This window comes from Hibiscus syriacus, unplaced genomic scaffold (genome assembly GCF_006381635.1).
Source record: "Hibiscus syriacus cultivar Baekdansim isolate YM2019G1 unplaced genomic scaffold, ASM638163v2 tig00110895_pilon, whole genome shotgun sequence".
Taxonomy (NCBI): Eukaryota; Viridiplantae; Streptophyta; class Magnoliopsida; order Malvales; family Malvaceae; genus Hibiscus; species Hibiscus syriacus.
Window position 1 is genome coordinate 5,013,511 of NW_024062903.1, and position 72,089 is coordinate 5,085,599.

Below are 72,089 nucleotides of genomic sequence, written 5' to 3' on the forward strand. Positions count from 1 at the left end.
CAATCTTCGTGAAGCTCATAATAGAAAATACGAGACCCACATATATTATATTGCAACTAGTCGACCGTTCTCATGTTCATCCTGAGGGGCGAGTCAAGGATGTCCTTGTAAACTTCATTATACTAGATTACGAGGTTGATGCCACGACACCCATAATATTGGGGAGATCCTTCCTAACTACCAGGCGTATTCTTATCGATTGTGAGAAGGGTGAGCTCACCATGAGAGTGGTCGACCAATGTGTCACCGTTAATGTTTTTCGTACTCTCAAGTACATGGATGAGTCTGAAGAATGCCAGAGCATTTTCGAAGTGGATTCATTGATAGCATGAGAAGCTGATCAATTTTACCATGACAATTACATTCAATTGGAAAATTAAGAGAGACTTGTTGAAGAAGAATGTACCGATGAGCCAAATGACTTTTCTTTGGAGATGCAACAGGTTAGCTTTCTCATAGCTAACCCAGGTACACACTTTGAACCTCTTGATTTCGATGAGTTTGTTCTTCCTAAGCCCTCATTACAATATGCTCCTACCCTTGAGTTAAAGAATTTTCCATATCATCTTAAATATTCTTATCTGGGTAGTAATGAAACTTTACCTGTTATTATTTCCTCTACCCCTTACTCCTAACCAAGAATGTAGTTTGTTAAGTGTTTTTTCACAGCACAAGAAAGTGTTAGGATTGACTATAGTGGATTTGAAATGGATAAGTCCCACTATTTGCATGCACAAAATCCTGCTAGAAGAATGACATGACAAATCCATAGAACCACAAAGAATATTAAACTCAATCATGAAGAAAGTCGTGATGAAAGAAATCCTCAAATGGCTTGATGCTATAGTGATTTATCCCATCTCTAATAGTTATTGGTGAGTCATTGTCCAATGTGTGCCAAAGAATGGAGGCATGACCGTCGTGACAAGAGAGGATAATGAGTTGTTATCAACATGCACTGTCACCGGGTGGCGAATATGTATGGATTACCGCAAGCTAAACAAGGCCACCAAGAATGACCACTTCGCTTTGCCCTTCATCGATCAAATATTGGATCGACTGGTTGGCAAGGCATTTTACTATTTCTTGAACGGATACTCGGGGTATAATCAAATTGTCATCGCACCAGAGGACCAGGAGAAGACTACATTCACGTGGCACTTATGCTTTCCAGATGATGCCTTTTGGACTCTGTAATGCCCCGATAACTTTTCAGCGCTGCATGCAAGTTATCTTTTCTTACATGATTGAGGATTTTCTAGAAATCTTTAAGGATGACTTCTCTATTTATGGAGATAACTTTGAGAAATGCCTCGACAATTTGGCAAAGGTACTCAAGCGATGTGAAGAGGCCGGCCTCATACTGAATTGGGAAAAGTATCACTTCATAGTGACTGAAGGCATTGTGTTAGGCCATAATATCTCTCATAAGGGCATTGAAGTGGACGAAGCCAAAATCGAGGTAATCGAGAAGCTACCCCCACCAATATTTGTCAAGGGTATTAGGAGTTTCCTTGGACATGTTGAATTCTATAGAAGATTCATCAAGGATTTCTTCAAGATATCCAAGCCCTTATGCACACTGCTTCAACAAAATCAACCCTTCGTGTACGATAGCGCATTCATCGAGCTGAAACAAAGACTTATCTCTCCACCCATTGTAGTTCCCCCCGATTGGACGTCACCATTTGAGCTAATGTGTGATGCGAGCGATTTTGCCATGGGAGTTGTACTTGGGCAACGCAGAGGTAAAATTTTCCATGTTATATATTAAGCTAGTCATACCTTGAATGAAGCACAACTGAATTATACTACCACTGAGAATGAATTACTTGCCGTGGTATTTGCATTTGACAAGTTTAAGTCATACTTGATAGGCACAAAAGTTATTGTTCACACTGATCACTAAACTATAAAATACTTAGTGAACAAGAAAGATGCCAAACTCAAATTCATTAGGTAGATATTACTACTGCAAGAATTTAACTTAGAGGTGAAAGATAGAAAAGGTCTTGAGAATTAGGTTACAGATCATTTATCTAGGCTAGATAATAATTTTGAATGCCATGACATTTTAGATATTTAAGAAGAATTCTCTGATGAGAAAATTTTATATGCCATGACAATTCTGTGGTACGCTAACCTAGTCAATTTTCTTGTTAGTGGTATTTTGCCTTATGAATTGAACAGCAAGGGCAGGAAGAAGTTCAAGCATAATGTCAAGTTCTATTACTGGGACAAGCCATATTTATTCAAATAATAATGTGTCGATCAAATAATTTGACGTTGTTTCCTTGAATAGAAGCAAAGAGACATTCTACACCATTGCCACACAGCCCCTTGTGGAGACCATTTCGGAGGTGCGAGGACTGTTGCTAAGGTCCTCTAATCAGGTTTTTATTGGACTTTACTTTTTAAGGATGAACATGAGTTTTGTAAAGTGTGTGGTAGATGCCAGTGCACTGGGAACATTTCCAGGCGACATGAAATGCCATTGCAAAACATTCTGGAGATCAAGCTCTTTGACGTGTGGGGCATTGACTTCATGGGATCGTTCCCATATTCTTTTGGAGACTTGTACATCTTACTTAATGTTGACTACGTATCTAAGTGGGTTGAAGCAATTACAATACCGAAGAATGACTTTAAAACCGTGCTTAAGTTCCTTCACAAAACATTTTCATCCGATTTAGAGCACCTAGAGCCATCTTCAGTGACGAATGTACTCATTTTTAACAATCTAATTGTCAATGCATTACAAAAAAATGGTGCATGATATAAAATTGCCATGGCATACCACTCATAAACCAATGGGCAAGCCGAAGTGTCCAACTGGGAGATTAAACAAATCCTATAGAATGTGGTGAATCCTAGAAGGAAATACTGGTCCCTAAAATTGGATGAAGCGCTTTAGGCTTATCGAACGAGATTCAAAACACCTTTGGGAATGTCACCTTTCAAGATAGTGAATGGGAAAGCATGCCTCCTACATGAGGAGTTAGAGCATAAGGCATATTGGGTTATCAAGAAGCTTAACTTTGATACACAACTAGCTGGGGAGCAACGATTACTCGATCTGAATGAAATAGAAGAATTTCGAGAACAATCATATGAAAATGTCAAGCTTTACAAAGAAAAAACAAAGAAGTCGCCTGATCGAATACTTTTGTCATGACATTTTCATATTGGCCAGCAGATGCTACTCTTCAACTCGAGGCTGAAGCTCTTTCCCGGTAAACTAAAGTCATGATGGTCCGAACCCTTTAAAGTACACCATGTCTACCTTCATGGCGTTGTTGATATCAAGAATATAAATGATGAGACCATTTTCAAAGTTAAAGGTTATCGTTTGAAGGTTTATAAAGGAGCTCCGTCCTTGCATGACAAATCGACATTCTTCTTGCAAGATGTCGGAATCTGCTAAGCATGTTGAAGATGCCTTGACATTTCGGATTTACTCCTGTGCATAAATAAATTTTTTATTTTATTTTATTTTACTTTTTATTCAGTTATTTTTAGGTAAATTAATCTATTTTTAAATTTTTAGGGTCTCACACAAAAGGCATGTGAGGACCGTATGGAGTGGGCAATACCAAGGCAAAAATAGGATAGAAAATTTTTATCTTTTTACTTTTTGAATTTTTTTAGAGTTTACTTTTTATTTAGTGTTTTTGTCTTTTTCCCCAACCAACACCTCATCCACCCTTTAAATAACCCCCTTTTTCTTATCTTATTTTTATCTTTTTACTCTCTCACCTCATCTTCATCTTATCATCTTCTTCACTCCTTCAAACCGTACTCCATAGCCAATAAGTTTCAAGCTTTTTTATATTTTCTTTCTTTTGTCAACCAAATCATGGTGCGCTCGCATTCTTCAAGCATGGCTCCATCATCTCCACTACGTTTCATCGATGAAGCAGTGCAAGAATGGTTTCAAGTGCTTAAAAAATCGTCGGGTTTTCTTTGAGTTAGGCTTCATCTTCTTTGACGTTGAAGATACCGACCTTAGAGGTGATGTTATGGACATTGTTCACCAACACAAGTGGTAAAAAATTTCTAGACATCTGGAGAAGGTGAATGCCTCTCTTATGAAGGAGTTTTATGCCAACTTATCTGACCCAAATCAATATGCCGTTGTGGTTCGTGATATTTCTATTTGCTTTACCCCTTCGACTATTAATCGTTACTTTAACTTACAGGATATTATTGATAGCCACATTATATTTGCAAAGAGGTTGATAATGAGACTTACAATGACATATTGGAGGATATTTATTTCTCAAACACAAAGTGGAATAGACACCAAGTCAGTCGATGATTGGTGGATCGCGGGAGGGTACAACCGAGGGCTAAGTTGTGAAATCATTTTATGAAGCACAAGTTTCTCCCTATTACCCATAACACCACAGTCTCACTGCAGAGGATGCTTCTGTTGCACTCTATTTTGGTGGAGCGCTCCATTTCCATATGGAAGATAATCGTGGAACAAATTTATACTTGTTTGAAGTGGCCCGTTAGTGCCTTGGTATTTCCAAACCTCATTACTACACTCTACCGTAAGAAGAATGTGCCAAAAGATCAGTTTGATGAAATATTGCATGTGTTGTTTGGGATTACAAAGGCCAAGCAGCCTATGTTGCTTGGATTCAAGGAAATAAATGACCAAAAAAAAGAGAAGATAACCTCCCGAGTTTATGCCAACCACGATGCCAGGGCAAAACTAGATGCTCTAAAGGAGGTTGCTAAGAGAACCCAAGATCACGTGGACCAACTGACCATCAATCTGACGACCTTCTTTGCCTATGTCAAACACCGGGACAAGTTTGTGGCAAATGCTTTCATCGAGATCCTCCCGCACGCCAATCTTGATAACCCATTCTTCCCTGATATACTCTTGAGTCCCTCTGCGGATGTCGCGGCATCATAAGATGCTCTCCAGCCTGCTGATGATGAGGAGCCAACATATCCTGATCCATTCCACTCAGTGCTAACAACCGAACACCAAGAGACTGAGTTCTAACTCTCAACCTTACTAGCACCCTCGTAACCCATAGAGCCACTTAATCCAACACAAATAGAAATATCGCAGCAAATCCCTCTGCGAAGGTCGACGCCTTTTAAAGAATACACCTCAACGTAAGGAACCTAAATTGACCCGATCCCTAATGGCCTTAGGACCCCTTAATGCACCACCATCAGATTCTGAACACTCCAGCCCCACACAATTGCGCAAGCTCTTACGTCGCACGACATCACCACCACCTTAGATAGTCAAGGTACCTTGCATTGCATTGTATTGCATAATATGTAGTATAGTTTTAACTTAGTTTTTATTTAGCATTGACGATAATGTTTCTCTCAAGTTTGGGGGAGGTAGGGTTTTAAGTTTATTGCATGATAGTATTAGGAGAATGAATATGCCATGACTAGTAAGTGTTTGAATTAGTTTTTTTGGAATAAATTAATGATGCCCGATGATGATGAACTCTTTATGACTAGAATTGAATGTACATGACTGTTGAGAATGATAGAACCAACTTTAGGACTTGCACATTTGAAACTTTTTGATACACAAGTGTATGTTTTCCATGCTTAAGATCTTAGAATTTTTTTTATAAAAGAACTCTTACATGCTTTGGCATAAAATTTAGACAATGTTCTAGAATTGTGAAAACCCTACATGTTCCAAAAAATGAATGAAAAAAATTAAAATGAATGAAAAAAATTTAAAATGATAAAAAATATTGTGAATAAATCTTCAACATAACTGTAGAAGGACACTCTTTTATGCCATGGCATTGCCTGGACACTGCATTTAAATAAATGGCAGCCACGGCATATGAGTGAATGAAAGTAGTCACGTGATGACTATATCTGACTAGCTTGGTGGTGGAAGGTATGCGCTCCCTTTCACCTAGAGTGTGGAATGGTAGGTGTGATGAGTTGACTCCCCTCGTAGCAGTGTTAAAGAAGAAGAAAAAAACAATGTGGGAGTAAATTTGTAAATGTCGTGGAAAAATAAGAGAGTTTGCTTAGAAATTTTCTAGATTTGTTAAGCATGGAATTGATATAATCACGTACACACACGAAAGATCTTACCCTAGGAGTCAATACTTGATTTCTCAAATTAGTCTAGCATATTGAAGCCAACTGTTCTGAGGGCTGAAATTCTATCTCATGTGACTAGCTTGAACCTGAACTTGCCATAGTATTTTTTATTTTGCTTGATACTATCCATTACTTAAGGACAAGAAATAGCTTAAGTTTGGGGTGTGATAACTCTGTAAAAAGTCATAATTAGGGTATTTTCACTTATGTTATTGACTGTCTAAGAGCTCATATAGGATCATATAGATGCATTTAGGAGCATATAGTGGAAATATATTTTGCCATGGTATTTTATTTTATTAACGATGCTGCGTTATGGGAAGGTATTTTGTTTGATGATGAGCAGTATTTGGGAGAAAGGATAAGCAAGGAGAATTGCAGTGACATGCTGGGAATATTGACCAGAATACAAATGCCAACTAGGACAGCATTTTGGAAGTGAAAAAGACGAAAGATGATATTTTCAAGAACCAGTTGTCCTTATTTTCATATGCATTCAGCTGTCAAACACCTAGGAGGGAACATCTGCCACCTGGGTTGGCTGATCCTATCGGCACATACGTGTAGCTGCAAGCCTCCCAGAATAGACGATGCCCCAGCTGCCAAGAGGGGACCAATGCCACATCTTCCTCACCCCCTCACGTGAATGAACCTACTCAGGGTATCCTAGGAATTTTAACACAAATTCCTAGGTTTATTCCCCACTATAAATAGGAGATGAAGCTACCAGATTCAATGAGACTTTTACACGTCGTTTTGAGCTTAATTTCAAAAAGAAAAAGGTATATCTTTCTTCCATTAATCATTTTTTCCGTGGCATTCCTCCATTAACAAGCTAGAGGTAGTGGCGAACTAGGTGTTCGAGAGGAGCTAGCTAGTTGGGGCAATTCGTGGTGGCTGAGGAGAGCTCCGACAGTGCACGTCGAAGGCTTTTCCTCCATCCCTTTATTGTTTGCACTCATTTATCTTAGTTGGGTTGTATGGAACAAATTAATTTCATGTCTTGTTGCTTGGAATATTCGAACCCCACCATGAACTAGTCTTATTTGGTGGGAGTTCTTTATTGATACTTAAGTTATATTTTAATGGATAGTTGTTTTTGTATGTTGTTATTTGTTTTGCTTATGATGTTTAATGCCTTAAGGTTGTATGAGCTATAAGAGTAGTCATTCCTTAGGAGAATGCTTAGTGTTCGAGAGAATGACTAAGTAGCATATCTTTAGTGTTCGAGAGAAACTATGGAGGATCCACATAAGCAAGGGGTTCTAGATAGTAACTAGGCCTAATCCAACCTTAGACATAAGGCTAGGATTTCAATCGACTAAAAGGAGTAGTGCTCGGTCGAGAGGTTAGATGCTAATGCTGATGCTGAGTGGTATTGCCATGGCATATTTTGTTATCTGAACCAATAGGATCCCTGCACCTGCTAACGCCGAGAGGTATTGTCATGGCATCCTCAACCTGTCGAGTCCATTGACTAGAGATAACATAGGGCACCTTTAGTAAACTCTGTTGGGCAAATAAGGCATAAAATTAAGATCATCCTGAGAAGTTAGACGTAAGCTTCCTAAGTGACTATTATCATTCATTCCCGTGGTAGCTTGTTGTGTGAGGATTCTAAAGTCATTTTAATCAAATCCAGTGTTTACATTTCATTTTGCCTTTACATTTTCAATTGATTTCACTACATTCAATTTACTTTTGCCAAGACATCTTTATCCATTTTTCCACAACATCTCCATTTGCTACAACATTACATTACATCATCATTCCATTCTCACCAACATTTATTTCATTTTGCCACAACATTGTCATTTGTACATACCATCACTAACTATACTTAGGTAAAATAGATAATTTGTAACATCCTCAATATCGGGTTAGTGACTAAATTGTAAAATTTTAGAATTTGGTGATTAAAGTGGAAAAGTTGAAAAGTTCAATGATTTATTTAAAAGTATTTCCTGAAGGGTTGTTAGTAATTTTTAAAAGAATTAAAGGGAAAAATGATCATTTGACTTGGAAATGATAATAAAATGATATATAAACATGTGAGATAAGGATGATATATTTTTCTCCACTTCTTCTTCTTCTTCTTCATCATACGAGAGAAAGGGAGTCAAGCTTGCAAAGGTAAGATTTCTTCGTTGTTGATTATTAGCTGAATTTTAAGTTGGGTTTTGATCCTTAGATGATAATTAAGCTTATGGAAAGCTTAATTTGTATTAAAATCAAAAGATAAAGGAGTTATGAAAGATTAAAGAAAATGGGGTTTTAAGTGAAATTTTGAATAAGAAGGTTTAAATGAATTTGGATGATGAATTTGACTTGTCATCTATGAGAATAAGAAGTTAGAAGTGTTAGAATTAAGTTTGGATAACATGAAAAATTTGGTATGATTCTTAACCTTAAGAATTTGGATGAAATATAGGAGATTATAAAGTGTTGGAATAATAGAAATTAGTTAAAGTTGTTATAGATGAGTTTAGTAGCATGATAAGGATTTTATACATGAAATTTTGGGTGAAGTGTTTATGATTTTCAGATGAAATAACCTATTATGGGCATGTGCATCGATGCACTATGAGTATGTATCGATACACTAAGATAATTTTTGAATATGCATCGATGCATTAAGGGGTGCAACGATGCATGAGAATTCCGAAACTATTTTGTGTACCGATGCACCCATAGTGCATCAATACACCCCTAAAGGAAAAATGGAATTTTGGTTCATTAAACTAGCTTGAATTATTAATATCAAGTTATAAGGTTTAGCCTTTTGATAATTGTCTCAGAAATTATGTTTATGTAGATATTTAGCCTAAACAAGTTTCGGAACAATCAAAGAATTAGGATCAAATCAAAGCAAGGCTAAGGTGAGTGCAAATTTTAATTGTACTTATGTTATTGAACGAACATTGGCTTGCGATGAGCCAGTGATGGAGTTACTATGGTAAGAAGTGACTCCTAAAATGTTACTTGATTTGTGATTCTTATATGTGCATGAATACATGAAATGGGTATAGGTTATTATATATGTTACATGATCTGCATGAACATAAGAGCATAAAACATAAGATATATGATATGATATGATATACATGAATATGTATTACATGTTAGACATAGATGATTACACATACATGTGGTATGTGACAGAAGAAAAGGTATATGCGATCACAAGAGAAATGATATGAGTACATGAACATATGAAACACAAGAATAATGCCCATGGTATATGATACGAGAGCTATAGTATAGTTGGCATGCCAAGAGTCGAGGGTTCTACGTGGTCCTTCGGGACGTATATGTATCATTTGGAACATTTACATGGTCTTTTGAGACATATTTGATCTATTGGAATATGTATATGGTTCTTAAGGAGTGGTCCTTCGGGACAAATACAGTACATAGGTCCTTCGAGACAAAATTTCATAGCCCATAGTGGGACCCTATACGAGCTGTGGTGACAGCATAGTGTACAACCTCAATGTACTCGAATACCTTGAGTTCTCAGTAATGTACATGGGCTTACAAAAAAGGTATAAAAGTGTTTGCATTATTACATGTTATCATGCTATTATTATTTACATGGAATCATATGTGACATGATTGAATGAGTAGAAGATAATGTTCATATGGATATGAAATGCATTATTTTTATTATATGTTTTATATGTCTCACTAAGTCAACGACTTAGCGTGTGATTGTTTCACACGTAGGTTCCGAGAAGAGGAAGAATGATAAAAGCTAAGCAAGACATGTCAGTTCTCCTTTCCAAAGATCAGATCGGAAAAGAATTAAATAGTATGTATTTTGTAATAAGGATAGTGGTTGGCATGTAAATAAATGTTTGAATACGATATGTTTTACTCGTTTTGTTAAAATCATATGATAGAATTTTGTAATATTTTAAACGTGTTTACGTAAATGGCCAATGTGTAATAATGAACAGTTAAATTTTTACGAGTTTTATGAACGTTTTATGAAAGTTATTATAGCAGTATTGTAGCAGTGCATCGATACACAATTGATATTCGAAAGTTTTCACTGTTCATGGTACTATTCACAGTACTATTCACAGTACTGTTCATTACTGTTCACGATATTGTTAATACCGTATAGTACTGTTCATAGATACATATTTTTTTCATATTTTTATAGTGAACTATAATTTAATAAAATATTATTGTATTTTCTTAAAACAAGTTCAAATGTTTTGATATTTTATAAGAATATCGTTTTAAAAAGTCAATGTGACATATCGGACTCGTACTCGGGTCGGGTACGGGTTGAGGTGTTGCATAATTGCTTTGATCGAACTTATAAATTTCCTGCAATCCCTGTAGATACGATACTCATCATTGTATTACTTGTTCGATTGTGTATATTTGCACATATTTCGCTACTATATTTAGTAGTCACAATTCGCGGACAACAACTCATCAATAGTCATCAACCCTAAGATTAACACCAACCCTACACCCATTGTTCATTATCTTCTCCAATAATTTTTTTCCTTTCTTTATGTAACCACTGACTGTTGCTCTTCACTCTATCTAGAGAAAATGAACCATCTAAGACCAACATCTTTCTACACAGATCGTTACAAATTTGTATTAGAATTTAGGACATCAAATGCCCCATTTGGTACATGTTTGAGGTGCTTTACGTTTGGCCTATGTTTATTTGTAATTTTTTTTAAGAAATACGATGTACACTACAAAACCCAAAGGGTCAAAATGAAAGATGGCCATCCATATATTTCCAAAGGACAAGTCATTATATTGAAAATATTTAGTAGTCAAAAAGAAGAAAGAAATAAAACAAATAGTATGCGCATTGTCTATGCTAATGTCTATGTCTATTGGCGTGGGGTTTTTTATTTTTGACCATTGCTTCAAAAAGTTGCACTTCTCTATGCTTCTTTTCCCTTGAAGCTTCCCTTTTCTGACAAATGGTGTGCGCATTGTCTATGTCTTTTTTATTTGAATTTAGGGTAAACTATGTATTTAACTATCCAAATGTTTGCATAATTTTATTTTGATCATTCAACTATTTTTTAAAATCATATCTAATATTACGTTTTGATTTTATTTTGACCACTCATTGTTAAAAAATAATTGAATTACCGTCATGATTTTTTTTTAATTTTTTTAAATGATGATGTGTCAATTACGACGTAATATTATCTTATAATGACACTTCAATATCACTATTAATTTTTTTAGAATGAGTGATCAAAAAAACTAAAATATAACATTAAGTATAAATTTTAAAAATAATTTGAATAATCAAACCACATGAATAATTGAATGACTAAATACATAGTTTATTCTTAAGTTTAATTAATAATTGATAAAAATACTATCTTAAGATATATATTTATTCAAAATTTTATTAATTTATTAACAATGCTTATATACCTTATAGGTGTAGTTGCTTAAATCTAAGATCTTTAGAGAAAATAATTTTTCATTTTACCACTAAGATCACTTAATCAATTTTTCATATAATCCATATTAATTTTACAATGATATTTTCGATATTTTTAATGTTTTATTTAATACTCCCTCCCTCCAACTAAATGTCTATTTTGATTTTTAAAATTGTTTCACTTAAAATATCATATTAGAAAAGTCAACAAATAATAACACTTATATTTCCTTTTTTACCATTATGTCTCACTCTTTTAAACCCATCGATTAATTTTTAAAAATAATTTTAATATTTCTTTTGATCGAATATATCTTTTAAAATTATGTGTATAATATATAAATGATGGGACAGCGAGGGTAAGAGTAATATTAGAGAGGGACACATAGCATACATAACCGGCCTTCCAACAGGATTTGATAATATGAATTAATTTAATTACTAATTTCCCCAATTAGATGTCATAGTTTTAAGACCTTCCAATAGAAAACTGACAAATAAGAAAAAAAGGTTTTCGGAATTGCCAGCTGTCAAATCTTCCCGTCACGTAATGTATTTTACCTCATATTGCTTTTGTGGGTCTAGTTCTAGTAGTCCTTATTTTATGATAAAATTTAGAACATAGCCTTTATACTTTAATTTAACTTAATTCAATCCTCTACTTTAATAATCCAATAACACCCTTAGTTGAGTTATTAAAATATTGTTCTGTAATTTTTTTGTAAAAAAATTAAACATTCAATTAATTTATATATTTATTATTACTTGCATATGATTAATTACACTTTTACATGAATTTCATTGTGTATTCAAATAATATTAAAAGAGATGATGCATTGTAACGAAAACAACTAATATTATTATAAATTTGGATATATTTATAATAATATAAATAAAAAATTAGATTATGTTAAAGTAAAATGGAAAGAATAAAATTTAAATTGTAACATAGTAAAGGGACTAAAAACTAAAATTAGACCTAGTACTATTACCTGGAAGTTTCGTTAATTACAAAATAAAATAAAATAAATACTATTCAAAAAAGAATGATTAAAGAAATGAGAGCCCAACAAGAATAAATAAAGTAGTGAAGAAGCAACAAATAGAGAAGAATAGTGGGAAACAACAATAGCACAAAGCCTAGATTCCAGTGGGAAAAACAAAACTTCCACTTTCTCGCCCATTTTCTCGATAACCAAACAAACTTTAATCTTCTCCCCCTTACCTAGATTTTCTCAACTACGATCTTCAGTATTGTAGTAAATCCGAAATATGGGAAAAGGAGGAGAGGATTATGGGAAACGAGAATTTGTGGCATTTAAACAAACGGATCTAGATGTGTTCCCCGCTTGGGCCAAGGATATTCAAGATTGCGAGAAGCATTATGGAGTTAGTCGAAAACTGGGATTATCGTTCGCAGAAGTCGAAAATCGGCGCAAGATCTACGGATATAACGAGCTGGAAAAGCACGAGGGGCAGTCCATATGGAGTTTAATCATGGAACAGTTCAACGATACATTAGTTCGAATCCTACTGCTGGCGGCGGTAATTTCTTTCGTACTCGCTTGGTTCGACGGCGATGAAGGCGGCGAAATGGGAATTACTGCCTTCGTTGAGCCGTTGGTGATTTTTTTGATTTTGATTCTGAACGCGATCGTCGGTGTTTGGCAAGAAAATAACGCCGAGAAAGCATTGGAAGCTTTGAAAGAGATCCAATCGGAGCAAGCCACGGTGATTCGAGATGGAATCAAAATCCCCAATTTGCCAGCCAAAGAGCTTGTTTCCGGTGATATCGTGGAACTCAAAGTAGGGGATAAAGTCCCTGCTGACATGAGGGTGTTGGAGTTAGTTAGTTCAACTTTGAGAGTCGAGCAAGGCTCCTTAACGGGTGAGAGCGAAGCAGTCAATAAAACGAACAAGTTAGTTAGTGAAGATGCTGATATTCAAGGCAAAAGAAGCATGGTTTTCGCGGGGACTACGGTGGTGAACGGAAATTGTTTCTGTTTGGTTACGCAGATTGGGATGGAAACGGAGATTGGTAAAGTTCATACTCAGATCCATGTTGCGGCACAGAACGAAGAAGACACGCCGTTAAAGAAGAAACTGAACGAGTTCGGAGAGGTTCTAACTATGATAATTGGGGTAATTTGTGTTTTCGTTTGGTTAATTAATGTTAAATATTTTCTCAGTTGGGAGTATATTGATGGTTGGCCGAGGAATTTCAAGTTTTCTTTTGAGAAATGTACATATTATTTTGAAATCGCCGTAGCATTGGCTGTTGCCGCCATTCCCGAAGGGTTACCGGCAGTTATTACCACTTGTTTAGCACTTGGGACTCGAAAAATGGCTCAAAAGAACGCACTGGTGAGGAAGTTGCCTAGCGTCGAGACATTAGGGTGTACTACTGTGATTTGCTCTGATAAAACAGGGACCTTGACGACCAACCAGATGGCCGTAGCTAAGCTTGTGGCTATGGGGGATGATGCTAGTAGTTTGCGAAGTTTTAGAGTTGATGGCACAACGTATAATCCTTCTGATGGGAAAATACATGATTGGCCAAGTAGTGGAATGGATGCTAATCTTGAAACAATTGCCAAGATTTGTGCTATATGTAATGATGCTGATGTAACACATTCTGACCATAAGTTTTTATCTCATGGTATGCCTACTGAGGCAGCGATAAAGGTTAGGTAGCACTTTCTCTTATTTGAATTCCTAATGCGGTCATAAATTGTGATGATTTCGTTTAGGGCGTGATGCCAATGTTTGGCTAGGCTTTCATCAATTGAGTTGATGTATATATTTGTTGATCTATTGCTTCTCTGAAGTAGGCTTATAGTAACTTTATCTCTGGTTTATCCCTGTGCAGGTTCTTGTAGAGAAAATGGGCCTCCCAAAGGGATTATATGGTGGTGGAGCAGCTACAGTTGATGTTCTACGTATGTTGGATTTTCAAATGCTTTACAGTTTTTTTATTAGTTCGTTTCTAGCATTAAGACTTGTATCTTAGATATGTTACTTAATATGACCTTAAGGTTGTTGCCAATGGTGGAATGAGTATGAGCATCGTATTGCAACCCTTGAGTTCGATCGCGATAGGAAGTCCATGGGTGTTATTGTCAAGTTCAAATCAGGAAGGTCATTGTTAGTGAAGGTATATTGATATCTCACTCGTGATTTTCATACATAAAAGCCAAAGTTGTTTTTTCTTCTGGGCATTTGATTATCTTGTGAACAACCACCAAATGCTTGTTTTGCTTGCAGATAGCGCTCCTGATCACTTTCTTCTTTCCTCTATTTAGATTTTTCACACATCTACCGAATACTTTAACTTCCATGTGTGTTTCTCCTTCACACTATGCTTCTTTAACTTTAGTTACGGACTTTGGCAGGGAGCTGTAGAAAACTTACTTGAGAGAAGCTCAAAGATGCAGTTGCTAGATGGTTCCGTTGTACCACTTGATCAAAATTCAAAGATCCTTGTTTCCAATGCTCTTCAAGATATGTCAAGCGGTGCATTGCGCTGCTTGGGTTTTGCATACAAAGATGAGCTTCCTGAGTTTGAAACCTATGACGGCAGTGATGATCATCCAGCACATAACCTATTACTTGACCCTTCCAACTATTCATCAATTGAGAGCAATCTTACTTTTGTAGGCTTGGTTGGACTGAGGGTGAGTTGCAAAGTTTCTAATCACTGTCTTTGCTTACAGTTCTTTTAATTATATGCTTTCCCAGTGGAGTAACTCTGCTAGGTGGTGCCATTAAATGTTTTTAGGACCCTCCACGTCAAGAAATCCATCAGGCAATTGAGGACTGTAAAGCAGCTGGCATTCGTGTTATGGTTATAACTGGAGATAACAAACATACAGCAGAAGCTATATGTCGTGAAATAGGTGTTTTTGGGCCCATGGAAGACATCAGTTCTAAAAGTTTAACGGGGAAGGAGTTTATGGAGCTGTTGGATAAGAAAGCTCATCTGAGACAAAGTGGTGGCATTCTATTTTCCAGAGCTGAACCAAGACACAAGCAGGAGATAGTGAGATTGCTAAAGGAAGATGGAGAGGTGGTTGCTATGACTGGTGATGGAGTAAATGATGCACCTGCTTTGAAACTGGCTGATATTGGGATTGCCATGGGGATTGCTGGAACAGAGGTAGTTTTTCATCTTATTCTAAATTTGTTGCCGATTTTCTTTTTGAAAATGCACCTCCATATCAAGGTTTCAAAGTACATCATAGAGTTCCAAATGAAAGAGTTAATTATTTAAAAGGAAAATGAAAAGCAAATTGAACTTGAAGATAACTATTGATGGGTTTTAGGAGACTGGTTTTCTCATCCAATTAGTTGGAGAGGACCATGGTTTGATATTCTTTATGGTGTTCTGTTCAAGTTCTTGGTTCTTATTCTTCTTCTTCTTTTCTTTTCTTTTCACCATCCCATATTCCCTTTCTTTTTCTCAATTCATTTAAATTCTTTCCAACTGCCAGGTTGCAAAAGAAGCTTCTGACATGGTGTTGGCAGATGACAATTTTAGTACAATTGTTGCTGCTGTTGGTGAAGGCAGATCCATTTATAACAACATGAAAGCGTTTATCAGGTTTGTTGTGAACTTTTTTCATGCCTTTAGACTTTAAAGGTCATTCATATGGACTATAATGCCTGGAAATGCATCCTTCCTTACTTTGCTTGAATATTGATTGTTGCCTACAATCATTTTTGTTTCCAGAATTCTTTGATGCTAAGACGCATTATTTCAGGTACATGATCTCATCAAATATTGGTGAGGTTGCCTCCATATTCCTAACAGCAGCATTAGGTATACCTGAGGGTTTGATTCCGGTCCAGCTTCTCTGGGTTAATCTTGTTACGGATGGACCACCTGCAACAGCTTTGGGATTCAATCCTCCGGACAAGGACATCATGAAGAAACCTCCGAGGAGAAGTGATGATTCACTCATCACTGCTTGGATTTTAGTCCGCTATCTGGTAACTTGTTTAGGTCTTTGCTTTACCAAGTATGTTTTTCTTGTTTGTTTAGTGGGATTTAGTTAATTGTTCTTACTTCTTACATCATGGTTTTCACAGGTCGTTGGACTATACGTTGGAATAGCAACCGTTGGCATCTTCATCATTTGGTACACGTATGGTTCCTTCTTGGGCATAGATCTTAGCAGCGATGGCCACACCCTTGTGACATACTCCCAGCTCGCCAACTGGGGCCAGTGCTCATCGTGGAATAATTTCAGCGTTTCACCATTCACAGCTGGGAATCAAGTCTTCTCCTTTGGAAATAATCCCTGCGATTACTTCCAAGGAGGCAAAGTAAAAGCCATGACCCTCTCCCTTTCTGTTTTGGTTGCCATTGAAATGTTCAACTCCCTTAATGCCCTCTCGGAGGATGGAAGCCTGTTGACGATGCCTCCGTGGGTCAACCCTTGGCTCCTGCTCGCCATGTCTGTGTCATTTGGCCTGCACTTCCTGATCCTCTACGTGCCATTCCTTGCTAAAGTATTTGGTATTGTGCCATTAAGCTTTAATGAATGGCTGCTGGTTCTGGCTGTTGCATTCCCTGTGATTTTGATCGATGAGGTCTTGAAGTTTGTGGGGAGGTGGACAAGTCGGACGAGATCGTGCAGTCAAAGACCTTTAAAGCCTAAATCAGAGTGAGACAGGGTTGTTCGGCCTCTAAACCCCCCCCCCCCCCCCACTTAATTTCGAAGTGGGGATGCTCTGTACCCAGAAGAAGTAGGTATGCTAAATTGTTTAGTAGGGTTCAACTCATTTTTTAATTATAATTTGTGAAATGTGCAATGCAATGACACCATTCAGTTCAAGGGTTTCTACCATTCCTTTTTATTTATTTGATGGTTATATTTTCACAAGTAGTTTTGATATGTATAGGGGGAAATCATCACTGTAGATCAAACAAGTATGATATGAATTTACATTAGATGAACTTGAATATGATATAATATTAAAGAATTATCATTATATATATTTACCTGAGGAAAACTTAAAATATAATGTTTAAAGATGTAATGGTAAATATATCATTGTGGCGAGTGATGAAAGAAATAATTGTTCAATTTCTGTTTTCTCAGTTATAAAGACTGATAAGTTAATCCGAAATGCATTGCTACTTTGTCATTAATTCCAAAAATTTAATCAATCCTTATTGTCTGTGAATACTCTGACAAAATAAATAATAATTACAGACAATTTAAATGACTTACATTAGTAGTCTGTTAAGTTGACTTGGTTTTAGGTCTTTATGATGGTTTAAATCCTTTAATGGCCATATTTTTGTGGAGAAATAGGAGTTGTCTCTTATTTGGAGGAGGTACGTAATTGAGTTTTGAAATTTTTATGTAGTATATTTTGAACAAAAAAATTATATAGTATATTTAAAATTTTATTAATTATCTTAATTACTTTTTAAACTAATAATATTTTGATAATAATGATAACCATAAAAGAAAATTTTTGTTTATCTATGAAAAGAAAAACAAATATATCACAGATGTGATATAATAAAATGACTAGTAATAAATAAATAAGTAAAAAATAGAAGAGATAAAGTAGCCAATAGCTGGAGGTTAAAAATAGAAACCGCCTCAAATGCATTTTTTGCCAAAACACAAAAGCTCTCATTTTTGGTTTATCCGTTTGCACTGTTAAATGTTGTGGAGAAGCACTTTTCTTTCTAAAAGCCAAATGTTCGTAAAGCATTTCTTTTCAGGTATAAGCGCTTCCAAAGCACAATAGTGAACGGGTTTCTTAACCCTGCAGGTATCAACCATCACTTTTATCTTCGATTTCAGGGTTCTTTAGCAATTTTAATTGCCCTCCTCTCTTGATTTCTTTGACGATTCCATCTGAATTTCGTAATTTTCCCCAATTCAATCTATAATTAGGGCAGGTATATTTAGAATAATTAAATTTTTGGGTTTCGATTTGTTTCTCTTACAGGTTAATGTTACTGATTGATTTAATACTATAATTGGTTTGGGTTTGTCAAATTATGATTAATCGATTCCCGCATTTGTTCTTTTATGTTCTTTCTTTTTTCTTTTTTTAATACTTACAATTGCAGTTTAAAAATGCCTCGCTACGATGATCGTTATAGTAACACTCGCCTCTATGTTGGCCGCATCTCTTCACGAACGCGAGCACGTGATTTAGAACGTCTCTTTAGTCGTTACGGGAGGTAATGACGATTTCCTCGGTTTCGATGCGATGAAAGAAGTTAAAGATTTATCCAATTTCATAGAACATAATATTTACGGTATACATGATTCATAGTTTGATGTCGCAGTTCACAATTACCATATACCTGCATTGTTTAACCGTATTTAAATTATCCCTTTTGTGGATTTTTGCTATTTTGTAATGTCTGGATCTAGTTATTCTACATTGTTAATGTTCTTTGAGTTGGGGAATCAGCAATTTGAATTAGCGGTATGAGGGTTTGGTGAGAGGAATGGCCTCTTAATGAGATGTAGGAGTGCTTAGGTCTTTGCGAAGCTTTCTTTGTGCTCAGATTTGCACTAAATATTAATGATCTTATCTGTGCGGGAACCGCCTGGCGTAGGTGATGTAGTGTTTTTTTTTAACTTGGATGAATCTTGTTCAAGGTTTCTGGGATTTTGCCAAACCTGGAGGCCTATGGTGAGAGGGTCGGCCTTGGTCGAATTGGTGGGAATTCTTGCGCTGTTTAGAGGGACCCATTGGCGATTCTTTTTGTAGTATTATTCCGTGTTTTAGTGGAAATGGAAACAATCTCAAACTGGTGTTTAGTTCATCTATGAGCGGGTGAAGTATGATACACTTGCAGTACTTAACTACTGATGGCCTTTATGTTTCTGGCAACCGTTTCCGCAGAATACGTGAAGTGGATATGAAGCGTGATTATGCCTTTGTTGTAAGTGATATTCTTTTCTTTTTATTAGTGTTTTATTTTTTGGGGGGCTCATTTTTTGTAAACAGGAATTTAGTGATCCCCGAGATGCTGATGATGCAAGATATAGATTGGATGGTCGGGACTTCGATGGAAGTCGAATTATTGTTGAGTTTGTAAGGGGGGTGAGTTTTATTAACTTGATTCTTTTAACATCTTTGAAATGAACTTTTCTGCCAGATGCCTGAAATTTTCTATCTCCCCTTTTTTTTCATTTTCTTTTAAATGTTGTTTAGGTACAACGAGGTTCTCGAGAATATCTTGGCAGAGTTCCCCCTTCTAGATCTGGTTGCTGCTTTAATTGTGGCATTGATGGCCATTGGGCCCGAGATTGCAAAGCTGGGGACTGGAAGAAAAAATGTTTTCGTTGTGGAGAAAGAGGTCACATAGAACGAATTTGCAAGAACAGTCCTCAAAATCTGAGGTAATCTTTTCCACCGACTTTCTCACCTTGTCAATCTTATTTCATGTCCCCTTTCACTTGCAAAAATTGATTACTTTTATGCTTACCTTTTCTTGTATTATGTCTATAACAGATGTGGCCGGAGTTATTCTCGATCACCAGTTAGATCCCGCCCTCTTCGTCGTGGCAGAAGCAAGAGTCGAAGTTACAGCCGAGGCCAGAGCTACTCGTAAGTTTTCTAGTGCAAAAAAGCTTTAACGTCATTTATGATCAAGTTTGTACATGTAATTAGTTTTAATTTTTCTGACAAAAAAAAAACGAAAAAGAAAAAAGAATGCAAGCATTATCCGATCATGAATGATGTGCTTTGGACATAAATGGTTGGAAAATGAATTGGCAACTAGAAAGTGAATATCGTTTTTCCTTTCTTTAGAACAGTTTTAAGATTTTTCTTTACGCGCTAATAATTCGTGCTTCTTTTAACCCATTTCCGTTTTTATGCCAGTCGTTCAAGATCTCCAGCAAGGAGAGAGCAAAGTCTTGAGCGTGTTCATAGATCACAGAGCCCCGAGTCCGAGAACAACCCACATCTCTCCAAGGGGAGGAGTCTCAGTCCAATCCCTTCTCCACAAAATGGGAACCTGGCTTCTCTGCAAGATGAAGCTGCTTACGGAGGTAGTCCCCTGGAAGTAAGGAGCCCTGCTAATCCTGATAGAGATGAGAGTCCTGTCAGAAGGCAGTCCCGAAGTCCTTCCGACGCCAATGGTCCCAGCCAAATTCCCAGTCCAAGGGACAACAATAGTCCAATCAGTGGTGACTACGATGACCCACTCACACCTAGGGACTACCATAATCCAATCAACGGTGACGACGAAGACCCACTTACACCTAGCGGAAGCGAGTGACCTTAAATCCCCCTCCCCAAAATGGCCCTCCTGTTATCATTTGTAATACCACATGTACAAATTTCATTTCCAGGTATTTTGTCACGTTGCCTAAAAAACCATAGGATGGTGTACTTAAAGTTTAGGAGATAAGATTGGTGACTGTAATTTTCTGAAATTCGTGGTTTTTCTATCCTTGCATCTTTTCCCCGACATATTTTTCTTATTCCCCCTAGTTTTTTCTCCTTGTTTTCATATCTATTCTTCGGGCTTAAATATCTTATGCACTTCAAAATACAATATTTGGATATTTCAAGTTCTTAGTACGATTTTGAACCAACAAAATGCCCCACGTTGTTGTGCTGCCTAGTTTAGGAATCGTATGTTCGGGTCGGAAGCCTGCGCAAAAAGAAAAGAAAACAGCGCCCAAAACAAAGCGGAGTGAAGTTAGCATGGGGTTTAGTGGTGGGAGAAAGGAGATATGGCGGTGCGTGGAAAACTGCGGCGCGTGCTGTAAGTTGGCCAAAGGACCTGCATTCGCCACGCCTGAAGAAATCTTTAGCGACCCCTGTGACATCGAGGTTGTCATAGTCATGCACACCATATATTCGATAAAATGATTGATTCTAGGAACAACATCCTGGTTTCCATACCCTAATTTTGAGAGTTAATCATATCTGAATTTAACAAAGAGAAATTGTTTTGTTGGTTTTAGCTTTACAGAAGCTTAATAGGTCCCGACGGATGGTGCATTCACTACGAGAAAAGCACACGCACTTGCTCCGTTTACTCTGGTGAGTCTTTTCTTCCCTAAAGATACGTAGGTTGAAATTGTGGTATGGTAAAGGGGCTGTAGTTTTCAGATCGTCCATATTTTTGCCGGGTGGAACCTGATGTATTCAACAAGTTGTACGGAATTGAGAATAGAAAGTTTAACAAGGAAGCTTGCAGGTTCGACACGACCTCTCATGATATTATGGAAGATTTGTTTTCGGTTGTTAATCAAGATGGTTACTTTGCAGTTGCTGTCGGGACACCATCAAGGCAGTGTATGGGCCGCATTCCCAGGAATTGAACTACTTCAACCGTTCCATTAAGGATTCCTCCTCCTCAAAATGATCTCAACCTCGAATATATATCATCCTCCTTGTATTTCAATTTGATTTATATTTTAAAATGAAATTATGTTTTCTTATTGTGATTTAATCAAATTTTGAATAGAATAAATTATACATTTGGATATTCAAATTACTATCGTAGTTACTAATATGTTGAATGGAATATATATTTTTTGAACAAATACTACTTGAAGATACTCATTTTTTTTCATTTGAATATTATTTATATTATTATTATTATTATAATTATAATAATAATTATTATTATTATTTTATTATTAATAAATTTTTACAGGCCCATTTACAAATCTTGAAGCCCAAAGAAATGCAAACCCAACCCGGTTGAGAACCCTAACCCTTCTAGGGTTTCCCCAAGCTGCCAGCCGTCGTTGGGAATGAGCAGCCGCTTTATCCTTTGCTGCTAGGTGGTCCAACCGACGCTACCGACGTTTCCACTGCCAGGCGTTTCAACTACAACACCGCCGTCCTCAACAGCTGCCATGCCCGTCGAAGCCCCCGAAGAGTCATTCCAGCCGTCCACGCGTTCCCATCTTCCGTGAGTCACCACAAGTTTGGTGACTCACCAAAGTTTACTCCTTTAACCAGTCTAAAGCCATCACCGTGGTGGCCTATAAAAATGGCCACCATACCTGCGAAAGAAAAAAAAAGAACAACAGCAAGCAAAGATACAGAACCAACAGCCACGGAGAGCAAAAGACAGCAAGCAAGAACCGGAGAAAAACGGGGAAAATAGATGTCGGATTCGGCCTTAGAACGGTGAGATTTATATCCTAGGGTATTTTAAAAAAAATTCCGGCCACCGTTGACGGTGGTCGGTGGCGGTGTTCGACGTCGGAGTACGGCTGCCGGTCGGAGACCGTGTTCCCTCCGGTGAGGGAAATAATAGAAAGAAGGGAGAGAATTCTCTTCTCTCTCAGCTAGAGAGAGAAGAGAAATGATAGCTGGCCCGAAGGGCCAGCCGTTTGGGGTATTTTATACCCGATACAAAACGGCGTCATTTCATGATGAAACGGTGCGTTTTGAGAAGAGGGTAAACCCTGTCCGCAGTGCTCCAAGTTTGTAATCCTTACATTTTAGTCACTAAATTAATTTATAATCCTTTTAATTCGGTTCTTTAATTTTAATTTTATTTATTTTAGTCCTTTATATTAAATAATATGTTTAGGATAAATAACATATTTAGTCCTTTAATTTTAATAATTAATATTTTAATCCCGAGTACATATTTTTAATTTATTTAATCTGATATTCGAATTTAATATAATTTATTTTAGTTACCAAATTAATAAATGGATAAATAACATGTTTAATCCTTGTAATTTTAAATAATTAATTACGAATTAGGTATTTATTCTATTAAGTTAATTTAGTCACTAATTCAATTTTTATAAGTTTTATTTATTTTAATATATAGTTTTAATTTTGTTCATTATATTTAATTTTATATGTTTACTTTTATTATTATATATTATTTAATTTTATTTTATTTATTAAAATCTTATTTAATTACTTTTAACTTATTTTAATCTTGTTTAATATATTTATTTTTTCAATATTAAGAAAGGGCAGTCTTAAAACAACTGGATGCCCATTTTCTGATATTTTTAAATAAATAAATATCCTATTTTTTAAAATTATATATAATGTTTATTTATTTTTTTAATCGAAGAAAGAGCTGTCTTAAGGCACCTAAAAGTTCTTTTATGATATTTCTAAATAAATAAATATTGTATTTATAAATATATAAATTAATATTTATTTATATAATTATATTTTGAAATAATAGGATTATAAATTAAATATATTTTGAATTTTAAATTTCTAATAGAGACAATTTATAATTAAAAGTACCAATTTGGCGTTGTAGGGGTGCTAATCCTTCCCTAACGTAACCGACCACGAATCCCTTTTATATTAAAAAGAAAGAATTTTTGGTTATAAACGCAGATCAGTTCATCTTAACTGATGTTTTCTTAAAAACTCTTTTAAAAGATAATTTTAGGTATTCGACCTACCAGACCCAAAAGGCCGATGACGACTCTCAAATTTATTTTAAAAACCATTTATTCACATTATTTTTCCCGCCAAGTAAAACAAATTCGTGCCCGGACGAAAACCGGTTACGACAGCTTGGCGACTCTGCTGGGGATTTGTCAAACTTTAAATCAATTGTAATTGTCTCTATCAGTTGGAAATTAAAAATTCATATTTAATTTTTAATTATTTTCTTTCAAATTTTTATTACTTTTATATTATTTTATTAATTTTTTATTTTATTCAGATATTATTTATTTTATTTGTCTGTTAGAGGTTTGAACATTTCTCCTCACACACAACACTTGCATTACATAAAGCTCTATAATTGAGTTTGTCCCTTTTAAGTGGGAGTGAAAGCGACGTCTTCGTGAGAATTTATTCTCCGTGTCAGACCTAGCAAGTAACTTTCGGGGTTCATATGCTCTATGTCTTCGTGAGAATTTATTCTCCGTGTCAGTCATAGAGAAATGTGTCCCCTCGAATTGAACTCGATCCGCTTAAAGTCTGTAATGGACTAGGATTGAGGGTTTTGACAGCCCAAGGGGGCATAAACAAGGATAGTTCGAGTACCTTTACTCCAAGAACTGAAAACATGTATATAATAAACCCTAGAAATTCACCTGATCTAAGACAATACTGAACCTCTGTTCATAGGTATACACAAAGGAGAAATAAGCTCTAGCTTTAATTTATTTTATTTCCTTTTCTTTTTCCTGAATAAATGCATGCGAACTAGAAATCATGTGGTTAGGTTAATTTTTCCAAACAAAACATGGAACTAGAAAGCATGAGGTTAAGATTTATACCTTGATAAATAGATTTTTTTCCATTAGTTGGTACTAACTATTCTATTTTTTCTTATTTTTGTTACATTGCTCTAATCTGTTCATATTGATTTCTTTTGTTGGCATTGCATGACCATGGCATAACCAAAAGGTGTTGACTTAAAAGACTGTTCATCAAATTGGAAAGAAATCGTAAATGGACAAAAAGTTTTATGATCAAACAAATGATAGACCAAGGAAAAACATCCTGAAGAAACTACGAGGATCGAGGGAAGTTTTGTACATAGAGAACCGGTTATATTAATACCAAAAGTGCTACACAAAGATCCTACCAGATTGATACCAAAAGCAGTCTATGGTAAGAGCATCAATCAGGGCATTCAAAGTGGAGGAGTTTTTTATGAAGCTCAAGCATATTATTTGAAGGACTTGAACGACCAAAACAAGAAATTGAGCACAGAAATGAAAACCATGCAGGAAGATTTTCAGAAGATCAGTCAAGCCTTTCAAAATGGCCTAGGAAGTACCCAGAAGAGTGGATAACAGGGGTCACCAAGCTAAAAAGAGCTGCAACATATATGAGATTTTGTTCAAGAACTTCTTGGACAGAAAGGTTCTCTTACAAGGGAAAATGAGCAACTCCGAGAAATAACATAGAAGATGAAAGAGAATGTCATAGAAGAAGTTGTAGTCCAGACAAATAATATGGTTCTTAAATGATAAATTTAGCTGACTTTACAAGGAGATAAAGCAGACTGAAGACTCAACTTTTGAGCATAAATGGAAACTAACTGGGCTTTAGAGAAGTTAGAAATGAAAGATATCCCTATATGTAAAGTTTTGTTTGATGTACCGAAACTTTTGCGTTCAATGAAATCTGTTCTAAGATGATCACTCTTGAGTAACACCTTTTCATACATGCATTTGTATTTTGCATTTGTACATTTTTACGTTTGTATTTACATTTACATTTTTACATTTGCATTTGGCATCTTTGCATTTTTATTTTTATGTTTGCTTTTGCACAATTTGTATTCTTATTATTACATTCACATATTTACATTTGCCTTTGGCATCTTTGCATTTTTATGTCATAATACATTAAAACATTCATTCATTAAAATAAGGATTTCAAACGAAGTGATCTTGGTTTTTCCGAAGAAGAACGCTTAGCACAACACAAGAAAAATGTCTAAAGAAACTGAAGATAGGCTAGCCAAATTTGAGATAAAGCAGAAAGAAATACAAGAGGAATTGAGGAGCAAGTTGGCACAAATTGAAGTTAATATCACAAATTCTCATATCGATCTACTGAACAATATGAAAGAAATGATTGAGAAGCACCAGATCGCTGGAAAGAGTCTTGTTGAAAACCCCACAAATTCTTTGGATGTTACACCTGTTCATATTCCTGAGCTCACCTCTATACCCCAGGAAATTCAATCACCGATTTACTTTGCTGTTAAGAACTCACCATATCAAGCTGGAGCATAGTTCCCCACTGATTGTCCTACTACTTCTGAGTTGAAGCCTGATGAATTTTGTATTAGTAATGAGGTCCTTGACCTAAACAAATCAGTTGAGAAGGAAAAATTCACTCAACGACTGGAAAATATAGAAGAGGTGATAAAATCTATAGAGACAGTTGAGTCATTTTATGGTTTGATGCCAAAGAACTAAGTTTGGTCCCTGGCCTGGTTATTCCACCAAAGTTCAAGGTTCCAGATTTTGAGAAGTATAATGGGACCACATGCCCTTCATATCATATCACTATGTATTGTCGGCGTATGACTGGCTATGTAGAGAATGAAAAGTTGTTGATCCACTGTTTCCAAGACAGTTTATCTGGGTCTGCATCCAGATAGTATAATCAGCTAAAACGTACTCAAATACGTTCTTGGAGGGATTTAGCTCAAGCTTTTTTGGGTCAATACAAGCACATGACTGATATGGCCCCTGATCGAACAATGTTGCAAAGCATGAATATGAAGTGCAATGAAAGCTTTCGACAATATTCACAACGATGGAAAGACGTTGCTTCTCAAGTACATCCACCATTGACTGAAAAAGAGTTCACTACTTTGTTCATCAGCACATTAAAATTTCCTCATGTTACTACTTTGTTCATCAGCACATTAAAATTTCCTCATGTTAATCACATGATAGGGGTCCCTAATAATCTTTCTGACATCATCATAAGTGGAGAAATCATCGAAATGGCTATCAAGAATGGAAAGATAAGAGGCTCTGACAATACTAAAGTCAAGAAAGAAGGTTAATACAGTGAGTCTTATTCAGTTAAACATGGTGCCAAACCTTATAGAGTGATCAAGAAGAAAAAGAATGTACAGGGATTTCAATTTCCTCCCTTCCACTGTTCGAGTGAAAAAATTGCATCCAAAATGCTCTCAGCCAGATCAATTACTCCACAACTTGATCAATCACAGGGCCTCCAAATGAGAATTGGACTATAAGGAAGTTCCTGGATAAATCAGGCTGGAATTCCAAATTGTTCAGCTAAGGTTTCTGGTAACCTTAAGGGAAATTTCCAAGACCCTTTAGAGCAAGCAATTCAAAAATGCAAGATAAAAAGGGGTTAAGGTTCATTGTTCAGAAACCGTTGTTGCAACAGAAACTAATGTAACCAAATCCTACGAAGAATATCGAGCACAAGAAAATGGGAAAAGAAATCAAAGGCTCCCATGGATGTAATCGAATGGCCTATAGGTCTAAGAAAATGAGGCAGATAACCCAGAAACACCCAGATACATGTATCAGATTTTCCAAAAACCATTAGGCAAAGGACAACTTAAGAAATCTGGTTAATATTACCCCAGTTATAGCTGAAATGAGCATTCAGAACCCCCTCGATAATAGAGCAGCATTCATCGTTCAGAACGATCAAAGAAAGTGATAGCCTCGCGAGCGAGAAAAACTCTGAAGGTGTTTCAAGAATCTATCTCAGACTTGTACCCTCATTTGGTTAAAGGTCAATACATTACACCAAGATTGGTGAAGGTGTCACCAAAGCCTTATCACCATTTCTATGATCAAAATAGCTTTTGTAATTTTCACTTGGGTATCTGGACATTCAACAGGGAATTGTTGGGTCACTGTTAAAGGAAATAGAGACGCTCGTCGACAAAGGAGTCTGACACAAGAAATGATCAGAAATGGGGGGCAAATAAGGAAAAAATCCTGGCCAAGTACACCCAACAATAGAGGAGGCATGATAAATAAATAAGTGGAAGTTGTTATCTACCACTGTAGTACTTTCTACTTTCAGCATCTTGTTTGAATATGTTTTTTGTTCATTTCTCCGCCTTTTGTGCAATAAATAAATATGTGTTTCTTTTATGGTTATGAACAAGAAATCAATTTTTAATCTTGAGATTATTAAGTATCAAGTAGATTAAATATTCTTTTAAGAGTTATAGATCTATTGGCAAGTGGTAAAATTATATCTTCAATATCCCATCCAATGCCAATTACTCGACCCTTACCAAAACCAAATCTTGACACTACATTTATCTGAGACTCTGAAGAAATGTCTCTACCTATTTTTTGAGACACCAACTCTAGATGTTTACCTTATCGGATAGAGTTGATTGATATTACCTTCCAAATACAGACTTTAAGAGTCACACATTTATCCTTCCAAACACAAACCACCATAAACCAAAAACCTCAAATGAACCAAACTTCCAATCCGTGAATTTTACTGCAAGAAGAGACAAGATGAGGCATCATGGACCAACTCATTGATGATAATTTCGAGTGATTAGGGCATACTCAAAGAAGAAGGGGAAAGTGATTGATTGAAAAATATATCATGCATTAACTACATTTTTCATGTAAGTAAAATTAATCTGAATATTCATCCCCTGGAGATACCTCTTTTTACAAAGTTCTATGTATGAGATGATGAACGACATTGTTCTATCCTTTAATATATAATATATATCTATATATATATCCTTGTTGTCCCCACTTGAGCCTGAATGATTTTTCTTCTGATTCAACCCTAACCAATGATCACCCTCCACATTAGGGGGGCAAGGTGAAGGATATTGCTCACAAGAATAAAGATGTCAATCCATTTTTATTACGAAGACAAGTTTCCATGAAGTCATGAAAGTTTTGAACTACAAAGTATGTCAAATACAGAGTGCTTGAAGATCAATCCAATCAAGAATAATGGAAAACCTCCAAAATGCAAAAGGAAAAGGAGGTGCTCAAAGCAATTGAAGTATTATACTCATCCAGCAAAGAAAGAAAAAAAAGAAAAAAGAAAAAAAAAGAAAAAGAAAAAGAAAAAGGAAAATTGAATCAAGATGGGTGACTTATTGAGCCTCAAGTTACAAGGTTGATCAAGTACAAACAAGAAGAGAAAAAAATGCTGGAGATATGAGAAAATGGAAATGAATCCAAAATTTGGCAGTCTAGAGGGATCCAAATGATGGAAAATCCCCAACAAAGCAGATCCAAGTTAAGCAAGGCAAGGTGAAGGCATCATAATAAATTGATCCTTGGTTTGATTACCCTTAAACACTTATTTGGGCCTTTTTATCCCTTTCTTTCGTAACTATAAGCCATGGCCTACGTTACGTACCTGAAAATTCCATTCTAATCATACATGGATTTCTAAGTAAAAGAGAATATCTTCAGAATTCATTCCGCCTCTCAAGATTGATTTTTATCTGCAAAAATTGGTTTTTAAAATCTTTAATGCATGATATGAAAAATGATAAAAGGAGGGTTCAAGATATAAATTTGTAAATAACATCTTTGAAACCAAAGGAGGATTCGAGTTGAAAACCTGAAAAGGCGGCTCGAATATTGAATGGTGCAACAACGACATAAGAGACGATCTTAAGCTCTTAATGAAGCACCACACATCCCAAAGATGTTCATGAGATTCTAGAATCAAGAATTATCTCTACAAGATGAGCATAACAATCATTTCTTCAAGTTAGTGGAAGCCCGAAGAGACATACTGAACCAACTTGAAAAAAACCTACTTTACCAGAAATAACCTACACCTCAAATCAGTCAATAATTTTGACACTTGCCATAGGACTATGATTTTTGAATGATTTAAAAGTGTAGTTGATTTATTTGATATTCATTAAACTCAAGGTTTATGATTCGATTATATTGTGAACCTGAAAGGGGTAAATACTTTGCAAAATTCTTTCAATAAAGAAAGGAGAAAAAATATTTTCAAACAGGACAGTCTCAAATGAGGAAGGTCCTTGAAGCAATTGTTGCTTATTCTACCTCTGTGGTAGAAAAAAAGAATGAACGAGGCCAGAATAATGAAGCACTTCACATTTTTGAAGGCAAGTGGTCCAAGAAGCCAAAAAGTCTGGAGAATTGAAATTGTGACACTCTCCTATGACATTATTAGTAGCTCATCAAGAAAGATTATCATTTATCTCATGCTGAGGGCGATAAGCATCACCAGACAGATTATTTTCCCCAACCATCAATTCATGTTCTCTAGAAGATTACATCATAGAGCCATGAACAAGTCACTACCTGCACTCTGGTTATACCGTGATACTGGCTCAAGTCTTGATACAGCATTGCTGCCTTTTCCATGCTGATCAATTTCCTTGACAAGATTATATCCATTATATCCTTCAGAAGATTGCTAAATTTGAATTTGAGGACTTATGGCACAGAATAAGACATTGGAACAGAATCTACCCTTATAGGCCTTTTATATTGGGTAACATTGGTTACATGATTCCAAAAGATGAGATAACCAGTTTTACTATCAGCCAAACCTTTCCATGGTTCGGGAAGAGTGGGATATTGCAGTACATATTTGGAGTAATAGAAAGACAGTCGTTATAGCAGTCATTGCAAGAAAATGCACCAACAAAAATCCTCGAGTCCATCTTGATGACGTTTATTTCTTCCAGTAAGGTTGTTACGCTGGATGCCACCGACATCAAGGTCGAATTCGATAAATCTACTCATCAATTGCTCCAACCGATCATCATTCAGTTCTTGCACATCTATTTTCAAAAGTATGCCAAGACAGTAAAAAGGCAACTTCTGCATCACTGATCCCAGAAAAAAAAAAGACATGACATTGATATCACCGGAGAACATGTCTCTAGCAGCTCTCGTGTATGGTTTTTAGGGAAACCTAGAAGCATTTCCACCTCATCAAGTTCAAATGGAACAATTTTATTCCTTCCAACCCATACCAGATTCCATTTTCAGCACTCATCAAGAACATACTTCTGGACACTCGAATGTGGCTCATCGTCATAAGCTTCAAGAGCCTTACAGATCCTTTCTGTCAATTTGGCACTTCCTGTACATGTTTGTAAACAGTTCAACTTTGTTCTTGGATCCCAGGAAGGTCACCAGTTTGTTGTCAATGGAAAAGCATCATGTATAGTGCAGGGAGAAAACAAGATAAGAGGAAATCTATTCTCAATTGGCAGATTATGAATATAGCCCCTTTTCAGTGTAGCAGCATGAAAATGCTTCGAATCTACAAATTCTAGCTCTACATCGAATAAGTACTGTGATATTCCAGTCCAAACATTAACTGGAGCAAGTGCCATGTACTCATAGTAGAAATAAGAAGACCCAATAACATCTTCTGGAAGTGTTCTTTGAGTTATCTGATTTGGTTTAGTATGAACCCTAAAAACCAATCATTGGATTTGAAAGATGAATTTGCTCATAGTAGAAATAAGAAGACCCAATAGCATCTTCTGGAAGTGTTCTTTGAGTTATCTGATTTGGTTTGGTATGAACCCCAAAAACCAATCATTGGATTTGAAAGATGAATTTGCTCATGGTAGAAATAAGGAGGCCCAATAGCATCTTCTGGAAGTGTTCTTTGAGTTATCTGATCTGGTTTGGTAGGAACCACATAACCAATCATTGGAATTAAAAGATGAACTGCATGATCGTCTTCATTAAGAAGCTTCTTTTCAAGCTTCCTCTGCTGCTTCCTTTTCCAAAAATCATAACTTGGGTTTTGCCTTTTTGGGTCATTGCATAATGGTTTCCTATCTTCTCTTGAAAGAAGTGCGTCAGTAGCCTTAGCCATTTGATCAGCACATATAAAATCTGTCAAATCTGCAATTGATGAATCTGGACCACATCTCTCCATGGCTATTGAAGCCTCAGCCTCCGAGAATCTCATTTTTGTCAAGCATAACAGTTTACTCTCCTCATCAGAATCAGAATTCATGATTTCCTCGATATCAGAAGAACTATCAATATTTGTGAAATCATCCTGAAAGATCTCTTCATAATCAGATGAGTTGTTATCAGAATCAACATGTTACATGGGTGTGGATTTTTGATAAGCCTGTACCACTGTATATGTAGTCTTGCTATTGCATCAGATTACTGTTCGCGTAAATTGTTTTCTCTCCCACAGAAAAGTATATTTCAGAGATGGCCTTCACTGAAAGATGATAAGCCACTGTGTCAGCCTGAAACGGATTACCAAGCTGTTTTTACTACTCTGTCTGATTAAATCCCTCCAGATACATAAAATAGTCACCTCATTCAGAAGACACATATCTCAGACGTTTCTGTCAGAATGATTGAGTACTTCTTAAGTCTGTGACAATATGAAGAGAATTTCTCCAGTTGCTTGACAACACTGCTGTTTAGTGACACCATAATGAGAGCATTCAAGATAAACAGATTTGGGGCACGAATAAATCCACATGTACCCATAACAATGCATTGTCAAAATTGGACCTCATAGGGATCATGAGATTCAAGTCAAACAGACATTGAAAATAAACCAGAATTAGAATGTTGGGGGCATTTTGAAGGTCCAAGTCAGAAAAATCCATGTGGGACATCTTGAGGGCCAATTTCAACCAGTATGAATATTTGGGCATTTTTGAAGGCTCATCTCAACAAGAAGTAATGATTGAGCACACTTTTAACATCTGTATCAACAAATGTTGGGGCATTTTAAAGGTTCCTTCAGACAGATCCATATGGGGCATTTTGAAGGCTCAGATTAACAAGAAACAAATGTTGGGGCATGCTGAAAACCCTTTTCAATCAGAATCAGGAATGTTGATGTATCCTGAATATTTATATCAGCAAAATGCTGGGACATGCTGAAGGCCCATATCATCATGTGTTAAAGATCATTGATTTGAGAAAATATTTCCAATGAGACATAAAGATATGAAGAATGAAAATGGTGAAACAATGACAGTCGAGCTGACTATACATAATTGCTTTGTTCATCAGGCAGTTACATTATGATCATGTTGTTGAACAAATATCTACTTAGCAAGTATGGTTTCAAATACCCAATCTTCTTGAACCATGTGTCACATGACAGTGTGTTCTTTGTTAAGCTACATCATGGTTGCATGAATAAAGAAGATGATCCCTTTTTAGACCGTTCGATCCAAGGATCAGTTCCTCGAGACCTCGAACTCTAAATTTAGCCTTTTGTGTATCGGTGATAATTGAAAATATTTCTTTAAGATTCATATCAGTTAGTTTCAACCATACTGTTGAGGTTACGAAGCTGTTTTTCACATCAATTTTGTTTACTTGATGACATTGAAGAGAGAAATTCATGTATATTGCTCTTTCTTGGTTATTGGGGTTATCATGCCAGCCAGGAGGAATTGAGTTCTCATCTATTTTGGGTTTTATCATGTGCATTTCATCCCCAGCAGCAAGAATTTCATGGATATCTTTCTATGCATATATCCTATAGCTGAAGTATTTCTACTTTCTACCATGCTCATTACAGAAGAAAATGTGATCAGTATTATATTTGCCCTTGCCCGAGATGATATCAAGAGTAATTAGTGTCTTCTATTCAATTCGACACCAGCATATCTTGTGAATTTGACCAACTTTTTGGTCATACCAACATCACACTTGAATCCCCATTGAGTTTTGTTCTCAAATAGTCTTGTGACATCATACAAAAACTTTGAACACCATGCAAAGAGATTCAATGATTGAGAAATCTTGGCATAAGCCACAAAAAAAGGACGAATGTGTTGTCAAAGGCTTTACGAACATCTGAGCAGAAGCTACAAGAAAGGAAGAATGTGTTTTCAAATGTTTTACATCTCGACAGAAACCACAGGAAAAGATGAATGTATTGTCAAATGTTTTACGAACCAGTGATTATGGTGCTGAACCAATGTTGCAATCATATGGTTTCCATTTATTGATCCAAGATAAAGTTTGTCTTCTTCAACCCCAAGATTAGAAGTGAGATATGATGAAAATTTCTTTCCACAGAAGGAGAACTGAAATTTTAAACAAGAAACTAGTGGTACCAACTAAGGTTGAACTACAGGTAGTTGTTAAGCATCTCGACATGATATGGTCTAAGTTGCCTTATTCGTGATCTGATTTAAATATGGGGACATGAAAGGAATTGAGATAAATTATCCTTATGATGTGTTTCAAGAGTCAAATCAGAACAGACTCTACTCCCCTAATTAATCCCCGCTGAGTTAGATACATCTACATCTACACTCTTCAAAGATGATAGATTCTCTTTTTAAAGATGATATATTCTCTTTTCAAAGATGAAAGCTTTATGGGATTTCTCCACGAGTCCAAGCAAATAAAGTTGGTTTTATCCAAGACAAAATGGGGCATCAGGGTCATAATTTTGACTACGATAAGAGTTCCACAAATGAAACAATTCTTCTGAGACTTTCATGAAGAAAAGAAGACATAAAGATACAAGTTGATCAGATGGTTCTTCAGAAATGCAAGCTTGATAGCATCAGTTGCTACACTGATATCCAGAGGTGACCCTGGCAATAAATGATGAAGTAGAGGAAAACCGAGTTCACCATTTTGAAGTCAAATGAAGATTGCATCAACATTCATGCATCATGTTTAGACATTTGCAAAATAGGAGCATTTTCATTCATTTTATCCATGTTGAATATTTGACAGGAATTTCAAAGATTTTAGCAAAGTTGAATTCATTATTCGATGGATTAACATTACCAGGTCAAGTTCATAATGAGAAGAACTCATCTGAAGAAGGAAGAATAAGTTCATAATGAGAAGAACTGGTTCAACTTTTCGCTTGAATTCATCATTCGATGGATCAGCATTACCAGGTCAAGTTCATAATGAGAAGAACTCATCTGAAGAAGGAAGAAGAAGTTCATAATGAGAAGAACTTGTTCAACTTTTCGCTTGAATTCATCATTCGATGGATCAGCATTACCAAGTCAAGTTCATAATAAGAAGAACTCATCTGAAGAAGGAAGAAGAAGTTCATAATAAGAAGAACTTGTTCAACTTTTCGCTTGAATTCATCATTCGATGGATCAGCATTACCAGGTCAAGTTCATAATGAGAAGAACTCATCTGAAGAAGGAAGAAGAAGTTCATAATGAGAAGAACTTGTTCATAATGAGAAGAACTTTTTCAACTTTTCGCTTGAATTCATCATTCGATGGATCAGCATTGCCAGGTCAAGTTCATAATGAGAAGAACTCATCTGAAGAAGGAAGAAAAAGTTCATAATGAGAAGAGCTTGTTCAACTTTTTGCTCAAATCCATCACTCGATGGATCAACATTTCCAGAAGAGTTCATAATGAGAAGAACTCATCTGAAGAAAGAAGAAGAAGTTCATAATGAGAAGAACTTGTTCAAATTTTCTCTTGAATTCATCATTTGATGGATCAGCATTGCCAGGGCGAGTTCATAATGAGAAGAACTCATCTGAAGAAAGAATAAGAAGTTCATAATGTGAAGAATTTGTTCAACTTTTTGCTTGAATTCATCACTCGATGGATCAACATTGCCAGGTAGAGTTCATAATGAGAAGAACACATCTGAAGAATGAAGAAGAAGTTCATAATGAGAAGAACTTGTTCAATCTTTTTCATGATTCTATCACAGAAAAAGATAGATCAACATTAATTTGTCCAGAGAAAGTTCATAATGAGAAGAACTCATCTGAAGAAGGAAGAAGAAGTTCATAATGAGAAGAGCTTGTTCAACCTTTTACATAATTCTATCACAGAATGAGATAGATCAGCATCAACTTTTCCAAAGAAAGTTCATAATGAGAAGAACTCATCTGAAGAAGGAAGAAGAAGTTCATAATGAGAAGAACTTGTTCAATCTTTTGTATGATTCTATCACAGAAAGAGATAGATCAGCATCAACATTTCTAAATTACATCACAAAAGGAGACAAATTATCATCCCCAGTGGAAAAGTTCATAATGAGAAGAACTAATCCCAGAGAAGAATTATTTCAACATTCCCATCATAATCAAGTGAAGTCAAATGAAAAAACTTATTATCTTTTCGTCTTTGCTCTATTCTTGTTAACACAAGAATAAACAAAGAGGGGCAGCTGAAGATACTCATTTTTTTTCATTTGAATATTATTTATATTATTAATATTATTATTATAATTATTATAATAATTATTATTTTATTATTAATAAATATTTTTACAGGCCCATTTACAAATCTTGAAGCCCAAAGAAATGCAAACCCAACCCGGTTGAGAAACCCTAACCCTTCTAGGGTTTCCCCAAGCTGCCAGCCGCCGTTGGGAAGATGAGCAGCCGCTTTATCCTTTGCTGCTAGGTGGTCCAACTAACGCTACCGACGTTTCCACTGCCAGGTGCTTCAACTACAATGTCGCCGTCCTCAATAGCTGCCACGATGCCCGTCGAAGCCCCCAGAAGAGTCATTCCAACCGTCCACGTGTCCCATTCTTCCGTGAGTCACCACAAGTTTGGTGACTCACCAAAGTTTACTCCTTTAACCAGTCTAAAGCCATCACCGTGGTGGCCTATAAAAATGGCCACCATACCTGCGAAAGAAAAAAAAAGAACAACAGCAAGCAAAGATACAGAAGAACCAACAGCCACGGAGAGCAAAAAGACAACAAGCAAGAACCGGAGAAAAACAGAAACAAGAGCAAAAAAATATATCAAACATCCCAGTCAACAACAACGAAGCAACCAGAAAAAAAATCGAGAGAAAAGAGAGGAGAAACCCTTACCGAGAAAGCAGAACCACCGGAGAACACCAAACATCGCCGAAGTACTGAAAATACCGAAGGTATTTTCTTATATCTAGGAAATTCCAGGGACTTTTGGGGAAAATAGATGCCGGATTCGGCCTTAGAACGATGAGATTTATATCCTAGGGTATTTTAAAAAAATTTCCGGCCACTGTTGACGGTGGCCGGCGGCGGTGTTCGGCGCCAGAGTACGGCTGTCGGTCGGAGACCGTGTTCCCTCCGGTGAGGGAAATAATAGAAAGAAGGGAGAGAATTCTCTTCTCTCTCAGCTAGAGAGAGAAGAGAAATGAGGAGAAATGAGAGCTGGCCCGAAGGGCCAGCCGTTTGGGGTATTTTATACCCGATACAAAACGCACCGTTTCATGATGAAACGGTGCGTTTTGAGAAGATGGTAAACCCTATCCGCAGTGCTCCAAGTTTGTAATCCTTACATTTTAGTCACTAAATCAATTTATAATCCTTTTAATTCGGTTCTTTATTTTTAATTTTATTTATTTTAGTCCTTTATATTAAATAATATGTTTGGGATAAATAACATATTTAGTCCTTTAATTTTAATAATTAATATTTTAATCCCGAGTACATATTTTTAATTTATTCTAATCTGATATTCGAATTTAATATAATTTTATTTTAGTCACCAAATTAATAAATGGATAAAATAACATGTTTAATCCCTGTAATTTTAAATAATTAATTACGAATTAGGTATTTAATTCTATTAAGTTATAATTTAGTCACTAATTTCAATTTTTATAAGTTTTATTTATTTTAAAATATATAGTTTTAATTTTGTTCATTATATGTTAATTTTATATGTTTACTTTTAATTATTATTACTATTATTATTTAGCCATAAATATATATATATTTATAATATTTATTTTATTTATTAAAATCTTATTTAATTACTTTTAACTTATTTTAATCTTGTTTTAATATTTATTTATTTTTCAATATTAAGAAATGGCAGTCTTAAAACAACTGGATGTCCATTTTCTGATATTTTTAAATAAATAAATATCCTATTTTTTAAAATTATATATTAATTTTTTATTTATTTTTTTAATATCGAAGAAAAGAGCTGTCTTAAGGCACCTAAAAGTTCTTTTATGATATTTCTAAATAAATAAATATTGTATTTATAAATATATAAATTAATATTTATTTTATATAATTATAATTTTGAAATAATAGGATTATAAATTAAATATATTTTGAATTTTTAAATTTCTAATAATAGAGACAATTTATAATTAAAAGGTACTAATTTTGGGCGTTGTAGGGGTGCTAATCCTTCCCTAAACGTAACCGACCACGAATCCCTTTTTATTATTAAAAAGAAAGAATTTTTGGTTATAAACGCATATCAGTTCATCTTTTAACTGATGTTTTCTTAAAAAACTCTTTTAAAAGATAATTTTTAGGTATTCGACCTACCTGACCCAAAAGGCTGATGGCGACTCTCAAATTTATTTTAAAAACCATTTATTCACATTATTTTTCCCGCCAAGTAAAAAAAATTCGTGCTCGGACGAAAACCGGTTACGACACTACTTAGGAGAAGAGATAGGAGAATTTTGCTTCCAATGAAGAGAGAGAGGGGAATTTTGCCTCTAATTAGTATTGAACTCACAATCTAGGAGAGAGAATGTGTTAACCGAGAGTTTTTAACCATTTGCTCTAAAGATTATTGACTGTAATAATATTTTTTTAATATGTCGAGTTAATGTATTTTGTAATTAAAAATATTTAGATTGAACATGAAACACATCTATACTATCAACCAAATAATTTAAGGAAGTTAATTTTGTTATTAATTATTATTTAAATAATATTTTTAATAAACAGTTATATATTTATCTTTAAATTAACACGATGATGGTCGTATTTTGGATCCGTTTATTCACAATGAACAGAAGTCACATGTAGTCATTATAGAGTACTTATGATAAATCAAATTTCTTTGTATATATGGTGTTCGGAGATTGTAAGTCGCAATCATCACTTACTTCTACACTCATAGAGAAATGAAGACCAAAGACACACCTTTTATCTTCTGTGTGATGAGCGTATCATTATTTTAGACTATTTTTCACTCTAATTAGGTCTCTTGATCAATGGTCGTGTTTTACCATGTAGGAGTGTTGCAAAATGGGCTGGTCTGTGCAACTTATTACTTGAAAATGCATCAAATGGGTCTAATGATAGTCGAATCTCTATAAATATGATCATCCATAACATATTTTAGATTTCACAAGTTTTATTAGATCTTTTACGATCCTTTTATTCACAAGTTTTCCATCTTCATATTACAGAGACATATCGATGAATGAATTCATACGATCAACATATTGTAACACAGGCAGTGTTGTAAATACTATCGATAATGTTAGAAAGAAATTCTATGTGTAACCTATAATTACCAAACTATATAATTTATTTGTGTAGAAGTCATTGATGATATTATGTTTTACGATTATGTTAATTATAATAGGATAGTTTTCTTTTTATTAATATTATAATATTAAATTTTAATTACATTTAAATATAATTTTTATTTTTATCCATAAATAATTTGCATACTTTCAAAAATTTCAAAAATATATACATACAAAAAGAAGACAACAAGTACAGCAACGTTACCCTTCCATACCTCCCTCGGGACGCTTATTAACAACAGTAAGGAACGTTACCCGTAACCCCGAGGGGAGAGATTTATGTTTTTCTTAGGGTAAATTTTAAAAATGGTCACTAATATTTTAATAAATTTTTGTTTTTTCCATTGAAGTTTTAAAAGGAATAAATTAATCAGATTGATTTATATCAAAATGATCACTTAATATATAATCGTCAACATGAATGACAGAAAGCTTATCTAATCTGTTAACTACTTACCTTAATCGTTGACCGCGACACTAAAGAGCCCATTAACTTGGGCTTCAACTAATTACTGCCACCTTTCTCTCTCTCTCTTAACTTCTTTTTTAAATTTAATTATTTTTCCATGGTTCTTTATATAGAATAATTGCAGAAGTAACTCCAATACAAACCCCCTTTTCTAGCTTCATAATCATCTAAAGTCAACGTCTTGTTCTGTCTTCATTTTCTTTTTTATCTTACCACAGGAGACTGCTGAAAAAGGTACAATAAACCTTGTGTCATTGTCACTGCTGAAACCCAACAGTGAAATGATATTCGGATGCTTAAATCTACATAAAAATCCCTCCTCATTCTGCAAATTTCAAAGCAAAAACTCAACATAAAAGACAGATGAATTCTGCAAAAACACAGAGTGTTCCTGCTGAAATGATACCTCATATTCTTTCTCTGCGTCTTGGCTTGTACAGTCCAATTTCTTAACAGCCTCAAAAGAACCATCGTTGAATTGAGCTTCGTAAACACATCCAACTCTACCTCCACCAATAATATTACGTGGATGAAATTTATTCGTAGTTTTTTCAAGCATATTGTAATCCATAAACGAAGCACTATCCTATTTGGAAACCGTCCTCAGAGACTTGAATTTACGTAGAAATGGTGCCAAGCCATTCCCTTTTCTCCATCTTCGACAACAAAGGAGACAATTCTTAGAATTTCCGGAACTAACAAGTAAAACAGGTGTGGGTTTTGGCTTAAAAGAAGATTTACCTGAGGTCTTACCACCATTTTTAGAGGATTTGCTTGAAGCCTTCATGTAATAAACCCATAAACAAAACAAGGAAGAGATGATTGCACCCAATGAAGAACAAACAATAATGAAAGCTATTAACATGTTCTTGGTCAGATCCATTCTTGTGTGCTCTTCACTTCCAAGTCGAATCCCTGCTGTTTTTGTTAAGCATGAAACATGGCATTATGGCAACGTCTTCATCACTAGTAAACACAGTGGAAACAAATGGAATGGGAGTGCAACTAAGAAGTACCATGAGAGAAGGTAGCCATTGAAGCAGAGATTGGACTGGAAATGGGTGATGAAACAGGGCCTTGTATGCTAAAAAAATAAATTTTTAGACAACAACAAAAATGTCATGATATGAGCATTCAATGTCAAATGTACTCTCTACCGTGACGGTCAGCGATCTAGGTAAGCAATGAATAGGTCAAGTAAATTTTTCGTCACCCATGCCAACGGTTGTTAATGTAAAACAAGTAATTTGTTACAAACCAATAACTTTAGTGATCAATTTACTAATTTTGAAACTTCTATGAAAAAAGAAAAATTTATATAAATATTAATGATCATTTGTATATTTTATATTAGTCATCATTTGTATATTTTACTTTTTTTTTACTGGTTGGAGGATTTTTATGGGTAGGAAAAGTGGAGGGTCGTCATAAATGAAGAAAATATTTATTTTTTTTTGTTTGTGCTTTTTTCAATATTTACTAATAGATTTTAAATTTAAAAACACGTATTTAGTCAATTAATTTTTTATATATAAATTGAGATGTATGTAAATTAATATGTCACATAAGATAAAAAGATGTACATTATCAATAAAATTTTCAAAAATATAATTGACGAGATACATATTTACATTACAGGTTAAAAATAAATATACTTTTCATAAGTAATTAGCATTTTCATAAATATTTTTTAAAATAATATATTTGAATAATAAAAAAGATCTTGTGGGTCCTTCAATTCGAAGGCCCAAGCTTTTCTCGGATTTCTTTTATTTTATTATTATAAAATTTAGGTATTTTATTTGTAGATATACGTGGGTGTGCCTAATTTGAATGCTTTTAACAGGAAATATATAGCCACGGAAATCATCCACGTCAACAAGAAGCAGGGCTAAAACCGACAATTCATGAACCCAACAGTAGCTTCTCGAACAATCCCATCCCCAACCTTGTCCAAATTTCCCCAAAAATTTCCTTTCAATTCAATTCAATTCAATCCAAAATAATAATCGAATCAATCAGATTGCTGATCGATCGATTAAGTGAAAAAACAGGGAACGGTTGGATTTTATGGTGATAAGCGATGCCGCCCAAGCAAGCCTCAAAAGCAGATTTAGCGAAGAAGCAGAAGATCGTAGAGGACAAGACATTCGGTCTCAAAAACAAGAACAAAAGCAAAAATGTTCAAAAATACGTCCAAAATCTTAAGCAATCCGTGCAACCCAAACCCGACCCCAGTAAAACCGCTCAAAATGTTCCGATCCTCTCCTGATTACTCATTTATGATTGATTAAATACTGTTTTTATGATTGATTTCTCTCTCTAGCTGTTTATTGTGTTGTTTAGGAGAATCTGAATTTCTGGAGATTTTTTTTTTCATTTAAATGATTACTTTTTATGAAAGATATAATTTTGTATTGTTAAGCTTGGAAATTTTGCTTCTTTAGGGGTTGTCTATTTGAAAGGAGATGAAAAAAGAAAGGTGCAAAGCATATTGTGTGTTTTTTCCACCTTCTTCTGGTATTTTATCTGGGGCATTGAAATAATATTTTTCTTGCCATTTCTTTTTTATTTCAGAAAAAGAAAGAGGAAGAGAAGACCAAGGAGAAGGAGCTGAATGAGTTGTTCAAGATTGCTATTACTCAGCCTAAAGTGCCTGTTGGTAATTGTCCGGCCTTTTACTCTTTGTTTCTTCATTGTTATTAGTAGCTTAAGTTCTTAAATGTGTTTACATCGGTTGGTTTATTGGGAATTGAAAGAGTAGAGCTGATAGTTGTGTCTTGTGCAGGTGTTGATCCCAAGTCAATATTATGTGAATTCTATAAAGCGGGGCAATGCGCCAAAGGTTTTAAATGCAAGTTCTCACACGACCTGAATGTTCAGAGGAAAGGCGAGAAGATTGACATTTACAGTGATAAGCGCGATCAAGGTTAATCCTCATTCGAAAATCTATATTTTCTGATTCTTATCTACTTAATTATCACATAGGATTGAAGGGTGTTCTGATTTATACTTTTGGTTCTTTCTTTAAGGAACAATGGAAGACTGGGATCAGGCAACTTTGGAGAAGGTTGTGGAGTCAAAGGGGAAGGAGTATCAGCAGAATAAGCCTACTGATATTGTAAGCTTTAGCTGTTGATCCTTTGCATTTTGATCATTGTGCGAGATCTTATATTCTTCTGAACTCTTTGTTAAATGCATTTACTTACTAATTTATATGTGAAAGTCAAGCCTTCCAACTCTGGACCCTGGTGGGAATTTCATCTATCATGGCCAATAGCCAATTAAAAGATAGTGTAGCATGTCCTTTGTTATAATCTGAAGATTTGCATCTGAATACATATTTTGAGATTCTCCTGTTTGAAAAACATTAATTAGATATGCAGAAGATAAGGGGAGAGGGGTAACATCTGTTGGCCATGGCGCTAATTGTAGGGTTTAGATGTTACTTGAGATGTTCTTGTCTTTGGTGCCCCTTTGAATTACTATGCTTGGAACTGATTTAGATGTAAATGCAGGTTTGTAAATACTTTTTAGAAGCTGTGGAAAAGAAACAATATGGTTGGTTTTGGGTCTGCCCCAATGGTGGTAAAGAATGTCATTACAGACATGCTCTTCCCCCAGGATATGTCCTGAAGTCTCAGATGAAAGCTTTGATAGAGGAAGAGAGTGAAAAAACACCAATTGAGGATGAGATTGAGAATCAGGTAATAATTAGATTTGCTGGAATCACCCTGATATTCCTCCATCCTTCCATCAACATATATTGTTACTTTATTTTCATTGGTATTTTTACATTAACTTAACATTCTGCGTCTTTGTCTGTAGCGTGCCAAATTAAAATCTTCAACTCCTATGACTCCTGAATTATTTATGGAATGGAAGAAGAAGAAGATAGCAGAAAGAGATGAAGGTTTGGCTGCACAGAGAGCAGAAAGGGCTAAGAATGACCGTATGAGGTATGGCACTTCATGGCATGTTTTCCGTCACGAGCATTTATAAATAAAAAGTTTATGCATATGTTTCTCAGACTAATTCTTCTTGAGGTACCTGTGTCCAAATGGATATGGGTATATGACCTCCAATGATCCTCCAAATACGTGGAAAAAATTTAGAAAAATCTGACCATACTAGTCTTGGGTACATACCCGTATTAAATGCTCCAAGTAACATAGGGATCTGTTTTCTTTCTTGAAAATCAAATTCTAAATTTCTTCCTGGGGTTTGTGCAGCGGTCGTGAACTATTTCTGTCAGATGCTAGTTTATTTGTGGATGATGCAGAGGCATATGAAAAATACCAAAGGGATGAAGAGTCGGATGCTCCTGAAAATAAGGTACTCTTTTGCTTGGCATTTTTCATATGTTCCTTGAAGCTCCTCTAGTCACTAGTAATAGACTCTTAATAAGATTTTCGTAATTTTAGGATTCAAAAATTTCTGTTCACTTCTTTAAGAAGGAAAATATGACAACTACTATTATGCTACTTCAAGTGCTGCTAAGTTACGAATTACAATATTGACACCACCAGAATCATGCCACAACTCCACATATTTTTGACAATGAAAGTGATGTAAAACTAACATGAGAACTTGGTCTAAGGAAATTGGAGTAATGACTGGTAAAAAGTTTCTTTTTTGAAATATACCATCCCGAAGCAGCTTAAAACTGTCCCTGCTACTGGGAATTTTTATGTTCCTCACCTTTCCCTGGCTTGATCCTCCAAGCTGGGTTGATAATGAGCACCTCCCTGATCGTGGTGGTCATATCTAGTGCGGCTTCTTGTTTGTTGTCACCTTTATAGAAAACTTTTGGCCCCCTTTATAGCGACTGAAATTATGCACAAAACTCATAAATATGATTGGTTCACGGATAGAATTGGAATGCATGCATTAAATCCTACGCTTTTGCCACTGATATGCCTTTGGCGTATTGATAGGTGTGGGACTAGTTAATGCTGAATATTTATTGTTTTGCATTCAGGCCAATAATTCAGCTGCTGCTGGACCAAGTACTTCAGCAATAATTGCTGTTGATGCCGAAGCTGTTCCTGATGATGATGATGATGATGAACTAGACATGGATGAATTAGATGAACTTGAAGCAAGCTTAGCGAAAACGTCAATTCAAATTCAGGAGCCTTCTCGACCATAATTTTGAGATGCAGAGTCTTCAGTCCACATGCGTTTTAAAGTGTCGACTCTATGATCCTGCTACGCATTTCTTCCCATCACGATTTCCCTTGAGACTACTGAGCTTGCTGTTACCCTGGTAGAGTTGCAGCCATGGCTATTATTTTGTGTTAAAGTTCACCCATAAGCCTAATGATGCGCCATCATGTTGTGAAATTGGCAGTTGTATCCCATTTTTGAGGCTGGGTTGGTATGAACAACGAGGATCATGATTATAATGATTCTGGTTTCTTATTCGTTTAAGCTTGTGGGTACTCAAAGCTGGATGGATTCTCTTATGTTGAATAAACCCTTTCGTGTATTATTATTATTAGAATGTAATTTACACTTGTATCGTATCGTATGTTGTCTGATCATTTTCTGTTGCTTTATTTCATCGTTGGCAGCATTAAAGATGCACGCATGATATGATATATTTTTTTTATAATGGATGAGTGAAAAAAGATTATTAAGATTTTATCTTTATATTTTATAGTAATTATCTTCTCATTTCTTATTATTTATTTTAATTGTCTAATTAACTCATTTAACAAGTAATAAAATTAAAATTTTTACAGGGTAAATTATATCAATAGTCACTAAACTTCGAGTAAGTTTTCATTTTTTCTTATTGAACTTACTATTGTTCATAAATTTTATTACTTGTTAAATGAGTGAATTAGACAAAATCAGAGAGATTAAAAAAGTAATTCACTGATTTTGTTACCATTGTTCATAAATTTTTTCAACCATACACTCTGATTGACCTTTCTATGTGAACTTCTGTTGAGTTCTATCCTCAAGTTATCGAGTTTCTTTTATATCTCCATTTCATGCGATTCAACAAGGGCGAAAAATAGGGGACCCCAAATAGAATAACCCTCTATTACCATGATATCTTCCAATGTAACCGACGCTTTGCCCTATAGGAAAACGAAGCTTTTGGTTTCATGGCACCATTTCTTGGCAACCCCAAATAGCCAAATCATTGTATATGGTATGTTGAATTCATGATAGCTTCAAAAATATCAACTTTCTTCCATGTGGACTCGTGTAAAGAAGCCATTTTGACGACCCACGTTTCTCATTCCTTTTGTGGGTATCTCCAGTGGACTCGTGTAAAACGAAATATTTATCTTTTGTGAATAAGAAAAATAGCTTAATAACTGGCAAGGATGGAAGTCTAGAATGGAGCTAAATTTTATACTCACATTTTGCGAAATCCCTACAAGCTAACCAAAACCAGGCAACCGGAGATCCTTAAATTGCAGCCCCGACAGAAGCTTGGAATCTTCCCGAGCAAAACCCACCTTTTCCATTTCTTTTTTGGGGCCATAGAAATTAGCTTCGATGAGCCAAGTGTTGGGATCAAAAGTGGTTGGCAAAGAGGAAAGGGAAGGCATCGGAAAGTTAAGTATTGGTGTTCCATCAATGGAGATTGAGTCTTGCATCAAAGGTGTGATGAAATGTGACATTCATATTCGATAAAAACTAAATTATTACAACTTAAACTAAATTGTGCAAGACCGTGAATCGCTCCATTGACTTGTAGGACAAATTGAATTTTAAACTTTGTATTGCAAGTTAATATTTCTCAAACTTCCCGAGGATAGACATCTAGCTAGCAAGGACACATTAATAAACGAAAATTGCCTATTTAACTTTTAATTTAACTAGTAAAATATCGATAGTAGTCCTAAATTATAGATATTCTATATGATTCAATCTCTTAAATCAATAATTAAAAATTGCCTATTTAACTTTTAATTTCAATTTTATATTTGAAATTATCAAAGCAAATGGCATGGGGTATATAGCAAAAAGGCACATGCTGCTATTCGCTCTTTTCTTCTTCTTTTCGCAACTGCCGAGGAGACGTCGGTTGTCTTCGGGCATTCCACATTTTATCAACGCTTTCAATATGACATCTCTCCCTCTCCCTCCCCTCCCCTCCCCCTCCCTAATATACAAAACACTTGGTCATATGATAACGGAATTGGGCAAATAATACAGGTGAGCGGATATATTTTTTAAAGGGCTGTATCACGTGGATTTCACAACACGAATTATTTTAATATATTTTATTTAACGAGTTTCAATAAAAAATATTTTTTTTTTGAATTTTTTAAAAGCATTAAAAATATTATTTTATTGATTCCCTCTCCCTCCCTCTCTCTCCCTCCCCCTCTCTCCCTCCCCCTCTCTCTCTCTAATATACACAACACTTGGTCATATTATGGCAAAATGGGGCAAATAATACAGGTGAGCGGATATATTTTTTAATGGGTCGTGTCACGTGGGTCTCACAGGTCGAATTATTTTAATATATTTTATTTGACGAGTTACAAAAAAAAAATATTTTTTTTGAATTTTTTAAAAGCATTGAAAAAATATTATTTTATTGTTGATGAAACTCGTCACGTCGACGTGACGAGTTCCAACGGGTATAATTTTGAATTTGTTAACTGTTGGGTTGATCATTGTTGAACGAACAATTTTTTTTAAAAAAATTCAATGGAACTTGTCACACCGGCGTGACGAGTTCCAACGACTACTTTCAATTTGAAAAAACTAGTCGTTTATAGTCGTTGGGTAGAGTAGTATAAATAGAGGTTTGAGTTGAATTGATTTTTCACTTGAAATCAAACATTCTATTGAGAGCAAAACCTTTTGTGTTGAAATGGCCTCAACAGAAAAAATGTTACGTCTTGATGATGTTCATATTTCGTCGACCGAGTTAACTGCGGTAAATTTAATTTGTTTCATTTCATTTTAGTTTTGACAAAATTATAGTATTAATAATAATTATTTATGTAATTATATTAAATAATTTTTCTTCAAATTGTAGCGAGAAGAACGAACTGTTCGTCATCGAGGAATGACGAATGAAGAGCCACATGAGCGGATGATGATATATCTTTCACAATCCGAATTATATGGAGCGATGTTTCTTCGCGGATTTAAGGTGATGTCGGCACTGATATAGGCGTTGATTGACCATTGGAGGCCCGAAACTCATATGTTTCATTTTTCTTATGGTGAAGTGACGATAACATTCGAAGATGTCGCGTATCAACTTGGCGTTCCGATTAATGGTATGTCATTGGTGCTTCGCAACACTTATTCGCTAAATGTTGTTATTTCAAATTTATTGGGAAATGAGGCTCCAGCGAATGTCATTGATGGGTTGCGGATACAGATGACGTGGTTGGAAAGAGAATTTAGAGTAGATGAATAAATTAACGGAGTAAGAGGTGATATGTGCAGCTCGAGCATATCTTATGACGTTGATTTGAGGGATCTTGCTACCAGATTAATAGGGCAATTTGGTGTACACCCAATATCTTCTGGTAATAGAGGATTTCGCTGTATGTCGCCAATATAGTTGGAGTAATGCAATTTTGGTTTTTTTGTATTGTGAACTCTGTAAGGCGACCGTAGTCGTTAGAAGAAAAAAAAGGATGTAGCGGGTTGTTTAGTTTTGCTCCAATCATGGGTGTGGTACCGTCTCCCGTTTATGACGCCTATTATATCTGCTCATATGGAGTTTCCTCTCCCTGTAAGGTAAATTCATATATTTAAAGTTTTGATATTTTATAATATTTATTTAAATATTTTGAAAATGACAGTAAATAATGTATTTTTAGATGACGACACCGAATAACCGATATAAAGTTATCGATGCAACCAAAGTAGATATTCAGATGAGGATTGATATCGTCGGTAGACATGCGGTAAATTTTAATATTTTTTGTATCAACTTTGAAATTGTAATATTAATTGTTTAATTATACTAAAATAATACTTTTGACATTTTTATTGGATGCCTTATTATGAGTGGGATATCCAGCGGTGTCTACCGCCAATGTTCTTTGAAGGAGCAGAGACATGGTGTGCCGTAATATCATTGCTCCATTTCACAATTGTGAGATCCATGCCACCGATAGAGTTTTGCAACAATTTGGGTTTCGCCAACCAATAGAAATGTTCATATTTAATATTAACGATTTGCATAAAATAGATGCGCGTGGGAAGCATAGCGAAGATTGGCCGATGAGCATGCTATATTCATACATCAATGGCAAAATAAACATTTACGATTGCCTAATCGTTCCAAGGTACAACTCGAAGATTTTGATTTCAATGTTTCTCTCTACCTCCAAAATTATGAAGCATATAGGAAACTATACTTGACAATGCCGGAGGAGGGGTCCGAGTAGGAAATAATGAAGGAAAAATATGGAAAAAATCATAATTTTCATCAACATCTTCATCTTATGCTTCCGCCAATTATTATCAATCGCAGGAAAGTTATGGTGGATATGGTGCATATCAACCATCGATGGAGAGTCAAGCGGCATGGGAAGGAAGTAGGTAGGATCAAGTGTCGCCTTCACGACAATTTTCCTCAAAACTGGAAGAAAGAGGTCCATGGGATAATCTTCTTCATCACGGACAATCTCAATTTGAGGCAATGATGTCAATGATAGCGTCAAATACCTTGAATACTCCATCATTTTCACCCGAAGATGTAAATCAAAGTGGTGGAGTAATGTTCAGTACACCGAAACCGGAAGAAGAGAAAGAAGATGAAGGTGGACGACCACGACGAAATCGACGAGCACCACGTCATTACTATTATACCACTCCTCGACATCGGTAAAAATTGTGCAAATATAAGTAAAAAATTTGTTTATTTATGTTTTTGTACTCAATATTTAATTGTATAAAAAATCATTGATAAGTAATAAAATTTAATTACAAAAATTTCATTTACATTTAGTGCAGTTTATAAAAGTACAAGTAGTATCGGTACTCATTTTATGAGTATCAGTACTTCCTTTATTATTTTTAAATAAAACTAGTCGTTACTAGCCGTTGGGACTGACAGTATCGATACTGTGACCATGGTATCGATACTACTACGTAAAGTTGTATCTTTGGGTATCGATACCTATTTGCATTCTGGAATTTGAGCAAGTTGGTAGTATCAATACTACCTAGATAGTATTGATATTTCTCTTACTTAGGGTATCGGTACTACATGAACAATATCGATAATGTTCATATAATATCGATACTGTCAAAATATATCGGTATTTCATACGTGAACTTTGAATTATTTTTTGAAAACTTTTGAAGACTTTGAGCAAATTCAATTAAGTCCAAAAACATTTTTCCTTAATTTGTTATATTAAAATATTACAAAACATGGTTCAACATAATACAAGTTAAAAAACATAATTAAAAAAAGACATAATTACAGTATAAAAAATTCATAGTTAAAGTACATAATATTTTGTAACGCCTATTTTAGCGTCCAGCTCGATATTTTGGAAGATGTGGACAATGTTTTCTGTTTTGACCTTCACCTTTGATGTGGCCACAAAGTTTGGGTAGACCTGGCTCTCTTTGTGGATCATCCATATTGGTATGAATTTAGCTAGATTCAAGTTGACCCCATAACTTCCTACGCAATTGAGAATCTGACAACCATTCTTCAGAAATTGTGCATGTAGGCCAGTATGCTTCATTTGGGAGGTACTTGAACTCACAACTGTAAATGTTGTGCATAGTGTGCAAGCTATAACAGTCATCAGCATATATGTATGGGTCAACATTGATGTGCATACATGCAACAACAGTGTGAGCGCATGAGAACCTAAAAGCTTGAAATCGACCACGTTCACACCATCTTCTATTTAAATTACTAGTGTATGTTGTAGAATTGCCTCCCTCATGTGGTCGAACTAGTGCTTGGACAACGAAATCAGAATCAAGTATGGCAAAATTATGGACAAACATCGATGTCGCATGTGTTTGATTCTTTTTCATTGCTTTCTCTAAATCTGGAGCCCAATTTCTCCTATCGTTAATCATGGCATCAATTTGTACACTTTTGTCTACCCATATTTTACCCAACCTAAAGTAAGTCACCCTAATAATACTTGCTATCAAGAGATGTCAGGTCGCTTTCAGCACTGAGTTGATACATTCAGCAAGGTTGGTAGTCATATGGTCGTAACGTCGACCTTGAACATCATATGCTTGTGACCATCTCTCGCTAGGGATTTCAGTTGTAAATTCATACACATCGTCTCCTTATCTTCTCAAATTTTCAAGTCGTGCTCGGATGTTTGGTTGGAGTAAAGCATACCCTAAAAAGCAGTAAATTAAATGTTATTGGTAAATTAAAAAAAACATAAATGAAGCAGAAATAAATGATGAGAAATGATATAATACTTACCCTTGTTGATAATCTTTATTTATCTTTTTCTGCTTAAACCTCTTCATTTCATTCGATGCAATATGACGTATACAATAGGCAGAATATGCGTGCGGAGTCGTCCATCTATTTTTGGGTTTAGAAATTGTGCTTAACAACCCAGGCGACCGATATGAGATCATACAAACCCCATCTTGAGTAACAATATGGGAATACAAGTTTGAGAGAAAGAAATTTCAAGTTTCTTCCGATTCATTTTTAACAATGGTTAATGCAATGGGGAAAATATTTTTGTCTCCATCTTGTGCAACAAGTATCATCAAGAAATGTCTGTAGAGCCCATACAGAAAAGTGACATCGACTTGAATCATTTGTTTGCAAAATCTAACCCTTCGATAGTTGACTTAAACGCCCATAACAAGCCACCATAAATTCTATTCCGGGGATAACGTCTCCCTCAAGTGTGACTGTAGGATAAGTATAGTACCTAATAATGGTTCCAGGGATAAAAATTCCATTGCTTGTAGTAGACGTGGTATGTAAGATCCCAACCACCAAATTAGTGACTAAATTAGATAAATTGAAAAGTTCAGGGACTTAAGTGAGATATTTTTATGTAGGACTAAATAACAAAGAATGATGAATGAAAGGGCAAAATGGTCATTTGACAAGTAAATAATTAAATATTCCTTATCGTGGTTTATATAACCACATGGAGATATGAAAAAGGGAAAAAAGATTTTCCAGAACTATCTTCATTATTCTTCCTCCTTTCAACGTGAGCTTCCTAGCTAAGGTGAGTGTGAATTTTCATCTAGTTTTCTTGCAATTAAATAATTATTTTGATTGATGGAGCATTAAGAAAGATTATGGGAACTTAAAAGGAGATAGAAACTAAATGAAGTATGAGTTATGAAGGATTGAATATAATAAGTTTCTAAATGAAATCTTGAAATATAGTTAGTAAGTAAAGTTTAAGATTAAATTTGACTTGTCATTAGTTAGATTAAGAAGTATGAAGTGTTAGAAATGAAATTTGAACATGTTGGAAATTTAGTAGGATTCTAGGTTTCAAGATATATGATGAGATTTTAAAGATAATAATGTGTTATATGAACATAAGATGATTTGAGTAAGTGTATCGAAGTTTAATGGCATTAAAGGAGTTCAAAATGGAAAATTTAAGTAGGTATTGGTAAATTTTTAGGTTAAAGAAGTGAATTCTAGGCAAAGGGTATCGGTATTGTTCATCCCGTACCGATACTTCAAAGAGAAAAAGGGGTAAATTTAGAGAGATGGTATCGATACTATATGAATAAGTATCGATACCAGAAGCCAAAAGTGGATAAGTCATTCAAGGAGTATCGATACCCCTTATAAGTATCGATATTAGAAGCTAAAAGTGGATAAGTCATTCAAGGATTATCGATACCTAAGGGGTAGTATCGATACATATGGTATTGATACCCTTAGGAAAGTATCGATACAATTTTTTAAATGAAATTCCAGAACCAGGAAAGGCTATCGATACCAAAGCATGGTATCGATACCACAAAAAATGAAGTATCGGTACCATACCTTGGGTACCTATACTACTCAAAATGGAAATTTGAAATAATACTTCGTTTAGCTTAGGTTATAAAATGATTGATTCATAAGGTTTAGAATTCTAATTTTCGTATTAAATGTACATTGATGTAGATATCGAACATAAGCCAGTTCCAGAACAATTGATGAGTTAAGATTGATCGATCGAGGGATAACGATTTATATGAGTTGATTTGGATTAAGTGAGGCTAAGGTGATTGCATGTCATAGTATAGATGTTGTTTTATGGAAACAAGACTTGTGATAAGTCTATTTCCTATGGTTGATTTCATGGTTCCATAGTTATGAACATGCATATGCTATGTGTAACCTCCTCAGAATGATGCGGGTAACCCGATTCGATCTGGAGTATCACATTAGGGCCACCGGAGAGACCCACTGTAAAAATAACGAAAAATTTAAAACTTTTATTAAAACATGGAAATTATAAAATGATTTATCAATATGCAGAAATAAAACAGATTTTCAAACTCGTATAAAAAACAAAATACAATTACATGTCCCCCTAATCACATGTACCATACTCAGCAAACAATGTCGGAAGAACTCCCTTACTGAAGTCGATAATTGCACTGGTACAATTCTTTTAACCTGAAATGGTGAGTAATAGTGATAACTCTGTAAAAGGTCGCATTTTGGGACCTTTTCACTTAAGTTATTGAATGTTTAAGAGCTCATTTGGACCATGTAGATGCATTTAGAATCATTTAATTGCATGTGGTGGAATTTAGTTTACCGCGACATTTTATTTTTAAAGCGGTGCTGCCTTATGGGAAAGGTGCTTGTCTGATGATGTGTAGGAACTCAGAGCAAGGAAAAGAGGAAAGGAAATGACGTGACATAAGGAGATTGCTGAGCATAATGAAAATACCAAGACTGACTGGCATTTCAAAAGCGTACAAAGTACGAGAAGATATTTTTGAAACCAGCTCTCTCCTACTCTCCAAGAGCTCTACCCTAGAAATCTGCCTTGAAGATTCATCTGGAGGGATCGACACTGCAACCGCCGGTTCTACTGATGACGCCGCCTGCCCCTGCAGATCCTGTCTATCCTTGGGCGCCTGCAACGGGATCATGCCGATCACTCAGTCAGCAACCCAGGTTGTATCATAGACTGCTCTTCCCGACTCCCAAGCAACTTAACTATGGTTTTGGGGTTTTCTAGGAAAGTTAACACCAAGTCCTAGGATTAATTTTCCCCTATAAATAGAGGATGAAGCCATAATGTTAGAGACTTTAGTTCCACATTGATTTGAGCTTAAAAAGTTAGAGAGAGAAGGTCTCACATTTCTCAGTCAATCCTACTTGCCGTGGCATTTCTTTGTGACAAGCTCGAGGGAGTGGCGTTCTAAGCATCCGATAGGAGCTAGTTCGCTAGGGGAAGTTCTTGGTGGTAGTTCTTGGTGGCTGAGGGAAGCTCCAACAGTGCACATCGAAGGCTTTTTCTCCTCCCCTTAGTTCTTTGCTTTCATATTTTGTTATAAGGATGTAAGAAACAAATGAAACTTGCTTTGTGCTTATTTATTTCGAACCCCACCATGAACTAATCCTATTTGGTGGGAGTTCGCTTGGATGTTTAAGTTTTTATTTCAATGAATGGTTGTTTTCTATGCTTTAATCTGTTTTGTTTATGAAACTTAATGTCTCAAGGTTGTAGGAGCTATGAGAGTACCCTTTTTTAGGAGGTTTTTAGGGTTTGAGAGAATATCTTGGCAAAATATCCTTAGTATTCGAGAGAAACTAGGGAGGAACTATATAAAAAAGGGGTTATAGGTAGTAACTAAGCCTAATCCACCTTAGAGATAAGGCTAGGATTTCATTCGACTAAAAAGAGTTGTGCATAAATGATAGTTTAGATGTTAATGATGTCACAAAAAGGTATTGCCGAGACATATCCTGTTATCTGGACAAATAGGATCACTGCAGGGGTTTACGACAACCGGTTTTGCCAGGGCATCTTCAATCTGTCGAGTCCCTTACTAGAGATAGCATAGGGAACCTCAGTAGACTCTGTCGGGTAGACTAGGCATAGAAGGAAGATCATTCAGAGAAGTAGACTTAGATTTTCCTTAGTGACTCCTATCACAAATTCCCATAGCAGATTTTCGTGTAGAAAGACAAATTCCTATTAATTAACTCGTATATTTACATTTTATTTTTGCTTTGACATTTCCATTCGTTTGCATTCATCATAATTTAAATTACCACGATATATCTAATTGCTACCACACTATCACCATTCCATTTCCACAATAGTCATTCTATTTTGCCAAATCATTATCATTTGTACATACCATCACTAACTTTACTTAGGTGACAAAGTAAAGTGTCTTGACAAATCTATTTGATTTTCTCAATTCCCTATGGAGACGATACTCAACTTATCATTGTATTACTTGTTCGATTGTGTATACTTGCACATATATCCGCACCCATATTTAGTACTCACACAGAGCAGACAAGTTTTTGGTGTCGTTGCCGGGGAATTGGCAACTGGAAGTTAAATTGTTTTGTCATAACATTTTTATTTTACTTGTTTATATTTCTTTTATATAGTTTTACCTTTTAATTTTCTTCTTTTTCAGGTTTTCTTGGTGTATGACCAGAGGACAACCGAACGAGCCATTAGAACCTGAGATCGAGAGGCTCTTTAGGAGAAGAAGGCGTGCTCAACGTGCAAATATGTATCAAATCGGAAATCAAGGCATTGTTCATGAGGAAGATCAGAATGCTGAGGCAAATCCATTTGCTAGGAATGTACCCAGGCCTCGTGCCATTCGTGATCACTTAAATCCGATCTTAGATGACTTAAATCCTGGAATTGTGGCACCAGAAATTCAGGCAGTCCACTTCGAGCTCAAACCTGTCATGTTCAATATGCTGAACTTTATAGGGAAATTCGGGGGCATGTCAAATGAAGATGCCAGATAGCATATTCGTAACTTCTTGGAGGTGTGAGATTCTTTTCGTCAACAAGGAGTGCATGAAGATGTTCTAAAATTAAAGCTATTTCCATATTCTCTGCGTGACCGAGCAAGGGCTTGGTTGATTGGCGTTCCAGTGGTTTCAATGGAGGACTGATCTGTGCAAAAAAAAATTACTACGGTATAATCCTCCGAACATGAACACCCAACTGATGAACAACATTACTTCCTTTCGTCAAGCTGATGATGAGTCAATGTATGAATGTTGGGATCGATATAAAGGATTGCTTCGCAAGTGCTCAAATCATGGTTTTCAAGATTGGATACAAGTGGTGATATTCTACAATGGAGTAAATGCACCCACGAGGATGATGCTAGATGCCTCGGCAAATGGGACGTTACTCAACAAATCACCAGCAGAGGCATTTAACATTATGGATAGGATTGCCACCAATGATTATTAGTTTCCATCCACAAGGCTTGGACTTGGGCGCAAATCACATAGAGTTTTCGAGCTAGATTCTAAAGATTCGGTGTCCGACCAACTTGCTGCTATCACCAATATGTTGAAGAATTTGCAAAGGCCAAGTGAGGTGAGAGAAGTGAAAGCATCCAATTCAGTATGTTTATTATGCCACGACAATCACAATGAGAGTGAGTGTCTGACCAATCAAGAATCCATCAATTATGTAGGCAACTTCAATCGAGGCAACAACAACCTCTATTCCAACACATATAATCCTGGATGATGTCAACATCCAAACTTTTTGTGGGGAAATCAAGGAACCAGCAATGCTCATCAACCAGCTCAGTAGTAGAATTTCAATGACTCCCAGGGTTTTCAATCGAATATGCCATGACATAATTCTAACAAGGGAGGGCTAGCTTCATTTAACACCAGTTCTTTGGAGGCCACAATGCAAGAATTTATAGCAACAATGAAGACAATGCTGTAAGACCATGCGACCTCCATAAAAATCAAGGGGCCCTTTCAGAGCCACAGTTCGTCGCTGAGGGCATTAGAGAGTCAGGTTGGTCAAATTGCGCGGCATTACAAGAACGCAAACCAGGGCATTTGTCAAGTGAAACTGAAGTCACGAAATCTCATGGCAAAGAGCAATGCAGTGTACTAACTCTACGAAGTGGTACACACATTAATGTTGAAGACAAGTTTGGGGGAAAATCGAAGGATGATTCACCCCCTGTAACCATGCAAGCTGAGCACGAAGTGCTGGAAGAAGCACCAGAGGAAGAGAACAAAGCTGAGGGTTCATCAAGTAAGGCAACTGAGGGGTCAAATAAAAATGCCAAGGCAACTTATGTTAACACACCGTCAGTACAGGAAGTCAAACCCCCACCTCATTTTTCGCAAAGACTAAAAAAGCATAACGAGGATATTAATTCAGAAAGTTCGTTGACATTCTAAGTCAAATTCAAATCAATGTTCCTTTTCTGGAAGCCATGGAACATATGCCTACATATGCTAAATTTCTCAAGGAAATTTTTACCAAGAAGAGAAAGGTTGAGCAGTATGAGACAATTATCACTGCAAAAGATTTTGCTCTTCCTTAAGCAAGCTTCCACCAAAGAGACATGATCCGGGTAGTTTTATCATCCCATGTTTTATAGGAGACAAATTTGTTGGGAAGGCACTATGTGACCTTAGCTCAAGCGTGAACTTGATGCCTAAGTCAATTTTAGTTAAGATTGGGATAGGAAATGCGAGACCCACATCTGTCATCTTGCAATTAGATGATCGTTCACATGTGCGTCTCGAAGGGCGAATTGAAGATGTCATCGTGCGGGTTGACAAATTCATTTTTCATGTCGATTTTCTAATTCTGGACTGTGAGGTCGACACCACACACCCATCATCTTAGGAGACCCTTCTTAGCTACCGGTCGTATTCTCATCGACTGTGAGAGGGGCGAGCTAACCATGTGAGTGGTCGATCAACATGTCACTGTAAATGTCTTCCGATCTCTCAAGTATGGATGATTATGAAGAATGTCAGAGTATTTTAGAAGTGGATACAATAATCACGAAAGAAGCATATCAATTTTGCCAGGACAATTTCATTCAGCTTGGACCTAATGAGGGGCTTTTGAAGACTTGAAGGCTGGAGAGCCTAATGATTTTTCTACTGAGGAACAACATGCTTACTCAAAGCTAGCTCAGGTACGCATTTCGAACCTTTGAATTTTGAAGAGTTTGTTCCTCCTAAGCCCTAGTTACAACATGCTCCTACCCTAGAACTTAAGAATTTGCCATAGGATCTTAAATATGCTTATCTGGGTAGTAATGAAACTTTGCCTGTGATTATTTCCTCTGCCCTTACTCCTAACCAAGAATCTAGTTTATTAAGTGTTTTGTCACAACATAAGAGAGCTTTAGGATAGACGATGGCAGATCTTAAGGGAATAAGTCCAACTATCTGCATGCACAAAATCCTGTTGGAAGAATGCTATGGAAAATCCATAGAGCCACAGCGAAGATTGAACCCAATCATGAAGCAAGTTGTGATGAAAGAGATTCTCAAATGGCTTGACGCTGGAGTGATTTACCCCATTTCGGATAGTTCTTAGGTAAGTCTCGTCCAATGTGTGTCGAAGAAGGGAGGCATAACCGTGGTGGCGAGTGAAGACAACGAGTTGTTACCTACACGCATAGTCACCGGGTGGCGAATCTGCATGGACTACCGCAAGCTTAACAAGGCTACCAAGAAGGATCATTTCCCTTTTCCGTTCATCGATCAAATGCTGGATCGACTTGCTGGCAAGACATTTTATTATTTCTTGGATGGATACTCGGGGTATAATCAAATTTCCATTGTACTAGAGGACCAATAGAAGACAACATTCACATGCCCCTATGCCACTTATGCCTTTCGAAGAATGCCTTTTGGACTCTGTAATTCCCTGGTAACTTTTCAGCGCTGCATGCAAGCCATATTTTCAGACATGGTTGAGGACTTTCTGGAAATTTTTATGGATGATTTCTCTGTTTCTTGAGATGATTTTCAAAAATGCATCGGTAATTTGGCGAAGGTACTTAAGCAATGCGAGAAGGCCAATCTCGTGTTGAACTGTGAAAAAATGCCACTTCATAGTGACTGAGGGCATTGTTCTAGGCCATAAAATTTCTACAAAGGGCATTGAGGTAGACAAGGCGAAAATCGAGGTGATCGAGAAGCTACCCCTACCAACTTTAGTCAAGGGCATTCGGAGTTTCCTTGGACATGCTGGATTTTATAGACGATTCATCAAGGACTTCTCTACCATATCCAAGCCCTTGTGCACCTTATTGTAACAGAACCAACCATTTGTGTTCGATCAGAAATACCATGGCGCATTCAAAGAGCTGAAGCAAGACTTATCTCTGCACAGATCGTAGTTCCCCCAGATTGGACGGGCACCGTTCGAATTAATGTGTGATGCAAGTGATTTTGCTGTGGGGGCTGTTCTTGGACAACGTAGAGGTAAAATCTTTCATGTTATATATTATGCTAGTCGTACCTTAAATGAGGCACAATTGAACTATACCACCACTGAGAAAGAATTACTTGATGTGGTATTTGCATTTGGCAAGTTTAGGCCATACTTGATAGGCACCAAAGTCATAGTTCACACCGATCACTCAGCTATAAAATACTTAGTGAACAAAAAAGATGCCAAGCATAGATTGATTAGGTGGATATTACTCCTGCAAGAGTTTGACTTAGAGGTAATTGATACGAAATGTACTGAAAACCAGGTTGCAGACCATTTATCTAGGCTAGAAAACATTTCAGAATGCCATGACATTTTTTATATTAAAGAAGAATTCCCTGACGAGAAAATTTTATATGCCACAAATTCCGTGGTATGCTGACCTTGTTAATTTTCTTGTTAGTGGTATTTTTCCTTATGAATTGAACAGCTAGGGCAAGAAGAGGTTTCTGCACGATGCCAAGTTTTATTTTTGGGATGAGCCATACTTGTTCAAGCAATGTGTCGATCAAATAATTCGACGGTGTATCCCCGAAGAGGAGCAACGAGAATCTTACACCATTGCCACACAGCAGCCTGTGGAAGTCATTTTGGAGGTGCGAGGACTGGTGTAAAGGTCCTCCAAGCAGGCTTCTATTGGCCATCACTATTTAAAGATGCCCACGAATTTTGCAAAGTGTGCGACAGATGCCACCGCACTGAGAACATTTCCAGACGACACGAAATGACGCTGCAAAATAGTTTGGAATAAAGCTCTTTGATGTTTGGGGCATTGATTTCATGGGGCCGTTCCCATATTCCTTTGGAGATTTATACATCTTGCTTGTGGTGGACTATGTGTCTAAGTGGGTTGAAGCGATTTCCCACCGAGGAATGACTCGAAGACGGTGCTCAAATTTCTTCATAAGAACATATTCACTCGATTTAGAGTACCAAGGGTCATTATCAGTGAGGAGGGTACCCACTTTGATAACAAGCTAATTGCCAAGGCATTACAGAAGTATGGAGTGCGACATAAAATTGCCACAACATATCACCCACAAACAAATGGGCTAGCTGAAGTGTCCAACCGTGAAATCAAGCAGATCCTCGAGAAGGTGGTAAACCCTAGAAGAAAAGACTGGTCTCCAAAACTTGATGAAGTGATCTGGGCTTATAGGACGACATTCAAGACACCTTTGGGAATGTTTCCCTTCAAGATGGTATATGGAAAAGCCTGCCACCTGCCAGTTGAGCTATAACACAAGACATATTGGGCAATCAAGCAGCTAAACTTTGACTCGTAACTAGAAGGGGAGAAAAGATTGCTCAATCTGAACGAAATGGAAGAGTTTTGAGCGCAAGCATATGAAAATGCCAAACTCTAAAAAGAAAAAACCAAAAAGTGGCATGACAAAATGCTATTGTCACGACATTTTCATGTGGGCTAAAAAGTGCTGTTGTTTAACTCCAGGCTCAAACTCTTCCTAGGAATATTTAAAGTCACTATGGTCGGGACCATTCGAGGTCTACCATGTTTACCCATATGGTGCTGTTGATATCAAGAACATGGACGATGGGTCCATCTTTAAAGTCAATGGCCAGCACTTGAAGGTTTACTAAGGAGTCCCGCCATTGCGTGACAAGTCTGCGCTTCTCTTGCACGATGTTGATACCAACCAAGCACCTTGAGGATGCCAGAACATTTTAACTTTACTCTGTGCATAAATAATTTTTACTTTGCCATTATTTTAGTATTTCTTCATTTTTAATTAATTATTTTTATATTATTTTTGTTGCAAGGATTATCCCACATGGCTAGCACGTGAGGTGTACGGTTAACACAAAGGAAATTTGGGAACTTTTTCACTATTACTTAGGATTAAATATTTTTACTTTTGCTTTTTATTTTCTTCCTTCCCAGACCCCACCATAGTATTTAATATTTCCCCCACAAAATCTCACTTTTGTTTTTATCTTCCATTCTTTTTCACTTTTCTTTTAACTTTTTCTTATCTTATCTTCTTTGCTCCATCTCTTGCGCCGAAACCTTCATAGCCGACCCAAGCTTCAAACTTTCTTACTCATCATGTGTTTTCTATTTCCACCATGGTATGATCCCATCCATCCGCATCTGCTACTGCCTCTCCACCACGGTTCGTGGATGATGCCACCCGAGACCAGTTTCAAAGCATTAAAAGCCAATGGGTCTTTTTTAAGTTGGGGTTTATCTTCTCCGAGGAGGAGGATACCGCCTTAGGAAGTGATGTGCTCGACGTTGTTAACAAGCACAAGTGGCAAAAATTTGCCAAGCATCTCGCCACTGTCAACGCATCGATAGTGAATGAGTTTTACTCAAACATCACCGAGCCAAACCATCATGTCGTTGTGGTTCATGGCATTTCTATTCGATTTACCCCCACTGCCATTAATCGTTACTTTAAATTGCAGGTTGTGGAAGACTGCCATACCACCTTCGCGTAAGAAGTGGATAACGAAATATACCAAGTCATCATAGAAGACCTCTGTCTTCCTGACACCTAATGGGACGACTAGCAACTTAGCCGCTGGACCGTGGACCGGGAGAGACTGTTCTCTCAAGTGAAGTTGTGGAACCATTTTATGAAACACAAGCTTCTGCCCACTTCTCACAACACCACCGTGTCCTGCCAGTAGATGCTTTTACTGCACTCAATCATATTCGGGTGCTCCATTGACGTAGGGAAAATTATTGTAGAACAAGCCCATTTATGCCTAAAGCGACCTGCAAGTGCCTTGGTATTCCCGAATCTCATCATTGCTTTATGTCATAAAAAGAAGGTTCCTAAAGAATAATTTGACGAGATTTTATCGGGAATCGCTGGAATTACCAAGGTAAAAATCCCTATGTTATTGGGTCTGAAGGAAGCAAAAGGGAAGGAAAAGGAGGTGATCGCATCTCGCGTTTCAGCATTACAACATATCCAAGGAAAAACTAGATGCCTTAGAGCAGGCCATTCAACATACTCAAATGCATGTATGGCAGCTAAACGACAAACTGATGACATATTTTGCCTACGCTAAGCGTTGGGATGAATTTTTCACCAACGCCTTCTAGGAGTTTCTCCCGCATACAAACTTCACCGTCCCAGACTTCCCTGAAACACTAGTTCCACCAAATAAGGATGCCAAGGCATCTGCAGAAGTACCTCGTCCTGCCACTGTCGACGCTCATCAATCACCCAGTGAAGAAAGTCACCAGCCCGCTGAAGCAGAAGAACCCACTGACCCTGATCCAGTCCATGCTATATCACCCGATGTAGATCGATAAGCCAACCTCTAACTCGCACACCTCCCGACATCCCCACAATTTGTTGAACCCCTAGCGGCAGAGCATCCCAACATGTCGTAATATACCGCGCCAATGGAAGAAGAGTACCCCGAAGTACCATAGTCCACTGAGTCCACGGAGGAGTCACAATTCGAGATGCCACGGGAAGCTCCTTTGCGTAGGATCCGACGCCACCTGAAGAAGGCATCTAAGCATGAGGAGCCCCAACTCTCAATTCCCAGAAGGTCACAGTACTCCTCCGGCTGCACCAGCTTCTGACTCGAACATTCCAGCCCAGCCAAACTGAGAAAGCGCACTCGACGTGACCGCTATACCATCACCCGCCTAAAGTCAAGGTACCTTGCATTGCATTGCATTCATAGCATGTAGTTTCATTTTCTTTAGTTTTAGTAAGCATTGGGGATAATGCTTCTCTCAAGTTTGGGGGAAGTAGGGTTCTCACATCATTGCATGATAGTATCAGTAAAAAAAAATATGTCATGACATTAGTAAATGTTTGAATAGTTTTCTGGAATTAGTTAAGGATGCCTGATGATGATGAATCTTGATGGCTAGGATATAATGTACATGACTGGTTGAGGATGATAGAACCAACTCTAGGACTTGCTTCTTTGAAATCCTTGAATACACGATTGCATGTTTTCCATGCTTGATAAACTTAGAAATTTTTTATAAGAGAATTATTAAAATGTCGTGGCATAAAATTTTGAATGATGAAAAACCCGCTTTAAAAAAAAGAATGAAATTAATGAAGTTATGAATAAATGCCTCGACATATCTGTAGATGGACACTCTGCTATGCCATGACATATGATTGAATGAAAGATGTCATGGGATGACTCTACCTGACTATCTCGGGGGTGGAAGGTATGCTCCCTTTCACCTAGACTGTGGGATGGTATAGTGATAGGTTGACTACCCTCGTAGCAGAATTAATAAAAGAAAAGAAACTAAGGCGGGAGTGGATTTTGTGAATGCCATGGAAAATTAAGAAAACTTGCCTAAAAAATTTTAAGTTTGTTAAGCATGGATGGTATACAAACACGTACACACCCACACAAAGAATCTTGTTCTAGGGGGCAGTACTTGAATTCTCAAACTTAGTCTAGAATGTTGAAGCCATATGTGTTGAGGGCTGAAATTTTATCCCATAAGACTATTCTGCTTCTGAACTTGTCATGGTATTTTAGTTTTACTTATTACTATCCATTGTTTAAGAATAAGCAATAGCTTAAGTGTGGGGTGTGATAACTCCATAAAAGGTCGCATTTTGGGACTTTTTCACTTAAGTTATTGAATGTTTAAGAGCTCATTTAGGACCATGTAGATGCATTTAAAAGCATTTAGTTGCATGTGGTGGAATTCAGTTTACCATGGCATTTTATTTTTAAAGCAGTGTTGCCTTATGGGAAATGTTCTTGTCTGATGATGTGCAGGAACTGAGAGAAAGGAAAATAGGAAATGAAATACCATGACATCAGGAGATTGCTGAGCAGAATGAAAATGCCAAGACTGACTGGCATTTCGAAAGTGTACAAAGGGCGAGAAGATATTTTTGAAGCTAGTTGTCTCCTACTGTCCAAAAGCTCTGCCCGAGAAATCTGCCTCGAATATCCACCTGGAGGGATCGGCCTGCAACCGTCGGTGCTGATGATGATGTCGCCTGCCCCTGCAGATCTTGTCTGTCCTTGGGCGCCTGCAACGGGATCATACCGGTCACTTAGTCAACAACCAGGTTGTATCATAGCTTGCTCTGCCCGACTCTCAAGTAGCTTAACCATGGTTTTGGGGTTTTCTAGGAAAGTCAACACCAAGTCCTAGGATTAATTTTCCCCTATAAATAGAGGATGAAGCCACAATGTTAGAGACTTTGGTTCTACGTTGATTTGAGCTTAAAAAATTAAAGACAGAATATTTCACTTTTCTCAGTCAATCCTACTTGTCGTGGCATTTCTCTATGACAAGCTCAAGGGAGTGGCGTTCTAAGCATCGAGAGGAGCTAGTTCGCTGGGGGCAGTTCTTGGTGGCCGAGAGAAGCTCCGGCAGTGCACGTTGAAGGCTTTTTCTCCTCCCCTTAGTTCTTTGCTTTTATATTTTGTTATTAGGTTGTAAAGAACGAATGAAACTTGCTTTGTACTTGTTTATTTCGAACCCCACCATGAACTAATCTATTTGGTAGGAGTTCGCTTGGATGTTTAAGTTTTTATTTCAATGAATGGTTGCTTTTCTATGATTTAATCTGTTTTATTTATGAAACTTAATGCCTTAAGGTTTTAGGAGCTACGAGAGTAGCCTTTTCTTAGGATGTTTTTAGGGTTTGAGAGAATACATTGGCAAAATATCCTTAGTATTCGAGAGAAACTAGGGAGGAACTACATAAACAAAGGGTTCTAGGTAGTAACTAGGCCTAATCCACCTTATAATAAGGCTAGGATTTCATTCAACTAAAATGAGCTGTGCATAAACGATACGTTAGATGTTAATGGTGTCGTAAAAAGGTATTGCTGAGACATATCATGTTATATGGACCAATAGGATCACTGCAGGGGTTTATGCCAACCGGTTATGCCAGGGCATCTTTAATCTGTCGAGTCCCTTACTAGAGATAGCATAGGGCACCTCAGTAGACTCTGTCGGGTAGACTAGGCATAGAAGGAAGACTATTCGGAGAAGTAGACTTAGATTTTCCTTAATGACTCCTATCACTCATTCCCATAGAAGCTTGTCGTGTGAGAAAGACAAAGTCCTATTAATTAACTCGTATATTTACATTTTATTTTGCTTTGATATTTCCATTAGTTTGCATTCATCACAATTTAAATTGCCACGATATATCCAATGCTACCACACTATCACCATTCCATTTCAGCAATAGTCATTCCATTTTGCCACAATATTCTCATTTGTACATACCATCACTAACTTTACTTAGGTGACAAAGTAAAGTGTCTTGACAAATCTATTTGATTTCCTTAATTCCCTGTGGAGACGATACTTAACTTATCATTGTATTACTTGTTCGATTGTGTATACTTGCATATATATCCCCACACATATTTAGTACTCACATAGAGCAAATAAATAGAGTGAGTTTCGGAAAGCTCAGTAATACAAAACTACCAGATAATACTGAAGAATGTGCTTATACAGATAAACATATATTTCTTTATTGGTTCAATATCTACTAATTTTTAGGTTGAGCTGAGGACCCATTGATATTTCAGGTAGTAACAGATAGTATTCTGTTCAGATGGAAATATTTCGAATGTCTAGGTTCCGGAGATCATAATAGGTTATCTAGTGTGTTCCCGTAAAACCAGTGAAAAGATACAGATAAAATATTTCAGTAAAATCGGTTTATGTAATATGTTTTAAAAACATGAACACTACCCCCATCTGTCAAGTCCAAAATGTGTAGGTTTTCCAGAACCATACACCCGTCAAGTCCAATAAAGCCCTGAGCACAAAGCAGAGGAGCCAGTAAGTAAGGCCCTGATCACAAAACTGATGAGCCTGCAGGTATACTTCCTCCAATATTATCCCCAAATAAAACATGTTACGTCCGTAAATGGATATATCAAAAATCAAAACATAATCCAAGTCAAGTATCAGATGAGAATCCAAGTCAAGTATCATATTAGAATCAATGTCAGGTATCATAACAGATTTCATATCGAAAATCAGATAAAATATTCATGTGATTAGAGAACAAACCAGAGTTTACAAATATTATTCAGAGGTGCTAGATAATCTTATTAGGAAGAGAAACACGAATCTTTAATATACTGATAGAATGTCAGAATTTAGAATCACTATTGGGAGAGTTCAATAACTGACAGAATCATCAGTTATTCAGAATGAGACTTGAGCTGATAAGGAAGAAATGAAGGTTCAGGACAGTATCAGTCTGTGTCTATCTATCGGATTATCAAAATTACTCAAGCGAAACAACTCCCAAAACTAATGCATATTGACCGGTCCATTCATTGTCCTTCCAGGTATTCACTCTTTAATACCAATAATTATTGTCCATAAATCATCTTTTGAATCATCGCTAAATGGATCTTCGAATGGTCTTTATTTTATTTCCACACTTCAACGATATCAAGAAATGCCGATGTACTTGATTTTTAGTTCATAACCCATAGTATTGGTACACTATGTAAACTCATCAGAGTTTCTAGTCTTATCCAAATCACTTACTTAATCCTTAGTCATTAAGGTTACTTAGTTCATTTAGCAGTTAAGTCTATTCTAGTTACTTCAGGGTTTTCCAGATTTTGGATACATATTATACTTTCGTTCAATTCAATTTGGTATTCGTAGTTGATTTGTCTAATGAATATCCACTTCTTAATATCGAATGTGATCTAGAGTTGAGATGAGCTGACTACTTTCAGAATTATCATCGATCCAAACTTAAGGAGACGAACAAAGATTCGAGTGGTATCTATTCTATTCAGGTACTGACATAGCATTAGCGTTGGTCAACTCACTTAAGTTGAGTTCCATATCTTTTAAGGGTAGTACAACACCCATATTTATTTGGATTCCTTAATTAATCCAAGACATTTACTAAATATAGGCCATAAGGGTATTTTGGTCATTCTGGTGCTCATTTTTTCCATTAATAATAGAGCTCGAGGATATCCAATCATTCCTGAGTTTGGTGATATTCCATTCTAGGGATATTTTGGTTATTTTACAGATCCAATGTATTACAATAATTCATTACATCTGATCTTATTATTAAAATCAAACTTATCATTATGCCAATCCCTCCGAACTATTCTGACAAAATCTCACCCTCGATAAATTATTATTCATAACTCAAAGATTTTTGGGTCAAGTGCCTTCTCAGATGTTACAACAGGTTACCAGGAATTTTATATACAAAGACATGATCTTAATAGTGAAATCTGTAATTTATTGAGTTAAGTACAAATCCTCAAAGTACTTTCTCGTTCATAGTCAACTCGGACTATTTTTACCTCTCTCGTAATTTCCTAACCAGATAATTTCAGTATTAAAGCTCTTAACAAGAATAATTATAATTTAGAGATTTTGGGGTTAATCGCTTTCCCGAATCATCTCTAAACTTTAAATTATTCCTTAACAAAACTTCTAGTATCTTGTACAAGCTATCTTGGATTTAGAAATCGGTTATCCAGATTTTCTAAGCAAATCCAATATTTTTGTACACATCAGTAGTTTCATTATATCAATATGTCTTTAAAAATTCTTATCCAACTTCCAAAGTCAATTCTTATCCTTATTACAACATAAGGGTATTTTCATAATTTTACCTAATCGAAGTATTCTCATAATTTATCATCCAAGTACCTTTAATGAGATAAATTATAATCTACAAATTCATGACTGGTTCATTTATCACTTAATCACAGGACTTGTAATTCAAAAGAATCTTAACTAATTTATCACTTAAACCGTATTCGGTTCGAATCCATCATAATCAAACAGGCATAATAGACCAATCATATACATTCATGCATTTATCCATTATCAACATGTTCCATAAAGCATAAAGAGTTAGTAATGTATTACCTTGATTTCTATGCCATACTGATCGACCATTTAAACTTTATTCAAACGTCCTCGATCTTGAAATCAACTTCCAATAATTCCTCGGATACATATCTACAGAAATTTCATCAAAAATAGAGCTTAATTACGAAAAACGGATTGAATCGGGTGATAAATCAGGGAAAATAGCTTACCGGGTTTGAATTTGGTGAAACAGACTTCGGATTCGGATTCATGACATTGAAAAACATAAAATATGACTTTTTGAAAATTTTGACTTTTTTGTCAAAGTCAATGGGTTTGACTGACAATTTCAAGGCTTTCGGGTTTGAATTTTGAAAAACAAACTTCAGAATCAGACTCAGGACGTCGAAAAACATAAAATATAGCTTTTCGAAAATTTTGTATTTTTGGTCAAAGTCAACGTCAAAGTTAACGGTCAACGGCAACGGTGGTCAACGGTCAACAGTCAATGGTCAGGTCAATGGGTCGGATCAATGAGTCGGGTCGGTTCAACGGGTCGGGTCAAATGGGTCGGGTCAAACTACCCCAACAATTTTCGAAGCTCTCCCACTCGTAGGGGCGGGGCGTGGGGGTGCGTGAATAGTGTTACAGCATCAGAAACATTCCCGAAAAAATTCTAAAATTTATTTTAAGGCATTTTGAGACACTTAATAAGCTCGTTCACAATTTTGAACGTTTGAGAGCTCGATTCCAAACGTCGAAAACTTTAACTTTGTCACCCCTCCACGCGTCAGCGACGATAGAGACACGGAGGACACCAGTGGACTCAGAACGATGCAAGGTACACGATGGTGTGGGAGGTGTCGAAAACGGGTGTCCGGATTGGCGTGAATTGACAAAAAAGCAACGAAAATTGAGTTAAAACCGATGATACTTTCAATTGAAATTAACGACGAACGACGTCGATTCATGACGAGAGGTTTGAGGGGTTTTGTTCATCGTTTGACAACGAACACGATGGTGGTTTCTGTTCATCGAACGGTGGCCAGACAATGCGTAGATCGGAGTTCAAAGAAAGGTTGAGGGGAAGAGGAAATGGGAAAATTTTCTGGAAACTGATCGGGGGAGAGAGTTTATAATTCTCTCCTAAAGAAAAATTATTAAACTATGAGTTTGGTCACTAAATTTCCTGTACTTCCTAAAATGCTCTGCCAACTTTGAAATTTTACAATTTAATCCTCAATTTGTTCCAAAATACCAATTAAATTCACCACTTTATAATTTCTAAAATTTAGCCCCTAAATTAGGGTGTTACATTATGATCCTTATGAGTACTTGCATAAGTAATATATGTTTATATGTTTTGATATATGCTATGTGATCCATGCGAACGTAAACGAACAACATAAACTATATGCTATGAGATAAATGATTATATGAGAAATGATTAAAGTTATATGAGTACAAGTATATGTAATGATTTGATTGATTAAGTGAACATGTGAAATCTGTAAAGAGTAAAGCTCATGTTATATGATATGAGAGATGTAGGTATAGTTGGCATGCTAAGAGTCGAGTGTTCTATATGATCCTTCGGGACATATATGTAATCCTTTGGAACATATATGCGGTTATTTGGGACACATATTTGGTCCTTTGGAATATATATGTGGTCCTTAAGGAGAATTATATGTGGTCATTCGGGACATATATGTGGTCATTCCGGAAAATTTTTATGCCCCTCAGTGGGAATTTATACAAGTTGTGGTGATAGCATATGTGCACAACCTCAATGTACTCACATATCTTAAATTCTCAGTAATGTACATAGGCACATAAAAGATATAAAAAGAATTAAATACTTTATAAGATGACATGTCATTAATTGTTCAATGCATGATTATATATATTATGGTTGAGTGGATATATGATTACTGTGATTACATATTGGAATTATAGGATTGCATGTTGCATGAGTTTATTATTGCATGTTTATATTATGCCTCACTAAGTCTATGACTTAGCGTGTGAGTGTTTCACATGTAGGTATCAAGAAACCAAAAAATCAAAGTTAGAGTCTATCAAGACAACATCTCTTTTGCAGATGATCAGATCAGAAGTGATTCAAATAGTATGTCATGTTGTTATATTAATTATGTTGGCATGTAATCGAAGTTTAAATCATATATGCTCTGATCGATTTTGTAAGTATTTTGATTGTACTTATGTAAATTATTTCTCTGTTATATAAATGAAAGTAAATTTTCAACAATTTTATAAGAGTAAATATTTTGAAAAGTTAATGTGACACATCAGATTCGTATCCGGGTCGAGTACGGGTTGAGGGTGTTATATTTAATGGTATCAGAGCTAAGGTTTAGTATATTCTAGGCATAAACCGAAGTCAAAAGTGTCTTTAAAATTATACATGCCAATAAAATAGTGAGAACTTTTGATTGGATAGAGTAACGAGTATGATGTCTTGCTAATAGAATTATATGGTTATATCTTGTTAGATGTCCAGACACGAGAGCTCCCGAAGTGAAGCGGGAGATGATAGGCCTGAAGAAAGTAGTAATTCACCTGCCTTGGCCATGTAAGGTGAAGAACAAGCACCTTCGATAGGCTCTGTACAAGATCAAGAGGTCTTCTTCAGGATGTTGGACGTTATTCTAACACGTTTCCAACCTCCTACTTCTTCAACTCAGAAAATGAATGTTGCAAAGGAATTAAAGGGATTAGAAGCTCTAGAATTCAAGGGTGAAGCCGAAATATGTATTATTGTTGCGGACCTTTGGCTTAATAATGTGAAGATAATGTTATAAGGACTCTACTGTTCTGAGGTGAAGAAGCTAGATGGAGTGGTCTCCTTGCTTCGTGGGCAAGAGATAATATAGTGGACGAATGTCACCACGAGAATGACAAGTGACCAAGTGACATGGTCCTTATTCTTGGAAGAGTTCAAAAACAAGTATATAAAAGATCGATTTATCAAGAAAATGAAGCAAGAGTTTATGAATATGAAACAATTGAATCGCACGGTATAAGAATATGAGTGTGAGTTTAACAAGTTAAGTCGCTTTGTTGAACTTATTCCGACAGAGAAGGATATATGTGAATGGTTTGTTGAGGGATTGTGTCCTCGGTTGAAAGATATGTTAATTGTCTTGAACATGTCCTCGTTTCAAAAGGTAGTTAACTGTGCTAAAATTATAGAGAGAGATTAAATGAAATGTTTGGAGAGCAAAGAGCTCAGACGTCTAAAAGAACGGGTGCTTCCTCGAGTTTTGCACTATCAAAGAGGGGAAGAGATGTTAGTTTTCGATCTCAGACGAGGTCTGAGTCAGTTACATCCTCTGCTAGAGGATCAAATCCGATGAGAGCCAGACAGACTTAATTTGTAGGGTCTAGAACTGAAAGATCTAGTCAGGGTCAAGCTAGACAGTGTCAACATTGTGGAAAGAATCATCTGGAGTATCTAGAGTAATCTCTAGAGCTTGTTTCAGATGTGGGGACACCAGACATTTCATCCGGGATTGTCTAATGATGGTTGGATAGCCTATACAGTCGGAACAATCTGCTTTAATGCCTCAAAAAGAAAAGGGAAGAGGTAGAGGAAGAAGTCAGCCTGAATACTCTACTCATCCGGAAGTACGCTCGACTGCTCGAGTTTACAATTTAAAGAACAGTGAAGACCGAGATGACCCAGAGATTATTGCAGGTACTTTCCAATGTGTGATAAATGTGTTTTAGTATTGATTGACCCGGGTTCTACTTACTCATATATTAGTAGTAAATTTGAAATGAGTTGAGAATTCAGCTAGAAGCTACTAATATTGATGTGATAGTGAAAAATCCATTAGGGCACAATGCTCAGGTAAATAGAGTGTATCAAGGTGTCCCATAAGGATTCAGGGAATTGAATTCCCTACTAATCTGATGGAATTACCTTTTGAGGAATTTGAAGTGATACTGGGAATGGATTGGTTATATCATTAACATGCTAACGTTTATTGTAGACTGAATAGAGTAACGTTGATCAGTTTAGAAGGATTAGAGGTTATAGTGTTATGTGAAAGAAGGGATCTATTAGTGAATGTAATATCAGTAATGTCAACAAAGAAGTTATTGCTACAAG

General features: G+C 36.1%; 4 protein-coding genes across 6 annotated transcripts; all 4 read left to right on the plus strand.

The window, feature by feature from the left end:
- The first annotated feature begins 12,627 nt into the window (after positions 1 to 12,627).
- LOC120146108 (calcium-transporting ATPase 1, endoplasmic reticulum-type-like) lies at positions 12,628 to 17,392 on the plus strand. Its single transcript, XM_039159763.1, has 8 exons — positions 12,628 to 14,233; positions 14,418 to 14,487; positions 14,584 to 14,702; positions 14,941 to 15,222; positions 15,327 to 15,704; positions 16,039 to 16,148; positions 16,309 to 16,537; positions 16,637 to 17,392. Exons 1-8 carry the CDS (start codon positions 12,821 to 12,823, stop codon positions 17,216 to 17,218), a joined length of 3,183 nt encoding a protein of 1,060 aa, XP_039015694.1. The 5' UTR covers positions 12,628 to 12,820; the 3' UTR covers positions 17,219 to 17,392.
- A 787-nt stretch (positions 17,393 to 18,179) lies between these two features.
- Positions 18,180 to 20,823, plus strand: LOC120146132 (serine/arginine-rich splicing factor RS2Z32-like). 3 transcript variants are annotated; one of them, XM_039159786.1, is made up of 7 exons: positions 18,180 to 18,340; positions 18,645 to 18,758; positions 19,433 to 19,472; positions 19,538 to 19,633; positions 19,745 to 19,932; positions 20,045 to 20,140; positions 20,417 to 20,823. In XM_039159786.1, the coding sequence occupies exons 2-7, from the start codon at positions 18,652 to 18,654 to the stop codon at positions 20,814 to 20,816; spliced, it is 927 nt and encodes a 308-aa protein (XP_039015717.1). In that variant the 5' UTR covers positions 18,180 to 18,340; positions 18,645 to 18,651; the 3' UTR covers positions 20,817 to 20,823. The 3 variants fall into 3 exon arrangements, with proteins under 3 accessions (XP_039015717.1, XP_039015716.1, XP_039015718.1); XM_039159785.1 differs by lacking the exon at positions 18,180 to 18,340 and having other exon boundaries at positions 18,559 to 18,758; XM_039159787.1 differs by lacking the exon at positions 18,180 to 18,340 and having other exon boundaries at positions 18,561 to 18,758; positions 19,186 to 19,472.
- LOC120146133 lies at positions 20,812 to 53,313 on the plus strand. The gene is made up of 9 exons (XM_039159789.1): positions 20,812 to 20,889; positions 21,171 to 21,376; positions 21,511 to 21,589; positions 21,659 to 21,746; positions 21,818 to 21,923; positions 40,608 to 40,617; positions 42,401 to 42,413; positions 53,223 to 53,226; positions 53,301 to 53,313. Exons 1-5 carry the CDS (start codon positions 20,838 to 20,840, stop codon positions 21,912 to 21,914), a joined length of 522 nt encoding a protein of 173 aa, XP_039015720.1. The 5' UTR covers positions 20,812 to 20,837; the 3' UTR covers positions 21,915 to 21,923; positions 40,608 to 40,617; positions 42,401 to 42,413; positions 53,223 to 53,226; positions 53,301 to 53,313.
- Positions 41,693 to 45,246, plus strand: LOC120146131 (zinc finger CCCH domain-containing protein 11-like). Its single transcript, XM_039159784.1, has 8 exons — positions 41,693 to 41,972; positions 42,296 to 42,380; positions 42,507 to 42,647; positions 42,751 to 42,839; positions 43,237 to 43,425; positions 43,547 to 43,677; positions 43,951 to 44,053; positions 44,700 to 45,246. Exons 1-8 carry the CDS (start codon positions 41,802 to 41,804, stop codon positions 44,868 to 44,870), a joined length of 1,080 nt encoding a protein of 359 aa, XP_039015715.1. The 5' UTR covers positions 41,693 to 41,801; the 3' UTR covers positions 44,871 to 45,246.
- Positions 53,314 to 72,089: the final 18,776 nt, after the last annotated feature.

Bases quoted from the DNA above. Each gene is read 5' to 3' on its own strand.
- LOC120146131 (XM_039159784.1), top strand. From the start codon at position 41,802: ATGCCGCCCAAGCAAGCCTCAAAAGCAGATTTAGCGAAGAAGCAGAAG. The intron at 43,426-43,546 runs GTAATAATTAGA...CTTTGTCTGTAG, and splicing joins AGGATGAGATTGAGAATCAG to CGTGCCAAATTAAAATCTTC. The intron at 43,678-43,950 runs GTATGGCACTTC...GGGTTTGTGCAG, and splicing joins GCTAAGAATGACCGTATGAG to CGGTCGTGAACTATTTCTGT.
- LOC120146108 (XM_039159763.1), top strand. From the start codon at position 12,821: ATGGGAAAAGGAGGAGAGGATTATGGGAAACGAGAATTTGTGGCATTT. The intron at 14,488-14,583 runs GTATGTTGGATT...TATGACCTTAAG, and splicing joins AGCTACAGTTGATGTTCTAC to GTTGTTGCCAATGGTGGAAT. The intron at 15,705-16,038 runs GTAGTTTTTCAT...TCCAACTGCCAG, and splicing joins TGGGGATTGCTGGAACAGAG to GTTGCAAAAGAAGCTTCTGA.
- LOC120146133 (XM_039159789.1), top strand. From the start codon at position 20,838: ATGGCCCTCCTGTTATCATTTGTAATACCACATGTACAAATTTCATTT. The intron at 20,890-21,170 runs GTATTTTGTCAC...TGCCTAGTTTAG, and splicing joins TGTACAAATTTCATTTCCAG to GAATCGTATGTTCGGGTCGG. The intron at 21,377-21,510 runs GTTGTCATAGTC...TGTTGGTTTTAG, and splicing joins GCGACCCCTGTGACATCGAG to CTTTACAGAAGCTTAATAGG.
- LOC120146132 (XM_039159785.1), top strand. From the start codon at position 18,604: ATGTTCTTTCTTTTTTCTTTTTTTAATACTTACAATTGCAGTTTAAAA. The intron at 19,473-19,537 runs GTAAGTGATATT...TTTTGTAAACAG, and splicing joins AGCGTGATTATGCCTTTGTT to GAATTTAGTGATCCCCGAGA. The intron at 19,933-20,044 runs GTAATCTTTTCC...TGTCTATAACAG, and splicing joins AACAGTCCTCAAAATCTGAG to ATGTGGCCGGAGTTATTCTC.